General features: G+C 36.3%; 1 pseudogene; it reads left to right on the top strand.

The window, feature by feature from the left end:
- Positions 1-20,877: 20,877 nt before the first annotated feature.
- LOC118997770 (Y-box-binding protein 1-like) lies at positions 20,878-25,786 on the top strand (annotated as a pseudogene).
- Positions 25,787-72,089: the final 46,303 nt, after the last annotated feature.

The raw sequence follows: 72,089 nt of genomic DNA on the forward strand, positions 1-72,089 counted from the left end.
TGCTTATTTGATCATACTTTGCTGTAGCCTCTTCCTGAGAAGTTATACATCTAATCTTCTTAAGATGCAAACACATGGTTGGAAAGTCACTGGCCAAACATAAAAATACATCAGCTGCTGGGTCTGGAGTTTCCACATATGCAATATTTGTTTCAGGTCTAAACTGTCACATACATGTGCTGAATTATGAGATAAGTTGCATAATCCAAAAGGCAGAAAGTAATTCATGCCCTTAGTAGATGTAGTGCCCTCATTTCGAACGTTGAACAAAGCATAAATTATATATTCTGTTGAGCATCCTGGACTTGCTTTAAGTTAAGAAAGGAAATAAATCAATTAACTCATATTAAACTCCATTGATATAAATTTGTGATTATATGTAATCAGAAATGTATATATGTATGTATACATACATATATATGTAATCTTATTTTTTAGATTACAACAACCAAATCAATGCAGACATACTTTGTTTTATAACACTTTGCTTTATTGGACCATCTACCAGCTAAAAGATTAATTATGACTCGTTTTTTGTGTGACATTTGCTTTATTATGATGATCTGGTAGGGAACCAAATGTAAGGCAAAAACCACAAGTGAAAGGCTGTATTTGGAAAATAAGAGCAATGGAGAAATACATCTATGGATTAAAATCTGGCCCTGCTTTATATCAGTTCTCTGACCAGGGTAAAGTTTCTTTAGTCTCTCTGCATCTCTATTTTCCTTTTTTAAAAATCTAAGATAATGAAGTAAATTATAATGAAATTATCACGTCGTAGTCATGCCATTTATTGGACTCTCAGAACTTATTGATCTTACAACTGGTGGTTTATACTCTTTGACCAACATCTCCCCATTCTCCTCACTTCCCAGTCCCTGGAAACTGCAATTTTATTGTCAGAATGAGTCTACTTTTTAAATATTTCATATACAATATGCTTTTTCATCAGTCAAATAGGATCCAAAATAACTTCTATTCCATAGTCTGATTGTGAAGAATAAGCAAGACGTAGATTGATTTATGTTTAGCATGTAAGGTCAGTACTTCTCACATGGTAGAAATACAATAAATATTTATTGACATATTTGGGTGCTCTTTTTCATTGATTTTGCATGGTACAGGTAATGATTTTAAATTTATCACTTCATGTATCCTTTATCTTAGTTAACTTTTTCATAGTTAGGATCAGTTCTTTTTTATGTTATTTTATATTTTGGAAAACCAAATAAATATTTTTATATATTTTTTCTTCCACATCACACACCTCACTATCTTATGATTTTCTTTTTCTTTCCTCTGTATTGAGGAAAAGCTTTTAAACTTACTCAACCACAACAAATTTATATGTCTACAAGACTAGTCAAGAAAAAAGAAAGAAGATCCAAATTTAAAAAATGAGAACTAAAAATGGGGACATTACTGCTGACCTTATAGAAATAAACAAGTTATAAGGAATATTATGAATAATTCTATGTCAACATATAGATAATCTAGATGAAATAACATAATCCAAGGAAGATACAAATACTGAAACTGGCTCAAGAAGAAAATTTAAAAATCTGAATAGATGTAAAACAAACAAAGAGATAAAACTGTAATAAAAATGGATAGATCAGTAGATAATATATAAAATCCCAACAACAAAAAAAGTCCAAGACCAAATGGTTTCACTAGTTAATTTCACAATATGGTTAAAAATAACTAACATATATCTTCACAAATTCTTCTCCCAAAATAAAGAGGATGGAATGTTTCTTATTTAATCCTATGAAACTGGATATTGGCTATGAAGCCAATATTACTTTGGTAATTTTGACAAAATTATCAAAAAAATTACAGGCTAATATGCCTTATGAATATACATGCAGAAATACTGCCAAACTAAATCTACCAATATATGAGAAAATTATATTCCATGACCATATTTTATTCTAGGAATGCAAGTTTTATTCTGCATATAAAAATCAATCCATCTATGATGTTAATAGGGAAAAAAGGGCGAAACCCAGATGATCAGTTCATCACAACAGATGCAGAAAAAATTAAATAAAATTCAGCAACCTTTCCTGATTTAAAAAAATCAACAAACTAGGAATGGATGTGTAAGTTTTCAAAAGTCATCTACAAAAACATAATAACTACATTATACTTAATAGTGAGAGACTGAAATAGTTCTAACAGCCCTAGCTGGTATATCTCAGTAGATTAAGCACGGGCCTGCAAACCGAAGGACTGCGGTTCAATTCCCAGTCAGGGCACATGCCTGGGTTGCAGCCATTTCCCAGGGCGGAACACACAAGAGGCAACCTTACATTGATATTGCTCTCCCTCTCTCCTTCCCTTCCTTTCTAAAGATAAATAAATAAAATCTTAATAAATAAATAAATAAATAAATAAGTTCTAAGGTTAGGAACAAGACAAAGATGTTCACTTTCATCATTCCTATTCAACACTGTAGTGTATGGTCTAGCTAGGGTAATTAGGTAAGAAAAAGAAAGAAAAGTTCCCCAGATTATAAAAAAAAAGAAAAGCTATTTGCAAATGGAATGATTTTATAATATAAGAAATCCGGAGTGAACCGCCCCCCAAAATAGAAATAGAATTTATGAGTTCAACAAGTTTATAAGATATAAGATCATTAAAAAAGTGTTCTTTTTCAATACACTAGCAGTAAACATTATATAAATGAAATTAAGAAAATTTTATTTACAATAACAATAAAAGTAAAATCCTTACAAATAAATATATCGCAAAAGTGACATACACTGAAAAGAACAGCTGCATGTTTGAAATAAATTAATAAGACCTATACACACAAAAAGACAATCATAGATTAGAAGACAGTATTGTTAAGATAATAATTCTCCCAATCAATATGCAGACTCAACACAATTCCAATCGAAATTTCAGTTGCCTTTTTTTGCAGAGTTGGATAAGCTGATCCTGAAATTCTTACAGAAATTAAAGAGACTCAGGAGAAGAAAGAAAGAAGAAGAAAGTTAGAGGACTCTTACTTTCTGATTGAAATTTTTACTAAAAACTACAATAACCAATACTTTGTGATAACAGCATAAGGATAGAAATATTAATCAATGGAAGAAATGGAGAGTCCACATATAAACTTATACATTTTAGGACACTTTATCTTTACAAGAATGCCAAGATGATATACTGGGTATAGAACAAAACAAATCATGCTGGGGCAATGGAGTGTCCACATGCAAAAGAATAAGGAACTGTGTATTGTCATTTCTTAGCTTTGGCTAAGAGCACTTTCTCACTCTAGCAATGTATTTTGTATACCAGTGGCAAATTTCGACCTGGCGTTTCTTCCCTAATAAATTATTATTAAACTTCACTTCATAAAAAGGAAACTTTTGGTAATAGAAATGAAAACCTTGTCATTCTCTCTCCAATGCACAATGGTCTCATGGGAGGCAGGGGACCTGTAGTTTACATTGCAAAATGTATCCTATTTCATATCACACAGTTTTAGGGTGGCATTAAGAATATGGCTATTGGGCACAGAGTCATTAAATATATATATATATTTACTAGACAGAATTATATATATCATTATATATAATATATATATATAATGATATATATATCATTATATATATAATGATATTGTTATATATATCATTGTATATTTATCATTATATATCATTATACATATATATATATATTTACTAGACAGAATTGGATACTTTTGTAAAATTATTACTTTTTTACCAAGCAGTCATTCTTCCTTTCTTCATAATTAACATAACCCTGATTTCCAAGGGCAAATATTTATTGAAGTTATTGGAGTAACATTGGTTAACAAAATTACAGAGGTTTCAGGAGTACAATTCTATAATACATCATCATATATCGTATAGTGTTTTCACTACCTCAAGTCATCTCCTGTCATTATTTATTCTCCCTTTATTCTCTTCAACATTCCCCCCACCCCCTTTCCCTCTGTTAATCATCATACTGTTGTCTGTGTCTATGAGTTTTTTTTCTCAATTCCTTCACCTTTTTCACCCAGTCCCCACAAACCTCTCCTCTCTGACAGCTGTCAGTCTGTTCTCTCTGAGTCTGATTCTATTTTGTTAGTGTATTTTGTTTATTAGATTCCAGATGTAAGTGAAATCATATGGCATTTGTCTTTCTTTGACTAGCTTCTTTCACTTAGCATAAACATATGTATTTTTAACTTGCCTTACAGCTAGGCATAGTCATGAGATTCAGTTTTGGTCAATATGATGTAAGTGGAAGTCATCTGAAACTTTCTCAATGAATGTGATTCATTTATCCTTATTCCTGACTGGAATGTCAAAGTGAAGACCAGAGTTTCAAGATTGATCTTGTGACCACATAATGGCCATAACAAAAAGGCTAAGGAAATCCTAGAGCTTGTCTCCAATATTCATGAGCCCCTGAACCCATATCAACAAACAAATAATTTTCTGTTTTGTGGGGAAAATAAAATCCCAAATTCATTAGGCTACTATATTAAGGTCTCCTTTACCTGTAGCTAAATGCAATTTCTAACCAATATACCTAATAATGAAATCTAACTGGTAAGTGTCATTATTCCTGCCCTATCATTACAAGTTGTTCTTTTTCCTGGTATTATCTGGACAATTTACCCATGTAACACATTTTAAAAATTCTGATGTTAGATTTGTTATCTCATTATTACAATGTAGCAACTTTATTTTTATGCAGTAATGAAAAGACGTCATACTATTTCGTAAGAGGAATATGCATTAATAAAGGGAATTTCATAACCATATTACTGAAATAAAATTGTCCCCATTAGTTTAGCACACAAGCAAATAAAAAGTGAAATAAGTACAGTGACTCATACTTCCCTGTTAGTGGAAGTAATGTATACACATAAAAGTGCTCAAAGAATCAGAACATGTAACACCAACATCATGGGACTTCACTGATTTAACAATAGTGGTAATTTGCAGGAAGATACACTATAGAATAAGAATTACATTTCTTCACTTAAGCATCAGACTCACTCATTACCCTCACGTCTGATTTTCCAAGAGACTAACATTTTTAAATGGGTGTTGCCCATGTGTTACTTTGAACTACCAACCAATATCTCTATGCATCTATCCATTCAATAAGTACTCATCAATCACCTAGCACATGCTAAGAATCTCCTGGCTTGCAGCTGGGTATCTGAGGTAACATATTTAACCCCTGTCCTCATCAGTATTACGATACAAGGTAATATGGTTAAAGGAATCAGAAATATATAAAAAAATTGTAATAAAGTGTCATGAAATGGAAAGTAAAATGTTTCTGTAAGTATAATGTTTCTGTTACAGAAAAAAAGCAGTGGGGGAAACTTTGTTGGCTATAATGATCAGGTAACTTATCTCAGAGAAGGGTCCTTCAGACTGGATCTGCCTGATGAGAAGGATGAGAAACAATGATGCAGTGAAATTGGCAAGGCCTGGGGAAGGGTTATTATGACATACATTGAGGTAACATTTACAACAAGAGAAAGAAAAAAAGCAGTGTTTCTCTGGAGATAAAGAAGAGTGGTAGGAAATGCTGTAGTTAGAGTCCTATCACAGAAGGTGTTTGTGGATGGCATTCTGTCTTTCCCCATCTTGCCTCATGGTCATAGTAAATAAGCAGGTGTCCCCCAAATTGGACCCTAACAAGGAAAGGGCTAGATACAAAAACCTTCTTCCTATTGACTGTCTTTTTGTTCTCTAGAAAACACTGCTAGCATCCATGCAATTCTTTGTTCCAATTCTGACATGTAGGTTTAGGTTTAGGTCAGGGTCAGTGCCAATGCAAGAGCCAAGACCATGAATGTCTGTAAGACAGTCAAAGTTTTTCACCAAACCATCCTCTGTGTGAAACACAGATTTTAGCAATTAGATTAATTTCAGGAAAAAACTACTACTGGGGCTGCTCAAAGCCAAGGGAAAATATCAAAAACTTGATCACAAAAATGTCTCCTTCTTTACTTAACAAAACTACTGGAATTTCAGTGCTATCTCTCCCATTCTTTATCTCAGGTCTATCACATCCTTATGTGATGCAATGGATATTTTACCAGGATTATGCACAGCCCTGGAGGCAAATTATATATTCAGAGTGCTTTCTGTATTTTTTTCATAATTTGTGGTAATTACTGAAATTGTTAAGATCTCTAATATTTCTGGTACTTCATTTTTAAAAACTAAGATTTTTTTAAGAATGAACAACTCATTTTAATGTATTAAGATCATACAACACTGATTTATCTAGAGTTTTTTATTAATTTTTAATCTGTGGATATCTGAGTGCATTAAAGAAACAGGATTAATTTCATTTGATTTAATTTTTCCATGTAATAGAGCATCCTTATTACAGTAATGTTGAATTATTTACTTCCTCTTTTTTGTTTAATGGATTTACAGCCTTGATTTTCAAAAATTGATTCTGGTTGCAGCCATTTAATGTCCAAATCACCACTTCAGAATATTGTATTCTCCAACTTGCATAGGAGTCTTAAAGCTGAATTATAATTCTCAGAGATATTCAAGTATATAAAAGAAAGGCTATCTTCTGTGTCATTTTTGTTTTTTTCTTTTTAAATACGTAAGGATAATTATACCCTATATTTCAGAATTTCCTGAATAAGTCAGAGTTGCAGCTGAAATCATGCTTGGAGACCATGATTCAGGGGCAATGGTTCATATGATCTCACCAGCTGTCAAGAGAACTTTACATAAATAGATCTTCCATCTGCAGGCATCTATTTGGATACATGTTATTTTCAGTATGGGCCCATTTGTAGCGTATCTCAGGGGGACAGTAGACATTTAAACTTTGATCTTATCATTCTGAAGGGGATGCTCTTGGCCAGGATACATTGAAAAAGGAGAATTATAAACTTCAAGGATAGATAAATATGGCTTGAACTAAACCTGTTGGCAAAGAGAAGTAAGTTCGGCGTCAGGAATAAAATGTGTTAAGACTTTGTGAAGGGTAAAAGCAAATAAGAAGACAATTTTCATCATCCAATAGCTTTCACTAAATTTAATTTCAAGTGAGCCAAGCTGGTAAAAAAAAAACAACAAAAAAACTCAGAAGTATGAGACTGAAATTCCAATAACTATAAATAATGAGATTTTGCATATGGTTTAACATCTGCCAAATTCCTCGGTCTGAGGGTTGCTCCCACTTCTTAAATGAAATATAAGAACAAACAATATCTCATAATCCTGAAATACCAGTGTATTCTAAGAAAAATAGTGATACAGAATAAAGAATGTTCATTTACCCCAGTGCTGGCTGTATTTGGAATTGATTTCCATTAGTCTGACTCTGATGGAATCCATGTGGATGTGGGTGCTTAATAGATTGTGTTTGGTGAAGGTGGGGGCAGGGGTGGATATTTCTGCAGTTGGTTTTGTGCTGAAGCTGAAAGAGTATAAAATCCTTTTAACTAACCCCCCAGCCCTTATTTGTGATAAACATAGGAGGCTACCTCTCTAGCACCAGCAACACTTAGAGTGCAGTTTCCTTCTGCAGGGAGATAAGAAGATCTTAACCGGTATCTCTGAGCTCCGCATTTCCTATTTCACGCTCAGTGCATATGACTTAGGTTAACTCTCTTCATATGTCATGGATTCTTTAACAAGCCCACACTGCCCTTCCCAAGGCTGAACAGTTCCCATTTCCCCTAAATGTGCAAAGTTAATTGCCTTAAATCGAATTGAGTGTTTAAGTTTAGTAATCAGAGGTGTGACTATTTAACTAGTTTTATCTAAATGATTACTTTCTGGTGTCTCCATGTAAATACAACAACACTTCACAGAGTCTATTTATATCTATTTATAGATATAAATAGATATATTTATTTACAGATATCTGTATATAAATACCCATTTATAGATATCTATCTATACATAGATATAAATATCCATTTATAGATATTTATAGATATCTGTAGATATATATTTATAGATATAGATAGAATATCTATATTAGCTATTCAATTCTGAATTTGAAGACCCAGTTGTCAGTTGTATCACTAAACAAGTATTGAAGGCCTGGGTATGAAATAGTGTGCTGTGATACAGGTGAAAGTCCAGGGCCCTAGCTTCAATTATGCAAGATGTTCTTTTGGCTGGGGATGCATTGCCATTCACAACAAAGGATCCCTGTCTTTTCTAAGCCTCTATCAAGCAAAGGGCATTGACTTTTGTTGATCAAAGCTGTAGGGGAAATATATTCCACCCTGTATCACAAGATGCTATAATTTCAACATCGTATATTATGCTCCTAAATTATCATTTCTGCATTTAATAGTTTATAGACAAGAACATTTGCTTTTGATAAAAAGTTGTAGTGCATTTAATGAGTATGATCAATGTAGATAAACTTATTTAAACAACCAAAACTGCAATAACAAATAGCACTTTGAGAACCTCTTCCTGGGACTATACTGGGAACATTTCCCTGTGTATGTCCCAGACATCTTCATGCATTTGTGCACACCCTACATACACATGTGCACACATATGTTGCCTTTGTCACTTAATAATGTGTCAGCATATACAACCATACAATCTATACAATATGCATCATTACTGTTAGTGTCTGCTTAGCATCCTAATGATTCTCTCACAGTTACAACACAAAGTATTCTGCCATGAGCATTTGACATATATCTGTGTGCTCACAGGTAAATATTGTATAACCTAAATTTCTAAAAGTTGAAATGATAGATCAGTAATATAAGAATATATGAATGGTGTTTACTTTTTATTTTATTTTTTATTGTTGTTCAATTACAGTGGTTCCAATCGTTTCCCCATTACTCTCTGGCCCTTACAGCAGCTCCCATCCCCATAGGTTATTTCTTTCATCTTCCAAATTCATATTATAATGATTGCCCATCTAAAATTTGCAATGTATTGAGTTGGTTTGAATAAATGGATAAAAATAAATAACACTTGAGTAAAAAATGCAGAAATACTTTTTATTTTAAATGACCATATTATCACAATTAAACTTAACTCCTCCCACTGATGATGATATTAAAATGAAATATCAGCCATAAATACATTATATCCATTAATTTGTATTTCCCAAGACATGAATGATAGTAAACTTCAATTTTTACCTTTGAATTCAGGCTTTATACTGTCTTGGGCATCAGTAATGTAATATTTCTTCAAGCCTGAGTTGTTCATATTATTCTTCCCTAAAATAAAAGGTGGGACGATCTTTAAACATGAGGTAAGCTAATGGGGAAAAAACCTGGAGGAATATAATGTTCAGGTCTGTCCATGTTTGATAGTTGTCCCCATAGAAAGTAGGCTCCTACCTTCCCACAGAGACTAGGATAGGAGACTGGAACCCTATCTTTCTTGATGATTACATTAACAAAGGATAGTTTCCAAGTCCCAGACAAAGTCACAGAGTTCCAGAAGGTTTGCACCTCTAATAATGGTAGAAAACATCCACAGGGAAATAGATGCTAACAAACTTCAATACAAATTTTTACAAAATTCTGTACTTGGAAGAATAGATTTCTAGAAGGAAAATACTTCCAAGCAATTTATATATATTTGTTATTTAACTTGTGTCAGTGCAGAAAATATGTTGTTTTATCATGGGGATTATATATTTATACAAAATTATTTTTCTATTATTTAACATGAATCCGATAAACAATTCTGTAAAGAAAGAAATTTGATTTTTGTGAAACTACATTTATTAGAAGAATCACTGGTGCCAGATTTATGGTATGGTTTATACAATTACAACTTTGAAAACTAGTTAATAATTTGTAATTCTGAAATTCTGAAATATTTTTTAAAATATTAAACAGTCTAGTCAATTTCCAGAAAAATATTAAATTTCTAAGAAAAAGAAAGGAATATTACAGCTTTCATTATAGAAAACAAAGTGTACAATGGAAATGTCTGTCTTGCCACCAATAAATGACCAAATGTATATTGGTTAGGACTGGATGGTGGCACTTCTTCAGAACCTTCGAACTCTCTTCAAATACAGCTTCCCAAAGAGGCATACAAGAGTTCCTCTCATTAACATGCTCCCACCTTCTCTGATATGACCCTGTAATATCATAAAAATGAGAGTATGGATTTGCCATGAGTATAGGAGGGAAGTACAGACCACCTGCCTTAATTCTTAGTGCCATATCACTCCTTTTCATTTGTTTTATCATGAATTTTATATGTTATGAAGCACTTCACCAAATTATTAATCTTTAAAATTGGTTTTGAAATGCCCAGTCTTTCACTGGAATCTGACAATATGAATTGTAACAGCTGCTTGAAGTGGTTGTGGAAAAATAAGCACTATGCCAATTGTCTATGAGAATATTTAAGGATGCTTGAGTATATTTCCACTTTCTCCTCAAGATAAAAAAAATGTATTTGGGAAAACTCAGAAGAACAGTCTAACCACTTTGTGTTTTATTAGCATAGTAAAATATATATGCATAATATGAAGAGGTTATAAATTGCACATGCAGATTCAATCACCTTGTCATTATATAGAAAGTCAAGCCCATAAAATTGATGCCAAAACTGCCTCTATTGAAATGAAGTTTGCATATAAATGTTTTTTTAATTTGTTTCTTCAATATTGGGCTTATTAAAATATTACATCAAGTCATCAAGAGCAAATACTAGTCATGTGAATAGTGAATGATTCCATTAAATAGTACGTTTTTGCACTGAAAAATATATCTACAAAGAGATTCACTGGCTTCAGGAACTCTTCGTCATATTAATCAAAAGTCTCTAATTTTCTACATTGATTTTGGGAATAGATATGTTTTTAGTATACTATGTAACTTAAAATGTAATTCTAATTAACTGAGAAACTATCTAACATACACATTAGTCCCAAGGTAACTTATATAAACTTATGACTTCATATTGGAATAACGCAAAATATCCTTTACAGCCTTGTTAATCTAATAATTTTCAAATTGAGTTCTCTCATCCTAACTATGTGGCATCCAGGTTCCTTTGCAAAAATGTAGGTTCTGTTCACTCAAAACCTTGTGTAGATGCGTGTGCAGGTATCATTGGAAAGCCAGCTGGTTTCATGAAGCTTTTAAACTAAGTGCTTTCACACTCAAGGACACATGCTTTGTATCAATTTGTCTTTAAGTCATCACAGGATTTTGTAGTTATATTTTCAATTTTGTTTTATCCACAATTCCCATGGTTAATCTTTAGATCAAAGTTTGTATAAACTGAATTGTAAAAATCTCATTACATCTGGTGATAGCATTTATTTGCAGAAATAATAATACTAATAATAATTGTACTATGGTCTACATTATACTGCCTCTGATTTCCACATCATTTTTTCCCTTTGGGATCAATATCATGGTTTTCTATCTCTGTTACTTCATGACCACTGTATCTAATTAAAAGGACCCTTTTAAAATTCAGGCTCATACCTAATATGGTACTTGAAAAATAACAAATTAGTCTTAAAATATGGGATCTTTTCTCCTTTATAATATAATAAATGTTTTAGACAAACTCTCAAATGCTCAAGGTTACAATTTTTAGTCAGATGTCAAACTTCAGATTTTGTTGCTTTTAAATTAAAAGTAGAGAAAAAGGAAGGGAATTGATATTCCTTAAAGATATTTTGAGTTCTATTCATTTGTTCATTCCACAAATAATTATGAAGTACCTATTATATGCTACTCACTGAATTAGGAACTGGGCATAGAGATAAATCATAAATAAATTAATTAACCATTTAACAATGAGAGAAATTGTATAATAGTGATATGTGAATTGTACTGTGAAATGACAGTGTGATAACCGTATGTTCTGGCCTTATCATCAGGATATTTTCTGGTGAAGGATATTAACTGATCTTCTCAATCTTCAGTTGATGACAAATCTGTCCCCAGCCTGAATTTTTATTTCATCAAGAAAGAGACAAACGTTATCAGTAGACAAATAGGACAATTTCACCTTGATTATTTTAAAAATGCCAAATTTGAGGATATGTATTAGGTTGGCAACAACAATAGTCATTTCAATTCTGAACCTCCAAATTAGATTGAGGAGCTCATTTAGTTCCAGTCAGAGAATAACTGCCAGATTATGTGATGGTCTCACCTGTAAAAACTTATGGTATGGACAAACCTTTGGAGAAAGTGGGAGCCGAGAGCTGAGCTACACATGCTAATTCCTCTCCTCATCCCAATAATCAGATAATACATTCCAGCCCTCGGCTGGAACAGAGATATGAAAGGAACAGGAATATGTCTGATGACCAGGCAATATTAGAGAACAGCCTTACTTGCAGAAACAATGGGAATAGGTTTGACAATCCTTTTGAAATCTAGAAAACAGGCCCAAAATGGAGTCACATATGCTAAGTCCCACATCACCAAACTGAGACTTAATAAAGAACAAGGGAGGTGGTGTGAAAATGGGAGGGAGGTGGGCCGGGATGGGAATAAAAGGCAAAAAACTGTACTTGAACAACAAAGTAAAAAAATAAAATAAAAATTGTAAGTAAAAAATATATAAATAAATAAAATAAAGTGTTGGCTCTCACAGAAATGGAATTTTAAACCAGTCAATCAGGACTCATGTGATCAGTGCTAATTAGGTCATCTACCTGTCTGACCCCTGTTATCCCCTAAAAGAAAGTGACCTTGCCATAAGCAATCTGATTTTGTCTAGGATCACTTCCTTATTCCTGTTTCCTTCTGCCTGTACAAGTCTTTGATTTCGTACAGAAACTCAGAGCTCCTTTCTCTCTGCTATATTGGATGCTTCATGATTCACGAATCATTGAATAAAGCCAATAGAACTTTAAAATTTACTCAGTTGAATTTTTTTAGCAACACCAATTGTGTGTGTTGAAAATCCTGAGTAGTGTAATATTTCTTATCTCGAAACTCTAGTTTATCCCCATCAGCTTCTATAATTTTATTTTTAATTATTTTATTGAATGTATTAGGGTGACAGTTATTAATATTATATAGGTTTCAAGTGTACAATTTTGCATATTGTACATCAATACATCATCTGCATATTGCATACTATGTTTACCACCCAAGGTCGAATCTCCCTTAAACATCACCAAATAAATAGAAGCACCTTCCCATCGTAATTTGTGTCCTAGATTTCAGTACAGAAGTGTTCTCTTTATTGTGCCACTACCAAGTTCCAACTATCAAATACTTAGAAAGCCTTTGCAACCTTCTACTGCCATCATTTATACTCAAAATGGGGGAAAAAACTTGTTTTCTGCACAAGTAAATTAAAACTTTAACCAGTCTTTCCTCAAAAAGGGAGATTTTGAAAACTTTTCCTGACAGCAAATTTTTTTATTCTTGAGCACTGTTTAACACACTCCTCCAACAAAAATAACCATCCATAATTTTGTTATCTGTGCTACTGTTTATAAAATAATGAAATGGGGCTTAAATAAACGGGGATTAATAAAAACAGATGTTTTACTAAAGCCTTACATAGTTCTTCAGAGCATAGATATTTTCAGGGGCAAAGGCTGTGGCAATTCTGAAATAAAGGCTTTTGTTTTGTTCTTTATTAAAAGGCAAATATTTGGTTAAAAGAAGAAGGAAAGGGGAAAAAACTTCAGTACACACTCACACAGCGATTGGTGAGAAGGCACTTTTGTAGATTAGAACATCTTTTAAATGACTTAGGGAAACATTTAAACTCTGATGTCTCCCCAGCAATCATTACCCCCAAACTGAGGTATAGCCCACTGTTTCTACCCTTTTCCACCACAGCTGTTCCAAGACTTTCACCAGGCCCCCTCCTCCTGACGGCCTCTGCATTTAGCAGATGACCCAATCCCTGCCACATCAAAATTAAGCACAGCTAATAGCATGAGCTTCGCAAATTCCTCCCAAACACTCATCTCTTTACCTGGTCTTACTCCCTTCTGGTTCTTGAAATCCTTTCCAAAAGTTATCTGGGCTCTCTTCCCACCTCCACACATTTACCTCTTTCCTTTCAAGGTTAGATGCACCCATTTTCCCTTCTTTCTCTTACAATGTCACTTTTTGTTCTCCAGTAATTCCTATTATTATCAAGTCAAGGTCTTTTGGATCCTCAAAATCCAAACAGAATTTTGTAAAAAATACTACCAACCATGTCTCGTTTTGAAATCTCCCTGTTTCTAAGATGCTACAATCTTTTGGGTCTCTTAAATGTTCTTTTTCTCTTTCTTTCACTAAACTAGCTTATTTTATTTTGATGTTTCCTTCTTTGTTATTTTTACATTTTCAACAATTTGTATTTGACTCATAAATGTTATCTCGTTATCATCTCAAATATGGTCATCACTTGATTACCAAATGATAGAAGACTTGTAAATCAATCCCCAATGAATTTTTTCAAGTCCTGCCTCTTCTATGATCAAGGCAAGCATTTCTGAGTGCCTACTAAACAGCTCTATTTTTTCTATAGATAACAACAACTGAGCAAATTCTAGGGGAAGGGGCAAACATTTATTTGACCACCTTTCATATTTTCAAGTACACAAACATCCAGATGTAAAACACATTCCATGGAGAAGGGAACTATTTTAATTATTGGCGGTTCTTTCATGTAAATTTGGTACCTTCAGCTCCTGTTTCTCTTTGGGACCTGAATGTCAACATGGGGCATGGGCTCAGAGCTCATGCTCAGTGCTGTTAAGTTCTACAAGGCTAAACAATGTACTATGCAAGTTTGGCTTAAAGTGTTCTGGGAACACATATCTGAAATAAATAAGCACACCAAGTAAAATGTGGAAGACAGAAAATATTAAAAAGAACCAATAAAATTTGAAGACCAAATAGATATTTTCCAGTATAAGAATGAAATCTCAGATATTTTAAATGTAAGAAATGCCAAAAATAGCAAGAACTGTCAGCAGAAAAAGAAAACAATGTCCCTAGAAGATGATGTACATGAGGTGACATGTACACTAATGACAGATTATCTGGAGGTTTAGGAAGGAAACTCAGAGATCTGAAAATGAGTTGTGGACAAGGTCCTTTAGGACAACAGGGCAGATTTGGAAGTCAGATCTTAATTTGTGGGGATTGTGAAGACACAGGAGGCATTAAATTCATTATGTAACAAAATTAATTCGGAATTTTAAAGTAATATTATGCCAAAATGAAAGATTAATTGAAAGAATAACTGTTACATGTGCAGAGTCTAAAGCAGCATTTGGTTCAATGCAGGACTGGGTACTAATCACGAGTGTTGAATGAATCATTTGCATGAGTGGGTAGAGGAGGCCAAGCTGGAACTCAGAATGGTTTAGGTGGTGGTAATAATAACAAGAGAAGAAAAGAGGCACTGCAGAGTTTGTTGGGAGGTATTTTCAATACGAAAGGCAGGACTAACATGGTTTTACCTTGGTTTTATGTCCAAACCTGTTTTGACATGTCAATTCATCCACTCTTTACAATAATGCAATGTGAAAACAAAGATTCAGAGTGATTCAACCTGTTAAAGTCTCAATGCAGGGAAGTGACAGAAAATAATTTAGCTGATATTTTGACCTTAAAACAAACACATACATAAACTGATAATAACAAGATATAAAACACTCTAAGATATGAAGAGAGCACCAAGAAAGGCATATTTTAATGTCTGGGGGACATATGAAAAAATGTTTCTGAAATTACTTATTATCGAAATACTCTTAAATTATTGAAATAATTCATTTTTATTATCTTTATCTCTATCTCTTTGAATTAGATATTTTATGATGGTTATGTCATCAATAGTTATCCAGATACAGTTAACTTATTATCTATGGCATACTGACTTTCATTTTCAATCATTTAATCTATATTATAATAATCAACTCAAAACAGTTGCATTCCAGAAGAGAGCTAATGTATCTTTTGTTTTATGGAGTGCCTAGTACAAGTATTCAATAAAATTAAGAAAAGCACTCAATAAATTCTGAGAATTTTGAATCAAACCAAAGATATTTGCCCATGAAATCAAGAGGACAAGGATCCAACACTTAAGCACTGAGAATAATAAAGAAAAAAAAAACATTTAACAAAATATTACTTTAAAAAAAGTTGGTTCACTGAAATAATAATATGTAAATATGTTGCTTACTAATGGAGCTAATTATATGCCCCAATAACAGGCATATCACTCTCCATAAATAAAACATGTGGAATGTTTTTATTCTCTCCTCAAAAGGATCTTTTTTATATAATTGCTTGAGATATCATTAAAATCACTTCTGTATAACAAAAAGCAGAAAAGGTTCAGACCATCTGTACTTCAGAAATTTGTCTGTGGTATGTCACAAGTTATTGAAATAAAAATTGCTTGTAAATATTAACCAAAAAGGGTCTTTTGTGAAATTAATAGCCCTTTCTATTCTATACATGTCGACAGAGCCTGTTATTTTATTGTCAGTCCATGTGGTATATTTAGCAATTAGTTTGGTACTCCAACTCCATAGGAACAAAAGACAAGAAGAGTCACCAATTTCCAGGATAGCCGGGAGATCACGCAGAGCCCCAGTCTAATGACTTACAATTATTTCTTTGACCTCTTCTTGAAATGACTCTAAGGTCATTTGAAGTGAAGCTTAAGCATTGCCATCGTCCATCCTGATTTCACATTTTTAATTAGGCCAAATGTATTCTAATCAAAATAAAATAAAAGTATATTAAAATGCCCTTAAGCAAGACAATTTCAGGATAACAGTGCACTAACAACGCGGTAGAAATAATGAATTTTAAAAAATGCCTCACTCAGATGACTTAATTAATATATAAAAGAAATGATAAAGAATGAAATCAAAGAAAGTGCTAGTGGTGCTGTGATGTGGCCACTATGACACAAATATCTCTTTTAAATACAGTTAACAGAATTCAAAAAACAGAAAGAACAATGAAAGAAAGGAAGAAAGGGAGGGAGTGGAAAAAAATCTTAATATAATAGCTGATTATATCTTATTGTTTGTTATTTAGTTAAAAGTCTAAGTTCAGCTTTTTCAGATTTTTATAAACTAAAAAAATGACAAATAGAAAGTAAATTTCTATTTAAAGTACAATTGGATAAACTGTCATAATATTTTATAGAGATAATTTTGTCAATATGATATTGTTAAATGGTTATGTTAAAAGGGAAAATGTATAATTCACATATATATAAAATAAACATATCAAAAATTTAACTCATTAATAAGTGAAGGAATCAGCAATCTGTTAAAGCAAGTGAAAAATCCAAAGACATACAGACACACATAATCAGAAAAACTGAAATTAATCTACAAATAGATGCACGACTGCTTTACATACAAAGGGCAATAAATTATAGGTTTGAATGTTTGGAATCATCTCTTAAGGCAGGGAGAATGGATTCTGCATTGTTACTAGAAAAAACATGCATCTTTTATTTATTTTTTAATCCTAACTGAGGACATGCTTAGAGAAGGGAAAGGAGGAAGAGAGAGAGGGAGAAAAACATTGATGTGAGAGATAAACAACAATACATTGCTTATTTCATGACCCCCAGCAGGGGAACAACCCTTCAACCCAAGCATTTGCCCTGACCAGGAATTGAACCTGTGACATTTCAGTCTATACTCCAACCAAATGAGCCACACTGGCCAAGACACTAATTTCTTTATGAACAGGAATTGTTTGTATAAATATCAGCCCTACGCAAATTAACTTCTATCTCTAAGAATTGCAAAATACACAAGGTAAAAACAATGATGGAAAGAGAACCCTATAGAATAAAATATTTCCAAGGGCTTATTGAACAACACTGAATATTCTATTGAAAGACTAGCCTGTAATCTTTTTACTTATTTAAAGATTTTCCAACACTATGGCCCTTTCATGCTCAGAAATAATATTTATATTTCCATTAGGTTAATGCTGTAATAAATTATTTAGCATGAAAATTTTAATGCAACATGGATTCATCTATCAAATATAATTTGGTAAAAATGAATAGAATCAAGTGAATTATCAATTTCAGTCTAGTGAGATAAATAATATCATAAAGGCATAAATGAAGGCCATTATAAAATGAAAACATAGCAAGCAAGACAAGCATACAAATCAGGTGGGATGTTAAAAATAATTCTTAGAAGAAACAATATTTGAGTTAGCTGTGGAGACCACCTGTGATAACCAGTCTAATTAGATTTGTGCTTCTCACAATTTTAGAGGCCAGGAGTCTGAGGTCAGGATGCCAACAGGGTTGCTTTATGCCAAGGTTTCTCTCTTTAGCTTGTAGAAAGATTCCCATCTTCTCCCTCTGTCTTTGTTTTGTGCGTATCTCTATCATAATATGTCCTTATGAGGCCACCATTCACCTGGGATGAGGGCCAATGCTAATGATGTCATTTTACCTTAATTACCTATGCAAAGGCCCTCTCTCCAAATAGTCACATCTTGAGGTACTGAACTTTAGGACTTCAAATATAGATTTTTGTGGGGGACACAATTCAGTTCATAACAGTATTCAATCTCAAAACTTATACATGAAGCCACTTATCAAAGAGGAGAGAATAAGAATGGAATTCTATGCTATAGAAAGGAAGAAGGAACTCCTACACTTTGCCACATCATGGATGGAACTGGAAAGCATTATGCTGAGTGAAATAAGCCAGGCAGTGAAAGACAAATACCATATGATATCACCGTTAACAGGAATCTAAACAACAAAACAAACAAGCAAGCAAAATATGACCAATGACACTCAAATACGGAACAGGCTGACAGGGTCCAGCAGGGAAAGGGGAGAGAATCATAGGGGAAAAGGGGATGGACTCACATGAATAAGTATAAAGGACACATGGACAATAATTAAGGTGGGGGATGGTAAGGGGTGCAGGGCTGGGAATATAAGACAGAAAACTGCACTTGAATAAGAATTAAATTAAAAAATAGATAACAAAAAATAATAAAATAAAATTTTAAAAAAAGAATGTCATCAGAGAAAGAAATGGCCCATAGGATGGTTAAATGTGAACAAGGTGCACCATGCAGAGAAAAAAAAACATTAGTGAAATAATGTTTTGATATATTTGTCAACTTACTTTATTTCTTCTGCATGTGCAAATGTATGTATGTAATTATTTTCCAATACTAATCTTCTAACCATTAAATCTGCATTTAATTACTTAGGACAATAAAAGTTGTTGCTTTGTTTCTAAACACTGAGTTTTTAAATGAATCAGTGTTTTAAGACTATATTGTATGCTATGTGACATTTGTCTCAAAAGCTTGACTTTCCAACCAACTAGAAAGCACTTGTAGTCTGTTGGAATGGAGGAGAGAGTGGAAAGAAAAGTGTATTCTGAAAAGAGAGAGAAAGAATTAAGAACTCAGATGTGTATGAGAATGGTCTGTTTTTAGATTGTTGTTGTTTTTTTTGAGATTTCATAAACATAGAGAACAAACTGATGATTACTAGAGGTGAAAGACAAAATAGTTGAAGGGGAATAAGATATACAAATTTATACTACAAAGTAAATAAGTCAGGTGATGCAATGTACAGCACAGGGAATAGAGAAGATAATATCATAATAACTTTGTACCACAAAGGAGAGTTACTAGATGTACCATGGTGATCATTTAGTTATGCATATTAATATTAAATAACTACACCAGAAACTAAAAAGTCAGACGTGTGTAGGAGTGATAAATGACAGAAAAGTGTAAATGAACAAACATGTTTTTTTGCTTCTCAGGACAATATGGTGTACTTGAAAGGGCAGAATGAAATTAGTTGAGGGAAGGCTTAATCTCATCATGATAAGCTTGAGGCGTGTCCCAAGTCCCCTGTTTGTGTATGGTGTTACTGTGTTGGAAATTCAAACAGAAAATTTAATCTGAGCATGAAAAAATATTTCATGAAAATTCAGTATTTTTTTAAAACAGTGATAAGAGAAATTTTACATTTTTCTTCACTTCTGCCATGCTAAAAGACAGCTGCTTTCCTATATTTCCTTCTTTAGTCAACAGCATATCATTTGCAGTGTATTGTTACTGTTGAGGAATATCCAGCTATACCCAGCCATTTAGATGGAAATGATAGGACTATTTCAATTACATTCTAAAAGACAACTTTGAATATCTTTTTATATTACTATGCCAACACTCGACAAGTGGTAGTTTCCTAACCATACACTATTACCCCACTGGTATCTCATGCTTTGATTGGTGCTTTTACCAATTTTGTAACTAGTTATCTATAAAATACTGGTTTGCTGTGGTGGCAAATAACTACTATTACAAACTGATACCACTGCTTTGATTTTTGCTGGCAATTTTAGTCCTAAATGCTTTTGTGTTATCAAAACCATTGATTTAGGAGATTCAAGTAATTCCACATGCCTAAGAGAGATATAGAAATAGTGAAAAGAAATCTGAATTTTAGAAGATAAGGCAAGAAAAAAAAGGGACTTTTTGACTGGAGACTGCGAACTTAGCTGTGTGTTCCAGCCCAGTGTCCAAACACCTAGGTGGCTCTAGTCATATTTTCATGGATAATAATGAAGGAATTTTAGGGGTCAGATTAGTGGATATTAACCTCAACATAAATAGGCACAATAACTGGACTTCCTTTGGCCAACATGATATTTAAATTCACTAAAAATTGTAAAAGTTACCAGGCAGATGAGAAGGGAACAGACAGAGGGTAAGAATCAACAAATGGCAGAGCAGAAATTCATAACTGGCTGAGATAGCGATACCTGAAGGAGATAGCTTTAAGTCTAGAAGAAAGAAAGCTACTTCAAATGCACAACATAGACTTTGATGATTTGTTTGTTTATTTGTTTGTTTGCTATTATTGTGTTCTGCTCAGGGAATGAACAATGGTTCAAGAGCAGGGAGAAATCAGGTATAGAAAGAAGGAAAAATGTGTTTTATAATACATATAAGTAAGTGAATTAAGATATATAGGCCCTGGCTGGTGTAGCTCAGTGGATTGAGCACGGGCCTGCGAACCAGACAATCGTGGTTCGATTCCCAGTCAGGGCACATGCCCGGGTTGCAGGCCAGTTCCCAGCAGGGGCCAGTTCCCAGCAAGGGATGCAGGAGAAGCAACCATACATTGATGTTTCTCTTCCTCTCTCCTTCCCTTCCCCTGTAAAGATAAATAAATAAAATATTTTTAAAAAAGATATATAATAAGGTATCCAATCCCTTATATGAATTGTAAAATATAGTAATATGATGAATAAATAATAATTAATTAATAATACAAGAATAAACTGTTTAACATATTCATAACTGTAAACCTACTTTTGCCCACCTTTGTATATAACAAGCAAAATAAGAGAAAGAGTATGATATATCCATGGACTGACTTAAGTAGAACAAAAGTTTAGGTTAGTAAGTGTATAAAAACAGGCACTTTTTTCCATATGGATAGCTCAGAAAAAAGGCCAAATTTGCAAGGTGAAATCATGATACCAAATATGTATGTCTTACATGATGAAAATTTTTTAAAATTCTTCATATTTCTATGAAGAAGTAATGACACATTTTTCCTAAAATCAGTTTCTAGTTCAATAATTCAGTGACTCAAGAGCTAAGGAACAAAAGTGTGTCAATAAAGAGATTTTTAAAAATATGGTAACTTTTTCTCATGCAACTTTAAAAACTACAAAGAAGAAATTATCTTCAAATAAAGATAATTTAATGGTTTATAAAGATAAACCATTAAATGATTTAATGATTTAAACATTAAATACTAAATCATTAAATAATGATTATCATTATAATCTTAATGATTATAAAGATAATCAATGGTCATGATTTAATTATATGAAAGTATGATTCAAACTTCAAGCTTCAAATAAAGCTTCTCTGTACTTTTCTTCTCAGCTACCTATGATAAAATATTTTTTATATAATTTATTTTACCACAAAATCTACTACTTAATCAGATATTTTGTATGAAAAAAAACTTTCTGAAATAGAGAACAGGCTGACAGTAACCAGAAGGGAGGGAATTTCAGGGGAGATAGGGGAGGGATTTAGAGGAACATATATAAAGGATACGTGGACAACAACTGAGAAGGGTAGAAATGGAAGGGGGAGGAGTACGGGGGGTGGGATGGGATGGGAGTAATAGAATACTGTACTTAAAAAATAATTAAATAAATTTAAAAAAAGAAAGGAAAGAAAAACAACTTTCTTTGTCATCACTACAAAATAAGTGCCAAAGATTAGTGATTTGTGTGTATGCTAACCTTTAAACACACACATTTGTATTTATATCTCTTTACATATATACTCATAGAAACTTAGACTATACAAAAAGCTTAAATTAAAATGCTAAATATGAATTAAATTATTTTCATTGTGCTTCATTAAAACTCCTTTTAGTACTCCTAATTTATATCTTAGATGTACAAAATTGAATGAGAAAAGGCAGATCCAGTTATTACTTTAATTAATTTTGAAATCACTTTCAGAATTTATGTATATTATTACTGTTTTTTAAAGTGAATGTGAAATTTAATTAAGTCTCAACATGTACTAACTAAATGATCTGGAATTGGTTAAACTTTTTGTCCAAAGGCTTGCACACACTAAAAATATTTAAGATAGCCAGCCATTCATAAGCTTGATAAGAAAGTATCACTTTTTTTAAGAGATTTTATTTATTTATCTTTAGAGGGGAAGGGAAGGAGAAAGGGAGAGAGATATCAATGTATGGTTGCCTCTTGTGCGTCCCCTGCTGGGAACTGGCCTGCAACCAGGCATGTTCCCTGACTGGGAATTGAACCACAATCCTTTGGTTCGAAGGCCTGCACTCAATCCACTGAGCTACAGCAGCCAGTGTGAGAAAGTATCACTTTTATAAATACAAATCAAATAGGTATATAAAATGGTATGGAGTGTGCTAAGTATTGTAAAACAATGATAAGGTTGTAAAATCTTAAAAAATCTCTAACCAGAAAGTAATACTATATACTATGAGTGGCTGACCTCTAAGAAGGTCACAAAATCTGAGATCAGTTAAGTAAATTACAAAGTAAGATATGCAAGAAGTATGTTGGAAGTAAGATATGCAGGATTTAAATTGTGAAGATCTTAATTTTCAATATCAAAAAATAGAATTATTTTAGGGTTTAAAACAGCAATGCACATAAACAGTTGGATGAAAAATCACTACTCAGTCAGCAATGCAAAAGTTAAACTGGATAGAATAGAAACTGAAGGAAAGAAAATAAGTTAGAAAGTTATTGATAATAGGCAGATAAGAAGTGGGATGGGATGGGAGTAATAGACAGAAAACTGTACTTGAAAAATAATTAAATAAAAAAATGAAAAAAAAAGAAGTACGGAGACTCAAAGATAGTGGAAACTAAAAACCAAAGATATATGAAAGAGATATTTAGAAACAAAATTAACAGGACTTAGTGATTACCATATTTCACCAATTTTAAGAGGTACAATTTCGCATTTTAAAATTTCTAATAGTAGCAATTCTAATAAGTGTGAGGTGATATCTCATTGTAATTTTGACTTGCATTTCCCTAAAAGCTAGCAAGGTGGAACATCTTTTCACATATCTGTAGGCCATTTGTAAGTCTTCCTGAGAGAAGGGTTTGTTCAGTTTTTTTAATTAGACCATTTGTTTGTTTAGTGTTCAGTTGTATGAGTTCTTTACATATTTTGGATATTAACTCCTTGTCAGAGCTGTTCTTTGCAAATGTCATTTTCCATTTGGTTGGTTGCCCTTTAGAATGGCTATTGTCAACAAGACAGGTAATGACAAGTGTTTCAAAGGCTGTAGAGAAAAGGGCATCCTCATCCACTGCTGGTGGGACCGTAACCTAGTACACCCACTATGGAAAATGGGATGGCTGTTTCTCAGAAAATGAATGATAGAGTTACCATATGACCCAGCAATCCCTCTCTTGGTTATTTACCAGAAAATCTCTAACATTTATTCACAAAGACATATGCACTTTATGTTCCTTGCAGCATTATTCATGGTGGTCACCACAGAGAGACAGCCAAAGTATCTTTCAATAGATGATGAGATAAAGAAGATGTGGTACATATATATAACGGAATATTACTCAGCCATAAGAAGAGATGACATATTGCCATTATCACAATAAGTATGGGCCTTGAGAATATTTTGTTATATAAAATATGTAAAAAGCTAGGAACTATATGATCTCACTCGTATGGGGGATGTAAAACTGAAACCCATAGGCACAGATGACACTATGTTGCCCACCAGAAGGAAGAGGGTGGGAGAGTAGTAAAGGTTAATGGGGGCCAAATATATGGTGGCGGAAGAAGATTTGACTTTGAGTGGTGATGACACAATGCAATATAGAGATCACGTATCATAGAAATGTACACTTGAAACCTATATGATCCTCTTAGCCAATGTCAACCCAATAAATTTCAAGTCAAGAAAAAAACAATAATGAAATAAAATATATGCAATCTTAGTGGATATACAGTGTCTTATAATCACTGAAGCATAGGTGTGTCATGATTTAATTATATGAAAGTATGATTTTCAAAAAGGTAATTTCATGACTAACGTACAGGTTTAAAATGAACTTATGTCAGTTTCATCATTGCTGGAGCAAAGAGTGGACCTCAAGAGACCCCTGAGTAGCCACACCACCTCAGGCCTAGTTACCATTACCTGGGAGGAGCCACAGCTGCTGCCACTGGTCCCAGTCACCATCACCACAACCGTGAGCAGAGAAACCCAAATCAAGCAGCTCCTCCCGCCCCCACCAAACCCCACACCACAGTTGCCCAGGGAATGGAGGCCCCAGAGGCCTCACATCAGTGGCACCAGCCAGCAGGAACAAGAAGAACATCGCAAGGAAGCTTTTTTTAGAACAGTAAAATAGTTCAATGTAAGAAATTGATATGGTTTTATCAATAGGAATACCACCAAGGAAGGTGTATTTGTCCACCAGACTGCAATAAAGAATAATAACCTCAGGAAGTTCCTTCAAAGTGTAGGAAGAGATAGAGAGGCTGTAGAGCCTGATGTGGAAAAAGAGAAGTGTGCAGAGGCAGCAAATGTTACAGGCCCTGATGGAGTTCGAGTGCAAGGCTGTAAATACACAGCAGACTTTAACCCTTACAGATGCTGTCCACATTGCAGGGGTCCTCCATAAAATTACCAGAAGAATTACCAGAATAGTAGGAGTGGGGAGAAGAATGATGGATCAGAGAATGCTCAGAAAGGCTAGACCTAATGGCTCTGGCCCTACTGCAGGCAATGGTTCCACCCTAATACGTGAGGAGATCCCATGGGTGTCAACCTCAGTATTCCAATGCTCTGGTACAAGGAGAAGTGATGCAGGGTACTGGCAATCAGGCAACCAGAGGGTAGGAAACCAAGGTAGACCAGTGAGACAAAATATGGAGGTACAGACCACAAATCCACAGGGGCCCTCCTTGCTAAAGACACCCTAGAGAGGATTAAATGAAGAGGATAAGGAAAATCAAGGAGCTGAGACCCAAGGTCAGCAGTCACCTCAGCATCAGTACCTCTGCAACCTCAATCACTGATGCAGACATCTGGAAAACTCTAAACTACAAAATTGCAAACAGACATGAGTAACCAATCCACCAGCTGAGAAATCATTGGCTCCTGGGGCTGAGCAGGGCGGGGCTGAGGAAATATGGCTTACCATCTCTACTATCAGCCAATTTAGTCATCCAACAAGAAGAAATGAATATGAAACTCCAGCAATAAGAAATGAACAAAAGACTGGAGCTTAAGACTTTAAGTGCTTGCTTTTTCTTTTTCTTTTTTTTACCAGATGACTAGAACTATCTGCAATCTATGCAGCATCAAGTTTTTATTATTTTTATCTAAAGACATTTCTTTTTGGTAAGAACAGATATGTTTTGTTTTGTTTCTGTTTTTTCTCAATATACCTGTAAAGATAAACCTCAACTTGACCAGATGTGAAACAATTTTTCAAAAGTTTACTACTTGGTATTTTCAAAAAAGCCAACAAACTGCAAACGCCTGTTAGTAAAGGTCTTAAATAATTATCTTTGTGGGGAAAAATGAACTCATGTCTCACATTTATTAAATTTATCAATTAAGAAACATTTAAGATGGTAAAGCCTGTTTAAAGGAGAATTTGAAGAAGAAATATAAATATATAAGTAATCTGGAAGGCTGAAATTTATTACCTAATAAATGCAAAAGTGATTAATATCTTTTAAAGCAATAACAAATCATGAGTGGGCCTATATTTTCAACAGAAATTTTATTTCTTTCAAACAAAATGCATTTTTATTTCTAGAAATAAGAATTATTTGCTTTGTATTTTTAACTACTTAATTTCTACCAGTAGAGCTGTATAATAGCCTAAAAAAACAGAAAGACAAATCTGTGCATTTCTCCATAAAGTCTAATAATCTATAGAATGGAATTTTACTAGATGAGCCCAGCACTGCACCAGGAAGGATATCCAGTTATATCTTTGATATATCCAAGTCTGGGAAATTTTGTCTGACAGCATCATTGCCTAATCATGTTCAACTGTGAAAATCACTGACACCAAAACCAGCTCATGAATATGTGTTGGAGGCTTGGAATGAAATCTCAGAGACCAAAGTTGAGTTCTCATCTATTGTTATCCCTAAGAATCAAAAGGTCGCTTGGTATGTTGGTAGATCAGCTTGGTTTAGCAGCATATCTAAACTTCAGTTGGTAACTGAAAACCCGGTTCAAGAACTCAATAGCACTTTCATCAACTGATTGTAAAGGACATTAAAAATTACCTCATCTAACAGATAACACTTTCTTTACAAGGTCACTTGGAACCTTCACCAATATAGACTATGTTCTGGGCCATAAAACATACCTTACCAAGTTTAAAAGTACAGAAATTGTATCATATCTTTTGTCAGAACATGATGTAGTAAAACTAGAAATCAATAATGGGCAGCTGGAAGTCACCAAATACTTTGCGAGAGAACACATTTCTAAATACCACATGGAATAAAGAAGAAATTTCAAAACAAACTAATAAATATTTTGAACAAATTTATAAAATTTAAATACAACTTTCAAAATTTGTGAGATGCAGCCATGAAATGCTTAAAGAGAAATCCATGGCTTTGCATTAGAAAAGATCTAAAAATTAATAACCTGATGAAACTAGAATAAAAGAGTAAATTAAATGCAAAGTAATCAGAAAAAAATGAGACTAAAGTAGAAATAAATAGTATTAAAAATCAAAAAATCAAAAGAAAAATTAATGAAACCAAAAGTGAGTTCTTCAAAAAGATTAATAAAATCAATAACCTTCTAGCCAGACTAAGAAAAAAAGACAGAGAACACAAATTACTAATAAGAAATGAAAAATTGTATCACTAGAGATTCCATGGACATTAAAAGTTTAATAAAGGAATACTATATTCAATTCTATGCCCACACAATCTATAAACAGATGAAATGAAAATCCTTAAAAGCCACGATCTTTCAAAACTCTCTCAAAGAAAAACACACATTCTAAATACGCTTATATCTATAAAAGTAATTGGGTCAACTATTAATAATGTTTTAAAAAAGAAAGCAAAAAGTTCATTTGTGTTTATTATTAAATTCTACCAAACATTTAAGAAAAAGATATATACTAATTCTTATAATCACTTTCATAGAAAAATAAAGAGGTAATGTTTTCTAGCTGATTTCTAACTCTAGAAACTGATTTTCTGACTGATTTCTAACTCTAGAAACTCTACTCTCCCTTCTCCTCTCTAAAAAATAAGTAAATAAATAAAATCTTTTTCTGAAAAAAAGAGAGAGTAGTTTCTCAATGGAAATTCAAGTAATGATGATGTCACAACTATTTTTATGACTATAGACAAAAAAATTTATGGAAAAAAAGTTAATTTTATTAGTAAGTAAAATACATGTCAGAGCTGTAAAAACCATCAACAAGTAAAAATATGCCCATGGATTTCAAGTGAAGATACAGATTTGGGAGACCTAAGTGGGGAATGTGAATATGACTGTATAGAAAAAGAAGGTAATGAGAATGAATAGAACTGAGGGTAAAATTTTATTTAACTGAGACATAGAAAATTAAGAATTATCTAGTATTTAATTGATAAATAGCTAAGATTGACATATATTATTCAAGACCCCCCCAAAAAGCCTTCATGAGCAAGTGGTAGATCAACAAGCAATGAAATATTCTAATTGGCTGACATTCAAATAGTCTAACTGGTGAGAATTGGGTGACATTTTTCAAGTCATATAAATATATTGATTACATTCACTATGACCAATTAATATCCCAGTTAAAAAATTAAAAACAAAAATTTACTATAAATTGATTTCTGTTTTCTTTTAACTGTATGTCCAGAGTGTACATGTGTTTGCATATGTGTATAATTTGTATGCATGTGTTTAATGCCCATTTTTTTAAATCACTGCAATTATTTCCCTAACAGTATACATTTTTTATAACAGCCCTTACTATGATGCTTTCCGATTTCCTGTTTACTTGTTTGTTTTCTTCCATTAAAATTCTTGGTTATCAATGGTTTTAACAGTGCCTTACTTATTGATTTACTACCATAAATATAACATGGTATCTGACATATAGTGGGTGCTCAATAGATGTTTTTAAAAATAAATCAATGAATTATTTCCTAGGACCATATTTAGGGGGATAAGAGCCATGGCATAAAGAGTTGACTAAGTGAAAAAAGGGGTGATCTCTTTTTGTCAAGGACATCACAGGTGTAAATTTTTAATTCTTCTCGACCATGATCTAGCTACATAGTTTTAATAATGAAGAAATTATTTGGTAGTGAGAGTGATGTCATTCTTTTTCAACTACATACCTTATTCTTTTTTTTCTCAGTTGATTTGAGATTTATTTTTTAACTCTTTATTTTTACTTGTATTTGTTCACATTTTTATTGTTGTTCAAGAACAGTTGTCTCCACTTACCCCCTAGTACTCCCCCTCACCCCAGCCATCTCCACTTCCCACCCTTGATCTTACCATCCTTTGGTTTTGTCCATGTGTCCATTATACATGTTCCTGAAAACCCTTCTTCCTTACCCCCCCATTATTCCCTTCCTCCTCCCCTCTGGTTGCTGTCAGTTTGTTCTTAATTTCAGTTTCTCCAGTTACATTTTGCTTGCTTGTTTGTTTTGTTGCTTAGGTTCCACTTATAGATGAGATCATATGGTATTTGTCTTTCACTGCCTGGCTTATTTCACTAAGTGACATACCTTTATTCTTATTCCACATTCTCAACCTTTTTTTTAAAGATTTTATTTCTTTATTTATTTTTAGAGGGGATGAGAAAGAGAGAGGGAGAGAAACATCAATGTATGGTTGCCTCTCATCTGTCCCTTGCTGGGATCTGGCCTGCAACCCAGGCATGTGCCCTGACTGGGAATTGAACCTCGGTTGTTTGGTTTGCAGGCTCGTGCTCAATCAACTGAGCTACACCAGCCAGGGCCACAGTCCAACCTTTGGTCATGTTGTTCAGACATAAATCCTAGGCTAAAGAGAGAAATACTTTAAAGCAGTACTAGTACAGGGTCCTGAACTAAAGAACTAATCTCTCTCTCTACCTCTCTCTCATCTATCTCTTTTTCTATGTTTATCTCTATCTGTTTCAGAAAATATTTCTAGCTGATACCATACAGATTCCCAAACCTGATAGCAGTTAGCCTATCTCCAGCCATGTTTTGGGTTCAGTCTTCCTTACTGCTTACAGATTGAATTATCCTAATCTTGTGGCTTCCAAATTCAGGTAATAGCTTGGACAATGAATCTTCTTCTGGCCATGTTTATAAGTGACCTTTTGGGGGGTTTCTAGAGACAAAGATATAGGTAACTACTCACCTCCTATGTTGACACCAACATCTGTGTACTCCATTGGTTCAAAGATGGCAGCATTAAGTCAAAGTTAGAAAGAAAATGACATTTCCTTGAGCAGTAATATATGGAAAAAATACTGAATTATAAACCACAAGACATAACTAGAGTAAGCCTTAAGAGAACACCATAGGAGATCATAAGATCAAGTAGAGCTCAGTCTAGAACTAGAGATGGTCAGTGAGTAAATCAAATCAAAACCGTAAGAAGAGTTTAAAAAATTATACATGATTTTTTGAAATAATACTTAGGGTTTTGAGCTATTTTTACTTTTTAAAGCTTGACAACATTCAGCCACAAAAACAATAACAACAAACAACATTTATTTTGCTTAATGGTGTTACATTCATTAATTCTGAAAAAATAACTTGGGGACCTTAGATAATTAATAAATAAAATATACAAGGTCATTCTCAAATGATAATAACATTGAAGAACTTGAATTTACCGGTTTTAAATACAGAGTTTAACTAAAAAAATCTTTCCATAGATTTGGCATTTATTTCTAGTCATGAGCACTGGTGCTAGTTCTGATATTAAGAACTATAATATTCTTATAATTCTAATTTGATATTAAGAAGAGTATTCATCAGAATTTTAATTTTACAGAAAAAGATTTCTTTCAAGTTTTTACCTTTTTGGACAAAATCAAAAGTATTGACCTCTAATTTACAGACTAATTGTCTGTAAATTAGTAGAAGTGTGTCCTACACTTTTCCTTTGCTCTCCAATTGGCATGTCTTTCTTTGATTTACTCCCTGATTCTTGTAGGAAGAGTCCCATATTCTTAGCTTTATTTATCTATGAATATCTAACATATAAAAGAGCAAAACAAAGGTCAAGAAAAAGACCACAGATCAAAAATCCAATAAAAGATCAAAATTTATAAAACCCCAAAACTGATGGAACTAAACTGAACTGAAGATCAGCAGTCAGATGAAAGGCTAAGACAGGTGAAAACAAAGAGGTCACAAGGTGAGCTGTGCCCCAACATTGTACTCAACTCCCATCCAAGCAAAGGAAGATATTTGTGCCCATTCTCTGAGGTCAAGGCAACAAAATCTCTAAGAAAAATGCCCTCATTTAATGAAGCAAGATTTCTGAACAGTCCTCTAGTGTCTTGAGCCTGTTGTTAATTCAGCATAGTAAGAATGCTCAGGTAACAAATTCATAAATATTGCCTCAACTTTTTGAGCTGAGACTAACTTAGCTCTAAGAACTTCAAAAACTGCCATTGACCTATGCTTCTTCTTCAGTCCCCAGAATCTGTCTCCAATGCATCTTTAATGGAAAAGTCTTGGATACGTTACACTTTTCTTCCTCCAAATACATAAAACAAACTCTTTTCCTGGCATGGTAGCCTCGCTGTTGCATCTTCATCTCTACCCTGGGAATAGTAACACTTGTCATGTAGGATTAATCGGTGTAATGTTTATAAAATACTTTGAATTTGTCCCACAGAAGACTCTTTAAATATGACATATTAACACAAAATTCATTGCATGTAAAGGTACAGTCACTATGCAACTGAAAAACTGATGATCTTTTTTCACTGATCCATGGATTATGGCTATATTTAATTACTATAAAGTGCATGGAATGTTTTATTGAAATAAGAGCTGAAAAGACATTTTTTTGGCTCGGGTGCTGGTGGAATAGTTTTTTATTCCAAGTCGAGTACAAAACATTATAAGGAACATTGAAAATGAGCTAATCTTCAGGGTTATTCAGCACATATTAGGCATGCAACCTGAGGAATACAGTTGTAGAAAGTTAAAACCTCCTCTTTTAAAAATGTCTTCTACTTATTTATAGAAACACAGCCCAATGGTTCACCCTGATTTTTCTTAGTCAAGAACTCCTGCTGTTTTTCCACTTGTACATATATTCTTTGAATTTTTCATTTGCCAAACAAATATTTATTACTTAATGCTATTATTTCATGTTTATTAATTTGTGTTCATTGGTTCCTAATAAGTCAGAGCTAATCAACCTGTTTTTATATGGAAATATTATAACAATAACAATTACTGCAGTGACACTAACAAAACAAATCATATCCTTACCTTTATCCCATTATGAGTAAGCATGCTTTTTTCCAGTTTTTATAGAAAAAAAATGTAAATAACTTTATTAGCTAAAATATTCCTAGGAAATCCTACAGAGATAAGCCTAGATTTGAAATCAATGCTACAAGAACCAAATTTGAAGTCAGGATGACAGCTCTCATAAAGAACATTTTTCTTGAGATACTGTTTAGAACTTAAGACACACTGTTTTAAGTGCATTAAATGCCAAGATAATGCTGTTATTCCCATTTTTACAGATGAGGAAACTAGACACACAGGATTCTTCTGACATAGGTCAGAAACTTAGATCTACACAAAGAAAGGGAAAGCGTTAGGGAAAGAATAAGTAAAGCATTTTCTACATAATAATTAGAATAGAAAATTGTATTTAGAAAAATGAGTAATGACTCCCACAGATAGCAATCTAATTAATGCTCATTAGATATTCAAGTTCTTTGAGTTTCCATTTTCTCTTTTTATATCTCCCAGTGAGGATAATGATGGATTCTTTCTGAGGAAATTCAAACCTTCCTTATTATTCAATCCTCAATTCTTTCTCCAATCTACAACCAGTAATTCTCAATATTAAATCACCCCCTCCCCTCCTCCACTACAAGAACTATTTTGTCAGCAAACTCACCTTGATTGGGTCTCAAAATCAGTCAAAAGGAATATTTATTATTCTGTTCGGGTGAGGACTATCCTTTCAGGCCCTTGAAGTCCTGGGACACTGTACTCTGTGTTCACTCATCTACTTAGAAACCACCACTACATGACAGCCACAACAGAAAGCACTCTGGGGGTGGAGGGCGGTGGGAAGAAGATGAATACACACACTCCTGATCTCAAGCATTCATGAACCACAATAAAAATAATGAAAGGACTGTAAATGTAATACTTTTTACTGCAATATTTCCTTAGGTCAAGCTTGAGTCTAATGGCCCACCCACAACAACGAATGGCTCAAAATAATCACCCATAAAAACTAGCTGCATTATTAATATCCAATGAGCCAAAAGTTAAAGAATCTACTTAAGATATTTTAACAGAAACTCAACTTTTCACCTTCAGGTATCAGGACATTTGACGAGAGGATCAGACTTGGAGAGCCTGAGGGTGTACCTGCTTCCCTCCCTCCCTCCCTCCCTCCCTTCCTTCCTTCCTGCTTTCTTTTCTCTTCTCCCTCTGTTCCTCTCTCTCTTTTATCCTTCCCCCATTCCCTTTATTCTTTTAACTTTCTGCATTTGTTGGAGAAGACTAGACTCACCACTGAAAGTGTCTGAATAGCTATTGCTTTTAATAAAGAAAATAATACATCTATAGATCACAAATGGCATGTCTCCAATGTTTAAGCATATTTATTCCCTCATTTTTATAATATAAGTACAGGCAAGAAAAAATAAAGAAGCATCACATTAAAAATAAAATTAAAGATAGAAATCTAGAAACAATTAACTTTTAATTTTTTGAACACCTGATCAAAATCATCAAGTAAAGAAATCCATTGCCCTTTATAGAAACACCAAAACTCTTGCTAATTATTATAAAATATATCCAAGTCCTGGTATTTACTATATAATATTTTATGTATTAAAGTTGTTTTAGAAATAAAATGCTACAAGTTTTTTATTAAGTTGGTACTATATAGATCACAATGTTATTGAACTTCCAACAGCAGTATGAAAAATAATAACCCTATTTTATAATAATTACTTGCCAAATGCACTACCCTATAAGGCAAGTAACATGGCTATCTTTCAGAAATGTGAAGAAGCAGTTTGTTATCTTCTCCTATATTCTCTGGGTTTTATAGGCCAGTTCATTTTGTCTCCACTGTGAAATACCTTAAAAGGTAACCTGGTATTCTGACTCTAGAGGTAATTTATTATGTCCGTTAATCTTGTAAAATTGCCCTCTGAATGTAATAATTTGTTATTCTTTTATTAGACCTTCTTCTGCATACCATGTTTATCATAAAGATGTCATCATTTTGATGCCTAGCAACCATTACAATGTTCCAGAGGTGGTTGCATCTATTTTCCGGGGGGAGGGAGCAATGCTTCCCTGCCAGAATACCCTGGGAGAGCTGTCAAGGTATTCTGATGTATGAAGATGAAGGCCCCCCTGCTGCAGACTCCAATCAGCTCAAGTCACAGCCTGAAAGCAGTGACTTGGGCATCACTATACCGTGTTAGAAAATGTGTCAATTATCACATGGACTGCCTAAGGGTATTGCCTGGGTCTAGGTCATGAAACCATCAAGACTGAAGGGGGGAAAAATTGATGAAGAAGTCAGCTGAATTAATTGATAACAAGGTAGCCTGTATATAAAATGTTCATTGTAACTCAAGAACCCCCAGTTTTTTGTCTGGGGAGCTCTCCTATGGATGCTCCCATGAGTAGAACTAAAGCTGTCTTTTTTCTCTGACATAAAGTATGCATAACTGGCATTTTAGGAATTTCCTAAGAGCCAGTAAATAGATGTCAAACTAGCCAAAGATTCATAAAAATAAAATCATGCCAATAATGTTATAGTTGTTTTGTTATTATTGTTATTCTTAATACATAGTTTTAATGTGAATTAAAACTGTTTTTGTGTGAATACAGTGGGGACCACTTAAATATGTAACCTAGGGTCTAAATCATGAAAGCTTTGTGCACCATTTATGTGGGTTCCTGTGCAGTTTACTCAGGGAAAGGGGAGAAACACATATTTTCACCTATTTACGGAGGTTTCTGAGCTGCCTCAATGACCTCTTTTCAAACTTCCTTGCTTCCCCCTTAAATTACTAAATCATATTTAAGGCATTTATATCAGATGAGTTCCCTTAAGAAATCACTATTTGCTGGGCACGGGAATAATCATTAAAGAAACTGGTCATCCCCAGAAGATGCCAAAACTACTAATCAAGAAGATTCATAGAAGAATTAAAATTTATTAAACAACAACAAATAAGTCATTGTTGTTTGATAATACTGAGTAGAAACTTTGCCCAAAATATTCAGGCAGCAGACCGCATACAGACCCCGAGGTATCCAGAATCACCACCCCAGAATTTTCACAGGAAAACATGTCATTCTCCATGAACATTATCAGAGCACAAGCACACAGGCCAGAAAGGAATCCAACATGTTGTTAGTGTTAGACAAAAGGTGTCCCATTTTTTATAAAATGTTCAGTTTTATAGAAAACATGAAATATAATAGGTGATATATTTTCATAATGGTGGTAATGGTTACAGGGATGAAAATTATGAGTGATAGTTCCCCGCACATGTTGATCTTCTGGCTCTTGGTAGTTTTGTCAGGGTAAAAAGAACTTTTGCATTAGGAGAAGCTGTATTAGAAACATCTAACTTCATTAAAATATTTAATTAATATCTTTCCTGTCTTCAGCTTGAAGTATGTTCCCCCTATTAATCAGAACTCCAGTGAAGCAAGCAGAAGTCTTATTAAAGCTTGACTCTTACATATTCTGTTTTCATATCATTACTACTATTTTTCCATATGTGCAAAGTTAGACAGCAATGCAAACTCCCAGAGAGGAATTTTAAGTTATTAATTTATACTCTGTGTGCCAGTAGAAAGATGATAAGTTCTGGAACTGGAAACCCTGGCAGGTGCTATCTAGTTGCTTGTTATAGGAGCCTTAGGTTACATATCTAATATATATCTAATATCTATCTCTCTCTATATATATATAGATATATATATATGTAATATGCTAACTGCTCACCCTGCTTCACTGAAATACTATGAAAATCAAATGAAATAATTGCTACTGAAGTGTTTTCAGAAACTATAGTTTCTAAAATTATTAATTATAATAATCCACATTAAGCTTAAATTATTTTAGTTCATCACTATTACCTGTCACTATTATTTTCAAAATGGTCAATTATTAATTGCCTATGACTTTGAAACATACCAAAATATATCTTTTCATAGCTAAATAAAATGAGAGAAGGGTTCTCCCATATATACATAATATAGGGCATATACCATATGTATTATATATAATATCTATATGTAGAATCAGGATATCAACTTATAATATTTTCTTGATTACGATTATAGGAATTTGTTCTAAAATGAGATTGATTGTAAAGCTATCCTCCAAATATATGAAAAGTCCAAATCTTGGTCTGAAACTATAGGATGTGAATTTGGAGACAATTTGGGTTCCTTATTTTCAGAAAGATTCCAGGTAAAGGTAGGCTGAGGTGGGGAGGATGGGAATTTGGGAATCTGAAATGCTGTTTCAGGAATAATATTACACCAGATTCTATTAAAAATAATAGCAAGAATTCTCTGTAAGCACTAAAATTTGACTAGACTTGCTCTAATAATATGGGGTGTGGAAAATATACTTTAAAACTGACCTGAATTGTCTGCTGTGGTTTTCAATGTAGTTTCCTTTATCTTATTGCAACAAATTTATCTTCTGGGGTTATCACAGAAAAGAAATAGGCAACTCTTCAAACAAGACAAATGGAAACTTTGTAATGAAAACTCCTGTATCTCAGGTCTACAACAATACCCACTCATTTGTCCATGTGACATAATAACTCACGAAGAAGGGCTGCCTGTAGAGGAGCCATGCTCTCCTGGATAATAAGTAAAAAATGTACTGATGTCCAGACTGTGGCAACATTCAGACAAAGGAGAAATGCTTCTGAGATAGCCTTAAAATAATTACAGAATGTACATACAGATGGTCCCAACTTTTAATTTTTGAATTTACAATGGTACAAAAATGATACCCATTCAATAGAAACTACACTTTGAATTTCAAATGTTGATCTTTTTGCAAGCTAAGACATGCAGGACAACATTCTCATGATGCTGGGCAGTGGTAGCAAGCAGACACACGTGGTCACAAGTGTAAACAACAACACTCTACACTGTACTCTTTGCTAGCATTTTTGGGGGGTATGGAATATTTTGCATCCCATCATGTTTACAGAATGCCCAGCTGTGTCTCCTGCTTCTGGTGAGAAGAGGTAAACAATTATTCTTGAGATGAAAATCAACACAATTGCCCAACTGTAGGCTGATGTATGTGTTGTGAGCAGGTTTAAGGTAGGCTAAGCAAGACGTGAAGTTAAGTGTGCTAAATGCATTTTGGACTTAACGATGTTTACAAGTTATGATAGGATTATTGATATGTAACCTCACCTTAAGTCAAAGAGCATCTATATGTAATTCAGTTAGTAGGAAATACAACATGGTTTATTCGTTGGAATTAGCTTCAGTTCAAGTGAAAGAAACCCAAAATAAAGCTCTTTTTTTTCACTCTTTCACATCAAGTCTGGTGATATGAATCTCAGGGCTCTTATATGTTTCAAGATCAAAAGCACTCTGGGTCCCTCATGTCATTTACCAGTAGCTTTCACCTCATTGTCCAAGATGGTTGCTCAGGCTCCAACATTCCAAGTTCACATTTGGACCAGAGGAAGGGTGAAGGATAAGGAAATGTGCTTTGTTTAGGATCAAAGTCTGGGCTACTGACACATCCCAAATAAGTGATTAGGGAACAAAGACTTTTGTTTCCTTTACATACATCATTCCAAGTTAGGCAAGTTTATGCTCTCCACTTCAGGGGTCAGTAAGGGACAGATTCTTTCCACGTTTTTCATCATAATTCCTGGTTTTAGTTCATACAGTGGAAACTGGAACTAGGCATGCCCAATTTTCAGCACACAGAAAGGGGGAAAAGTAGGACATGTATGCAATGTTTTAAATCCTGGACTCAGAAATGAAACCCATTAATCACTTCTACTCATCCTAATGGCAAGATGTCATTACATGATAACATTTGGGAGTGACTGAGGCTTGAGAAATGCAGAGTCTGCCTGGGCATCTATCTCCCAGATACAAATTTATTATTATGGATAAAGAATAAAACAAACTTTATTTTATATTTAAAAGTCTGCTCCAAAAATAGCCTGTACATTTCTTTCAAAGAAGTGTGGCGCACACACACACACACACACACACACACACACACTACTTCCATTTACTGGAATGTGGTTGTACGGCCCCAGCTACTTACCCCTGAGACTGGGAAATATAGCCTTACAGTGGGCATTGGATGGTCCAGTTACAGAAAACACAAACACACATTCTAGTAACAATAATAAATAAATAAATTGAGTCTCTTCCACAACACATAGTCATAGTAAGTAGATAAAAAAGCAAAGGATATTATAATTTGAATTTAAAACATAGCATATAGGAAGAATTATTTTCTTAATGGTGTCAACAATTGAAATGATTGTAGAATAATACAGCAAGAGTATGCTTGAGAACAAATAAAAATATACAAACCTGAGTAGTTTAGATAAACTTTTTAAAGATTTTATTTATTTATCTTTAGAGGGGAAGGAAAGGAGAGAGAGGGAGAGAAATATCGGTGTACGGTTGCCTCCCATGTGTCCCCTGCTTGGAAGTGGCCTGCAACCCAGGCATGTGCCCTGACTGGGAGTCGAACTACAATCCTTTGGTTTGCGGGCCTGCATAATTTTAACCAACTTAAATAGCTGTTGTTAACAGTTAAAATATTATTTTGTTACTATAATCTTAGGATGTCAGTTTCCATGCTTGTCCAAGTTTGTAGAATCCTCTTTCTACAAAATTTATCATCCTTACTGTTCTTTAATACATCTCTAAAGAAATTAATAACTAGCAGTTTTGGGACAATTGTTAAAACTAGTTTATTAATTCATTAATTCAATCACCTAATATTTGTTGATACTTAAGTAGTGCTAAATATAGTTTAGGCATTCAAGATTCAATAATAGAAAAAATAAAAGGTCACAGTCCTATGACACTTATGTTTTAGTAGGGAAAGAGGGATATAAACAAAAACTTATGAGTACCTAATTTGAAAATTAGGGTGACTGAACAAAACAAAAAGAGAATGTAGAATGATGGGGTGAGTTACGTGCTACTGTAGCTAATGAGGTAAAGAAAAACAACTTTGGTAAAAGATGACATTAGCATATATATCCACAGGACCTGATATAGAAAAGATTGAGTTAAGAGAAGGAAATGAGAGTAGAAGCATCAGAGATGTTAGATGGGACCACATCAAGAAAATATTTTAGGCCCTACTAAGGATGCCACATTTTATTTTATAGGAAATGGGAAGCCTGAAGATGACACTGAGTGTAGGAGTTAACGCACTTTTTGCCCAAAGAGACTACTCTGGCTGCGGGATGACCAGTTAGGAGGGTATTGCAAGATTCCAGATGAAAGATGATAATGTTGGCCTCAAGGTGCAATCAGATACTGGGTGCATTTGCTGATGGTTTGCATGTGGTTGCCCAGCAATAAAGAAAATCTAGGTTGATCCAAGTATTTTAAAGCAATAGGAAGAATGGATGGATGCACCATGTATTAGTATGAAAAATGAGACCAGATTGGTTCTGGAGGAGAAAACAGGAGTTAGAGTTGAGACATGGTAAGTCTGAGATAATACATTTCTGTGTAAACTTGTTCATTACCACACCTTAAAATCATTCTGCAATTAGAAGTTCTTTAAAACTTAGTTTATAAGAAAAAAGAAAACCGTTATTTTTCAAAATAAAAATAGTTTCTATTTCAATTTGAAGTGAAGTGCATGGGTTAAGTCATGTTCTATTGAACCAGTTTTCTCAACTTGGGGTATTGTGCTTTAAAGGTGATAGCCATGAACCGTTTTTTATTGTCCTGACAAAACATTTATGTCTTTATGTCTGATCACTGTATCTCAGAGGGCTCTGAGTCCAAAATTGAGTGGACCATAATCAACTAGAAATGTTATTTTCTAATAACATTTAATTTACCAAGACAGGTCATTTAGAAAGCATACTGCAATTTCTAAGTTCAAGGACAGGTAAGCACACACCACACACCATACGCTGCACACACATTTAATGTATGTCTAAAAAAGTAAACTGGGACAGGGAAGGATATTATCAGATAGACTAAGATCAGACTAACAACATTTACCATCCAATAGAACATTGCTAGGGATAAATCATAAGGGAAAATATTTGTTAAATATAATTTTATACACCAAAACCCGATTTATCTGCAATAAGTAGTCCAGCAATATGCCAGTTGCTCAACCTCATGACATAAGGTGATGGAAGATTCATAGCAAACTAAAACCAGCTGGACATATGTGTAGGGTACACACGCACTGACTCTAGATCCTTGAATAAATGTACAAACACAAATAGTAGTGTGTACACTCTGTCTGCTTCCTCTCAACTACCCTCATTAAGGGGAATAAAAGCTCAGGCACATGTTAAATGTAATTGCTAGTAAATATGGTAACTATTTTCTTCTACTAAAGTTACAAAAATTCTTTGAATTTTATATATGGGACTAAATTTGTAATGGAAAATGATGTTTGATGGTGTTTAAATGCAGAGTGTGTCACTTTATAAACCTTAGGACTCTTTTAAGTTATTTTTTTAACTTCTTGACATGTGTCACAATTTGGAATCCTGTTCTCATGGGATAAATGCCAGATTACATGGTATAGTATTTTTATCCTCTGCACTTTCCTTGTAGAAGCACACGACATCAAAGGACAGGCAGATCGCTCACAGCAGCAGAAAATGGAATAGGACTGTAATATACTGGCTTTGATCTTGCCTTCTAGTAATTATCTTGGCTACATGCATGCATGGAGAGTACGATCTAAATTAACAAGGCCAAGAAATCCTAGAAAATGTAAGAGGTACCCCTGAATACAAACTTCAGGTCTCTCCAACATGATTGATTGCAATGGAGTATACAAAGTTGTGAGTTGTTAATTTAAAGCATTAATCCTGAAAGGTTATTCTCTCAAACTTTTCACTGCTGTATTCAATAAAGCAATACTGGCAATTAAGACATTATCACCTTTTAAGTCCAACCAACATCTCATACAGAGTATTTGTCTAACATTCATCTGATTTCATGTAACAAAACTTGAGCTAAAAACCACTAAATTTATTTTAAACTCATAACTTTAATTTGACTTTACTTAATTGTCATAAAATTAATCCACTATCATTAAAAACTAGTTTAACATCACCTTGCAAAAGATATTTCTTGTGGTATGGGATGTAAATCAAGTCAACATCTACATAAGATGTAAACACAGAGTCTAAGAAAAGACCGAGTCATTTTTTTCAATTTCCTACTTGTTTGTTTGCACATTTTCATTGTTATATCAAGAGAATTTTATTTTTCTCCCACATAAGTAAAAATTACCATGTCTATTAAAGGTTAATAAAGTGGCTATGCTCCTGAAATATCAAGGGCTAATATGTTCTACATGTCAGAAAGTTTTCAGCAGCAAAATATTTCTGCAATATTTGAGGATTCAATTCACTTTGTAACTGATTAACCACCATAGATGAGAGGTACGGGGTCCAGTTGACACCAAATAGTAGGTATTTTGCTATATGAAATTGTCTCATAGACATTGTGTATTATTCTAATTCGAGAAGGTTTCTCCTAAGGTAGTATCAAGACTGCAATTAGAAACTTGTTAACTAATCTTTCCATGAAATAATTAGAAACAGTATATTCCAATTTTACCTATTAAGTGCAAGTTAAATTCACATGAATAGAACCATCACTTAGAATAATAGGGAAGCAAGCCATTGCTGTCTTCCACATCATACAAAAAGATCTTTCAAACCTTACAAAGCAGGGTTAGAGGCCATTTGTGTAACAAACTGACAAAGAACAAATTCCTTTGAAGAAACATTCTCCCTTGAGATCAAAAACAATTCTCAATTCTCTCTATTGATCCAAACTCATTTAGTAATAGATAAGGGTTGAGAGATAGAGGATTTCCTTCCAATAAAACAGCAACCACAGCATTCATGATTTTTAAGTATTCTGAATTCTACTTTGTAGTAGTAGCAATAATAAAAGCATATATACTTCCTAACTGCAGTGTTCAGTTCTGTATAGTGATTTTTCAAAAGAGGTGAATGTGCACAGTAGTCTTTAAGAGAAGTTTATATGTATTTAGCCAGTAAACTTGAAAACAACACTGGCAGAGTTTGATAGGGGATGATATGTATTATTGTCTCCTGTGACAGGCTTGCCATAGATCCCTGATTTGCCCTAGGACATGGTACTTCTTTGCCTCCACGTGGCTATCTGAAAAGCCAAACAGGAGCTCAAGTCCAGTGAAAAGTGGTGCTTTGTGTACACTCACCTCCTAAAGTACTGACAAGCAAGAAAACAGTCTTTCTTATAAGGAAATGTTAGCTTCCTGTGGAGGTTTCAGTTTTCACTCTGGGTAAAATGAGAAATGCTGTAAGTCCACAGACTAACAATTAGCTAACCAAAAGTCACCATCCAGTCTTCAGCAAGAGAAAAACATCTTCCAGGACTGATGTGAAGGGCTGAAGGAATTTAATTCAGGCTGGTGGGAGGAGCATAGGAACAGGTGTGGCACCTTGATCGGAAATGTTCTTTAAAAAAAATAAAGGACACATTGACAATAACTAAGGTGGGGGGCAGAAATGGGAGGGAGGTGGGGCTGGGAATACAAGACAGAAAACTGTACTTGAACAAGAATTAAATAAAAAAAAGAAAGTTAAAAAAAAAAGAACAAACTGACAGTAACCAGAGAGGAGGAGGGAGAGGGATAATAGGAGATAATGGACGAGGGGCACCAAGAAACATGTTTGAAAGACACATGGACAAAGCCAAAGGGGGTAGGAGGTGGGGATGTGTTGGACGGGAGGCATGGTGGGATGAAAATGGAGACAACTGTATTTGAACAACAATAAAAAAATAAAGTAAGTAAAAAAAAGAGGTGCATGTATCATTAAACAGCCTCTCTGCTCTGACAGGGGTGAACCTCAGTATTCACAGTTGGCCTCTTGCTGTAGAATTCATATGGTCTCAGTAGCTTGCAGCCCTGCCAACCCAAATTCTGAAAACTAATTTTTTTCCCCTCTCTCCCACATTGCCAAGTTCCTTGCAGTCTTAAGTATTGGAGGAAAGGTCACCAGAGTTAAAGCAGAGGCTGGGAGGACTTCCCATGTAAGCAAAGCCCATTCCCAGTGGCTGTTACATATTCGTTTTTCCAGCTGAATGAAATCCAGCAGGGGCAGGCTTGTCTTGAGGCGTACATCTACCCCTTGCCTTCAGCAGGGCCAGGATGTTAAAGTAGGGGTGATTTAGCGAGCAGTGAATCAGCCAGCCTGGAGTTCAACATGCTGCGCAGACCTGGGAAGTCATTCAGCTGACAGTGTTCTCACCACTGCCTAACAGTATTTGAGCAAAAGATTTCTTTCCTTGTACGTTGAATGACTGTGGTGCCCTCTTCAAACAGAAGGAAATACAGGATAACCAAAGTGGTTTAGTAACAACAAAGCTGCTTTCTCTGGTTTTCACTTGGACATAAAACATATTTAAAATGGCTAAAGTTATTTTACACCAGAAATGTGCAGATTCCAATATCAGCACCAGATATAAAAGTAATTATTTCAGTAACAGAACATTGTGGTGCAAAAAAACCCTCAAGAAACAACTGCTTCTTCATGATCCCCAAGCCTATCAATTACACTTATTATTTCTCTAAATTGTAACATCGAAAAAACCTGTAGTGTTTCGATTGTTTATAGCACTTGCATATTTGTTCAGAATGCCTAAAACAAAGATATTTTCCTGCAAATGACAGACTATAATTTCCATATTTCTACTAATCTTTCATTTCCTAAAGAAACAACAGCAATTCTGATTTGAGGTCTATGTGACCCAGTGACTCAGCCAGTAATTTAAACACTCATGCCCCCTGTAAGCAGCATTTTGGAGACATGTGGATTTGTGCTGGGGAGAGAACAGCCAATGCAGAAGGACATGGGTGAGTTTTCATTGTCACTGATAGTGTGTTATGTGGGCTATATTTGACTCACTTGTTTTATGTTGATAATTAGGGGACAAAAAGAACTTAGTGGGAGCTTTGAGTACGATCCAGTATTTATTCCTCCAACTTTGCCCATTCATTTCACTTAAAATACAGACACCAGACACACTCTATTTTGAGATAGTTAAGGATAAGTGTGTGTTATTGTTTTTCTGTGGTTACCAACCACAGGGCATCATTTCATAGATATAATTATTACCCTAATTTGGGACTTTAGTGCTGAATTAAATGCTGTAAGATCCCCTTTGCCACACCACTAACAAAAACGTCACTATAATGACTTTTTTGTTAATTTCAACAATAATATAGTCAATTAAAAATTAAATATAACTTTAAATAATAATTTAAAAATTTTTGAATTCTGACCTGAGGTTTTGAAAATGTTAATAAATATCAATATTGTTACCTCTCTAACCTTCAGGATTATGTTACTACAAGATACATAATACTAATATTAAAATTTCAAAATTGTGACTTTATAAAAAAATAGAACTAGAAGGTTTGAGATTGGGAGTGTATACTGCTGGGGCTACACCTTAAGAATTCTAAAACACCAATTCAAAAGAACCTATGACCCCCAATATTCGTAGCAGCACAATTTACAATAGCCAGTGCTGTAAACAGCCTAAGTGCCCATCAGCGAATGGGTAGCTCAAAAAACTGGTACATTTACACAGTGGAATACTACACAGCAGAAGAAAAGAAGGAGCTCCTACCCTTCTAGATATCATGGTTGGAACTGGAGAGCATTATTCCAAGTGAAATAAGCCAGGCGGTGAAAGAAAAATACCATATATGATCTCACCTACAAGTGGAAACTAATCAACAAGATAAACAGATAGAACCAGAGACTTGGAAATAAAGAGTGACCAGAGGGGAGAAGGAGGAGAATAACAGGGGGGAAAGGGGAAGGAGAAAGCAAAGGAACGTCAGTAGAGGACTCATGGGCATGGACAATGTGGGGGATTGACTGTGGGAGCAGGGGAGACCAGGTAGGGGTGAGTAATGGGGAAAAGGCAGGACAACTGTAACTGAATAACAATAAATTTAAATTAAATTAAATTAAAATAAGTTGTCTAGGAAAAAAGAGTGTATATGCATAAAAAACTACACACAAGTATTTTGCCTTCACTAAAATAAAACAATAAAGAGCAAATTAAGAGAATAGCTATGACAGAAAACTGTAGTTGAACAAGAATTAAATAAAAAATAAAAAAATAAACTTTACAAGATAAAGAAAAAGAAAAAAGAGAATAGCTATGAGGAGTTATGCATTTTGATACATTTATAATTAGTTTTTATTTGCTAGACACTGGAAATTTTCAAGTTTATTTCCATGCAGAATTGAAATGAAAATTCTTATACATTTGCTTCTTTTAATGTGTTTTCTGGCAGGTAACGTCAAATGCTTTATTTACCTGATAACATAGGATACAGACAGATTTTTATTATGCCTCTTTAATCCTGGTGTAGTTTGAAAAGCACCAACTAATTTAAATATACCATGTAAAATACAGACTTTAGAAAGCAGATGATGAGATACTGTAATGTGGGGGATTGGTAGATCTGTGGTTCCCGTGACCAACTATGCCACAGACAAACCCAAACCTGAGTTGGGGCTAAGAGTAAGTGCAAAGTTGCATGCAGATAAGTTAATCATATGGTAGTTAAAGATGAACTCTGCCTTGTTATACTATCTTCTAACATTCTTTGCATAAATCAAGAAATAGGTAGTTTATAATTCCTGAACTCTTGAGCACTACAAGCCAAGCTTGGTAGAGATGTTGCTGATGAGTGGGGTGTATCATGTGGGAAAGGATGTAGGTTAGGGTTTGGGAAATGGAGATCATGAAAGGTACCACATGTATGTGAGAGCAAAAGAGAGTTACAATAATTATGTAGCTTTGGATAAAGATGAAAGAATTGGAGTTCAAATGTTTCAATCTGATGGCATTTCTAGATGACAGGTCTGTGATTTACTTGTGGGGCTGGAAAAATTTAGTGTGTACTCTGCACCTAACGGTGCGTGGATGATGGGGTAGAGGTATCAGGGGATATCAAAAGTTAAGAGCCATGAACACGGGTGGTTGGATGGACATCCATGAGAGGGTTTTCACAGAGCATGGAGCCTGGGAAATGGAACAGCAACACAAGCCCTTAACTAGAAAGCGGTTACTAAAAAAATGGAGGATAGTAGTGATGAGAAAGGCAGTGGAATGTGTTGGGAAGGTGGTTACCTGGAGCAGCACATGTGGTCAGAAGCTGGCAATTAGAAAGTGCAACAATGCCTTTCCAACCTTTACAAATAACTGTAATAAATAACTAGTTAAGGATAAATATGGAGTGTTCAGCATTTTATAAAGTTTAAGAATATCCCTGGGATTGTTCAACAGGCCAGGAAGCAGAAGCAGGGGAAACAAAGCAAAGAAGCAACAGGGCAGATTACTTGAGGGCCTGGAAGATTAGGTAGTGACAAAGCATCACAGGAACTTAAGATGTGACAAAATCAAGTTGAATGCAATTATAATTTTCTGAGCATAGGTCTTTTATAATCTTAGTTAGGTTTATTCCTTCATATTTTATTTGTTTAAATAATTGTGAATGGTATTTTCTTAATTTTCCTTTCTATTACACTGCTATTGGCATATAAAACTAACCAAGGTATAAAAGACCTGTACTAAAAAAATTGTAAGACACTGAAGAAAGAAATTGAAGAAGATACAAATAAGCAGAAGCATATACTGTGTTCATTAATAGGAAGAATTAACATCATTAAAATGTCTATACTACCCAAAGCAATCTGTAGATTCAATGAAATTCCTATCAAGATTTTAATGATGTATTTCAAACAACTAGAACAAATATTCCATAAATGTATATGGAACCACTAAAGGTCCCACATAATAACAGTGATCCTGAGAAACAAAAACGAAGTTGGAAGAATCACACTTCCTAATATCAAACTATAATATAAGGCCATAGTAATCAAAACAGCATGGCACTGGCATAAAAATGGACACATAGATCAATGGAACAGAATAGAGAGCCCAGAAATAAATCCACATCTTTATAGTCAATTAATATTCAACAGAGGAAGCAAACACATATAATGGACTAAAGATTGTTGATTCAATGAATGGTGTTGGACAAACTGGACAGACACATGCAGAAAAATAAAACTAGACCACCTTCTTGCACCACAGGCAAGAATAAATTCAATATGGATCAAAGACTTATATGTTAGGCCTGAAACCATAAAAATTCTAGAAGAAAACATAAGCAGCAAAATCTTAGACACTGCTGGTAGCAATACTTTATCAGATATATCTCCCTAGGCAAGGGAAACAATACAAAAATAAACAAATGGACTACATCAGACTAAAAATTTTTTGTATAGCAAAGAAATCACCATTAGGCAGTACATCGGATAAGAGATAAATATCCAAAATTTGTGAAATAATTACAAAGCTCAACACCAAAAAAACACCCTCAATTAAAAAATGGACCCAGCAATTCCACTCTTAGGAGTATATCCTAAGAATCCCGAAACACCAAGCCAAAAGAACCTATGCACCCCAATGTTCATAGCAGCACAATTCACGATAGCCAAGAGTTGGAAGCAATCTAGATGCCCATCAGTCAATGACTGGATCAAAAAACTATGGTACATTTACACAATGGAATTCTATGCTGCAGAAAGGAAGAAGGAACTACTACCCTTTGCAACATCATGGATGGAACTGGAAAGCATTATGCTGAGCGAAATAAGCCAGGCGGTGAAAGACAAATATCATATGATCTCACCGTTAACAGAAATCTAAACACACCAAACAAGCAAGCAAAATACGACCAATGACACTCAAATATGGAACAGGCTGACAGGGTACAGAGGGGAGAGGGGAGAGAGTCATAGGGGAAAAGGGAATGGACTCACATGAACAAGTATAAAGGACACATGGACAATAACTAAGGGTGGGGGTAGAAAGGGAAGGGAGGTGGGGAGCATGGGGCAGGGGCGGGCAGGGTTGGGAATATAAGACAGAAACCTGTACTTGAACAAGAATTAAATAAAAATTATATTTAAAAAATGGACAGAGTATCTGAATAGACACTTCTCCAAAGAAGACACACAGATGGCCCATAGACATATAAAAAGATGCTCAATGTCACTGATCATTAGAGAAATGCAAATTAAAAAATGAGGTATCATCTCACACATGTCAGAATTGCTATCATAAATAAATCAACAAACAACAAATGCTGTCAAGGAATTGGAGAAGGGAGAACCCTTTGCACTGTTGGTGGGAATGCAGATTGGTGCAGCCACTATAGAAAGCAATATGGATAGACCTCAAAAAATTAAAAATGGACCTGCCTTTTAGCCCAGCAATACCACTCCTGGGAATATATCCAAGAGAACCAGAAACTAACTTAATTACTTTATTGTTGTCCAATTATAGTTGTCTGACTTTTCTCCCCACCACTGCCTCCCACCCCAGCCAAACCCACCTCCCTCCCTTGCTTCCACCCTCCCCCATAGGTTTGTCCAGTGTCCTTTACAGTAGCTCCTGAAAACCTGTCTCCCCTCTATCCCCTCCCTAATTTAAAAGAACATAAGCACCTCTATGTTCATTGCAACATTATTTACTTGCCAAGACTTGGAAGTAGCCCAAGTCTCCATCAATAGGTGAGTGGATAAAACAACTTTGTGACATATACACAGTGCAATACTAATTGTTCTAAAAACAAAAAAGAACATTTTACCCTTTGCAACACTAAGGATGAACCTAGAGAACATTATACTAAGTGAAATAAGCCAATCAGAGAAAGACAAATGCCATATGATTTTACTCATATGTGGAATCTAATTAACTAAACTAACAAGGAGAATGGGGACAGACTCATAGATGGAGAGCAGACGATAGCTAGTGGAGGTTATGGGACAGGGGTTACAGGGTGGAGGGATTGAGCAAAAAAGAAAAAGGATTCATGGACATTGACAACAGTGTGGTGATTGCAGAAGTGAGAAGAATAGAGGGGACTAAATGGTCATGGAAAAATATAATAAAACATTTAAAAAATAAAGTAAATGTAATTAGAAAATAACATTTGGAAATGATGCTGAAACAAAGGGATTATGGGAGTTTTGCCAAAGAGAATGTTCCACTTGGTACCTAACTGCTCTGGTAGCATGTGAACACACCAAAAACCTTGACAGACTCCAACAGAGCAGAGTCTAATGTCGTGACCATGCAACTGAAAAAACAGAAGTTAGTCTTCCTGGAGTGGAGTTGTGTAAGATCTTCATATATTTTGGAGATCAAACCCTTGTCCAAGGTATCATTGGCAAATATATTTTCCCATACAGTTGTCTTTTCATTTTATTGATGTTTTCTTTCACTGTGCAGAAGCTTTTTAATTTTTTAAATTTTAAAAAATATTTTATTTATGTATTTTTAGAGAGGGGAAGGGAGGGAGAAAGAGTAGAGAAACACCAATGTGTAGTTGCCTCCATGCGCCCCCTACTGGGGGCCTGACTCACACCCCAGGCATGTGCTCTGACCAGGAATCCAACCAGCGACATTTGGTTTCAGGCCAGCACTCAATCCACTGAGCCACACCAGCCAGGGTGCTTCTTATTTTGATGAGATCCCATTTGTTTACTCTTTCCTCTATATCCCTTGCTCTAGGGTTCATATCAATGAAAATATTGATGCATATAATATCTGAGTTTTTCTGTGTTCTCCTCCAGGACTTTTATGGTATCATGACTTATAATTAAGTATTTTATCAATCTTGAGCTTATTTTTGTGTATGTTGTAAGCTGGTGGTCAAGTTTCATTTTCTTTGCATGTAGCTATCCAGATGTCCCAACACCATTTGTGGAAGAGGCTATTTTTGCTCTATTTTATGCTTATTCCCCCTTTGTCTAATATTCATTGACCATAGAGACTTGGGTTTATTTCTAGGCTCACTATTCTGTTCCATTGTTGTATGTATCTGCTCTTATGCCAGTACCAGATTGTTTTGATTACTGTAGCCTTGTAATATAATTTGTTACCAAGTAGAGTCATCCCTCCTACTTTGCTCTTCTTTCTCAAAATTGCTGTGGTTATACGGGGTTCTTTGTGGTTCCATATACATTTTGAAATGTTTGTTCTATATCTGTGAAATATGTTATTGATTATTTTAATAGAGATTGCATTGAATCTATTCAAAAAACCTTTGCACACCAATGTTCATAGAAGCACAATTTATAATAGCCAAGTGCTAGAAACAACTTAGGTGCCCAATTGTAAATGAGTGGAGAAAAAACTGTGGTACATTTACACAATGGAATACTATGCAGCAGAAAGAAAGAAGGATCTCCTACCCTTCATGAAAGCATGGGTAGAACTGGAGAATATTATGCTAAGTAATCCAGGAGGTAAAAGACAAATATCATATGATCTCACCTATAAGTGAACCTAATCACTAAAACAAACAAGCAAGCAAAATATAATTAGAGATATGGAAATAAAGAACAAACTGACAGTAACCAGAGGACAAGATGGAGGGAGCTAGTGGGGGAAAGAAGGGGAAGGGTCATCAAGGAACGTATTAAGGACCCATGGATAAAGCCAAAGGGGAGAAGAATCAAGGATGGGAGATAGGGGTGTGGGGCTAGGGGAAGTGATGGTGAGAAAATGGAGACAAACATATTCAAACAACAATAAAAATGATTTAAAAAGTAAAACAGTAGTTCAATTTAACTGGACCCATTATGAAACCACACTGAATTCCACTATCATTTTGTTTCACTAGTATAGTGAAACAAAATTTTCACTAGTATAGTGAAACAAAATTTTTCCTGACTTCCTCTTTTTTTTCTTCTTTTTTTGGGGCAATGGAGAAGCCAGAGAAATATTTAAGAATATTGGAACTTGGGAAAGATAAGGAAATAATTCACTTCAGTTTCAGACTCAGGTTCATTTTAGTTTCCCACCCATTATTTCTTTTTCTCTAAATGAGGAGGGCAAAAATTAGGCATGATAAAGTTTATTATTAGGAAAGTTAACTTTTATATTCCTCTTTATTATTTTAATTCAGTATAAACAAAAGGAACTAAAGGAACTAAAAAATCAGCATGTAACATGCTCTTAAATACCCCATAGAATGTGAAAAATGGCCTATTTGAGTGAACTCTAATATTTTTTCTAAGAAATATTTAACTATGAAGATCTAAAAATGTTTAAGGAAAGTTAATATATAATTTTTTCTGCTTATTATTTGTATTGCCTGGTACCTTCCCATGTCTCACAGGGGTCTTGAAGCTGGCCAGGCTGGGAAAGTACTGCAGCCATAGCCACTCCTTACAACACTGTACTAACCAGAATCCAGTACTAGGCACATAGCGCCACCAGCTGGAAGAGTGCTGTACAGCAGAGACAAATCCGATTTACCTTTTTTTAAATTTTATTAAATTAATTGGGTGACATTGATCAGTAAAATTCAATTTGATCAACTCCCTTGAGAAAGATCATTTTTGCTAAATTTTGATTTATTCTGAAATTGGTTTTAGAGTAACTGTACATGTACACAGGTAGATTTGTGAGTACAGGAGAGTTGAAGGTAGTTTTGCCGTATATGTATCTTTCAAGTCAAATGTATACGACATTGTCACAAAGCAGGAATATTTCTCCTCCTCACTAACATTGGCTACAATTCAATATTAAACTAAGACCTTGAGTTTGATTATATAGAAGAGAACTGGTTATTAGTGGTTATTATATTTTTACTTGTCACCTCGTGTAAATTGATTTTTATACAATGAGAATATCGATGACATGTAATTTGCCCTACAATGTAGAGTCCATTGTAAAGCTAAAAAGCTTTAGTCTATTGATGGAACAATTGAAATGATAGTACTTTAAGAATTAAATGTTTGAAGCTGTAATCAAACATATCACTTTGACAATTTTAATGTCAGTAGGTGCTGAACTATATATTTGGGTTACCTTGTTTTCTGATGGCATTTAAAAACTACCTCACCTGAGGATATGTTTATTGATTTTAGAGAGAGAAGATGGGGGAGAGAGAGAAAGAGACATCAAGTGAGAAACATCAATCTGCTTCCTTCCATACATACTCCAACCAGTGATCAAACCATCAACATTTTGGTGTATGAGACAATGCTCCAGCCATCTGAGCAATTGTCCAGGGCTTCATGACTCTTTTATAAATATAGTTTAGTAAACATTTTTAAAACCATCAGACTAGATGAGGACTCCTTTATATAATATCTTCTTCTGAGATTCCTAAGAGACTATACATGTAATTCTCCATGGTTTCTATAATTCCCAGTCTAGGAAATACAACAAGCTGTTATGGTGGAACCTTTCAGTATTTAACAACATGTGCATTTATAGTTTTCTTGTCTTTCTTTTGTCAGTATTTTTAAGTGGATCTGTATCTTGTTGCTTATTTCACTATGGACATTAGGTTTTTAAAAAATTTTTCCTACGTTTATTTTTCAATGACATTTGACATATAATATTATATCAGTTTCAGGTGTACAACATAGTGATTAGATATTAATATGCCTTACAAAGTATTCCAGTAAGTGTGGTGCCCATCAGAACATTATGATTAATAAAACAGACAAATAAAAACAATTTCTTCTTTTAAGCTTTGAACTTCATAACTGCAGTATCTCATTAAATTCTTCATAAGAATTTTTGTAGATTTTAGATTGCCTTCCCTGAAGATGTATATATAGATTTATATCTATCTATCTATATATAGATATAGATAGATATGAAATTTAAGTAAAATGGAATAGAATGGTATACGCAGATAATAAACTCCAGCATAAGTCTTAATAGGTGTACTTTCATTAATCAGTGGGTTCTAGTAATTCTAAGTAAGATAGACTTGCAAGGTGAGTAGATAGGCTAGTAACTTCAGAACTGAAAAAAACAAATATGGGGAAACTGTCATAGAAAATATTTTTAAATATTTACTTCTCAATGGAAGTGGTATGTGAATAGAAGCGACATATATGTTGAATTTTTTTATAGATTACAACTACTCTAATCAATTGAAAGAATTTCTCTCAGTGTCTGGCCATGTGTCATTGGGCAAGTTACAAATTTTCTCATCTGTTAAATGAAGATATCGATAGCTAACAGAGTTATGTTAAGGATTGCCATGTAGTTTTTAAGATAGTTCATAAATTTAGAACAATGATTGGTATGTGGTGATTGAATAAACTTAACTGTTACTATTGGAATCAATGATTTTTAAGATCCACAATCTTGCTAGTCTCCTTAAATTGTGTAAGTTTTTTGATGAAATCATTTCAACAGGTTCAGGCCCTCTCAGTCAATAAAACATGCTTCATCTAAAACCTCAACTCACTATTTTAATTTCTCACTTAAAGTTCTTCTTGAATATAAATACCTGTTTTCTGTTCCCTCTCTGTGTGTTCCCAATTTTATCCGAACAATTGATGCTGTGGACTTAACTGTGCTTGGATTCATAGCTAGTGCTACACTTAAGCTACTTGGACTTTCTATATTTATGTTTAACCCAATCAAAATTTTTGTTAGCAAGGTTGTTGACAGCAATAAAACTATCTAGATTGAGGTCTGTATTTTGACTACAACCCCAAAATAAACTGTTTTGAACTATAAAGTTCAGCTCATTGGTTTAATAAACTAACTTTTCACTACCCCCCCCCCAAAAAAAAACCTGAGTTCCCAAATGAGTTGATTCCATAGAGGAAAACTGTAATCTGAACCTTGTTTATTCCAATCAGTATCATTCTTACTGTCACCTACCCCAACTCTGTCTTTTATTCCTGCCTCCTCCAAGCAGATATAAACATAGTCCACACACACCCTGTGGTGTAATTGACAGTTTCCACTCACAATACCAGTCATGGCCTGTTTCAGATGAATTGGTTTATTTGAGAGAAGAACTTTGCTATTCATTTACCTATATGCTGCCAACCATCTCTGATGAATTCCAGCAACTTCTGTGACCAACGCAAGAAAGAAATAACATATTTATATTCCCTTATAAAGTAATCTGACTACAGTAATTTAAGGATCATAAGTGGAACTCAGTAGAAACAACTTTCATTGTCCTTTATAGGCAGGCATTTAATAATCTCTAAGTTTCATTGGAAATCTTCCCATGTATTCTGCCCAATGTCTTTCTCTGTTATTTGTTGGCTAATTAATTTACTTGTTGTATTTTATTTTGGTGCTCCCTTTGAAAATGAAAATGTTTAACAACATGATGCATGTAGTGCGCTCAGGTTAAAGTTAAATACTGCCTTTTTAATTTTCACTTCCAAAAGAAGATATGTGACAAATGACATAGTAATTTTCCTACTTGTTCATGTTCATAAAACATTGATAATACGATTCCTACCTTTCCTTTGTTCCCAATTAAATGAAATACTGCAACACAATTAATGTGCTCTTGCAATTTAGGTTTTCTTTAGAGGTTTCTCTTGTCTCTAACAGTATTTTCCATCCATTCTGAGAAACCCCAACTGCTGTTCAGAATATTCCATTATGCCTGCCAGCTATAAATACAATTGTGAACCAATATCATTTTAATTGTTTCACTAATAACTTGTTTTAAATGATTCAACAGTCATCAGGAAAGATAAGTGCTCTTGTACCCCGCAGGCTTATGGGCACGATGGTATGAGGCTGTGTGGAGTGCTGTATCAGAATAATGAAACTGTATGCACAAGATAATGACAAAGCACTCACATTGCTGTAAAGATAAATGGAAACGGTAGATCTTCTTTCCTGCACCCTATAACATCCATTTCTGGCTCCCATTTCAATCATTAGACCTTGCCAACAGATTAATGCTCAAATACTCATATGCAACATGTCCTATGAAACAGCCATATGCTTTCATTTTTTCCAGGCGGCTGTGAATGATGGAGTTAACGAGCTTCACAAATGTTCTTGTTAATTAACAAAAATTGTTACTTTCTCTTTTGAGGGGAGCTTTATAAATTAGACTTAATTACACCAGATAATTGCAACAGCCAGGATCTGAACAAGTCCTTCTCATTCGGATCTTTTGGTGGCAAATCAACAACTGCAACCCTTGCCTGTTTGTGTAGATGAATTTAATAAGCAAACAGCCCTTTTATGTTAATGGTTTACTGGCATCAGTGGGCTTGGCAGGAGAAATGTGCTGGAGGAGGGTTTGCTAATGGCAGCACATAATCACATTAATTAAAATATAACTGCCATTTAAAGATTTGTAGTGTGGAATTAGAGCATGTTGGGAACTGAGAAAATCAAGGGAGAGTGCATATTAGCACCATTATCGGGTTCTCCCTGCACAGCAGTCTGCAACCTCGTGTCATAAATGTAATTTATGAGTGCTATTTGCTTTGAAATATATGTTTTTAGTTCACTCATTAGAATGTAAAAATTTTCAGTGTCTGCTTCGGGGGGTTACACATAAATTCACTAAAAGCTGAGACCCAGGATCTGCTTTTAACAAATCCCTCAACAATGCTGTATTTTTAAATTATGACTTTCATAATTTCCTAGAGTAAGACCAACTGTCTACTTTTCTGAAAACAAATTTAAGTTTCAATGTTACTATAGATTATATACTTTTTATGTTTTTATAATTCAGTATAATTTTTATTGGGACTTTAGTAAATACGGTCCTTAGTTTTGTCACTTTGTTCTGAAGAAGGTTGTGGGAACTGCTAAATGCTTTAAAGCTGGGCACATGCAGAGAAGTTAGCTGAGAAAATTTCTGGCAAAGCTTTTTCTTATTCTACCCCTGAGATCCACTAATGAGTTTTTAAACTATCCTTCATCTAAATCATTCTTATATACACTGCACCTACAAAAAGGCTATGAATGTACAAACCCTGGATAAATTGCCAAAGGATCATGGCAATACCTAGGAAAACAATGTTTAATTGACTCTTAATAACTTCAAAAGGATTCTAGTTTCAGGGACCAGCTAACTGTGACCAAATTTCATTTTATCAAAGCCTTAAACCTTTAACAATGTAAAAAAATTGACAACAAACTTTTATTTCCATGTGTTCACCCAACCCATAAAGACCCTAAATTCTAGAACTACAACTTTAGCCTTCTAAAAGGGGACTTGACTGAAATATACTGTGTATGACTTTCAGGCAATGTGTTATCATTTTTTTAAACTCTATGGATGGATGGTATTCAAAGACCAGTAACTTGAGTATGTTGTAGCTAAAGAGCTGAAGTGCCAGCCCCAGAAAACCAATAGCCACACTATTGAGGGATTTTTTTTCATGTGGAATCCAGGGCCTTAGCTGATCCTGTTTCTCAAGCTAAATTGTTGTTTCCGTTGTTTCACTGAAAAAGCAGGGCTTTTTTGAGCCAAGGATGGCTGCTCCCAAATCTTCAGACCTGCAAGGTTTCAGTAGGCTCCTTAGTTAGCTATCAAAGCACAATGTACTAAGAAGGGTAGAAATGGGAGGGAGGAGGGGAGCACAGGGTGGGGGATGGGAGTAGAAAACTGTACTTGAAAAATAATTAAATAAATTTAAAAAATAAAAAAGCACAGTGCAGGACCATGCTGACAACTTTAAATGTACAATAAAATATTAAAACACATGAATGCTATGAGAGAGCCCCAATGTGTTCTTTCCACTTGGGGTGCTATATTGTATGTTTCTACCCTCATTTTCTTGCTTTGTTTTTTCTATCTAGTGCCCTGTCATTTTAGGGTGGGTAGTTGGGTCAGGGAAGCAGTTCTGCTTACAAAACAAATGTTTTATTATGGTTTACTTTTTCTTTGTGTGTAGGTATTGTCTTGATTCATACTGTGGGCTCTAGAAGAACTGTATTTCCAGAAGTGTCATTTCTGTTATGCAGGGTAGTTGGAATGGTAAATGTTGAGTTTACTGTTGGAGTAATGTTCAAAGATGACCCAATGCAACCACTCGACTAATTAGAAAATTGAGATTCACTTCAGATCCTAACGCATTGGGTCTGAGATCACATAACAAATAAATGCAAAATGTGGTAAACCTACCTCTTTTAATTTCCAGGCACATTCATCAAAGCAATCTCCATGTTTTAATAGGAAAACAAAGACTAGCTCTGTGTCAGATTTTTGTTTCTTCATCAGTTGATTTTGCAGTCATTTTGTTTTAATTCAGTTTGGCAAACATTTCCTGTTAAGCCCTTATTTAGGCACTGAGGGTTCAAATATGAAAAGACGTGAACTGAAGGAGTCCAGCTTGCTGGGAGAGGAAAAAAATCTCTATCTTAGCACTTCACATGGGAAGTGCTAAGATAGAGATGTGTGCTGTGTGTGTTGGAAATACAGTGAGGTCCATAAGCATTCAAGGAGACAGAAATCACACATTTAAAGTAAAGGATGTATACAAAAGAATAATGTATACAGAGATATATATGTTTTTGTATAGCTGGGATTCCAGTAGGAAGCAACCATTTGACAGTAGAGGAAATTAGGGGTTAAATCTCAGGCCACAAATATGTGGTATTGGATCTGATGATGGAGAGTATAGGGGAAAATAGAGTCAAGCAGTCTCCCTTACCAGCTGATAAGCAGTATTCCTACAATCTTGAGAATGGGCCCACCAGGGCAGAATCACACTTTATCATACAATATCTTGTCACCCTTCCAGCTTTCTGGGCATTTAGTATATTAAGGAGTTGGACTTACTACAGTACCACACATGGCTTGCTGTGTTTGTGGATCACCCCACCCTTGAATAAAGGCATGTCAGGCATTCCCACAGCTTAGTAGATTTTCTTCCATCTGCCCAAATGCCAAGTGAACCAGCCTGGTTTTGAAAGGCTGCAACACAATTGGCACTATAGGCAGGATTCATTGTAGTAGGCTATGAATATGGAGAAGCCAGCAGCAGGACCCCCAGAGGGGGACTGGAAGGGTGGCTGGTCACCATCCGACACAACAGAGAGGGCCCTACAGGTTGTAGGGCAGACCCTACAGATACCGAGCTCTAGGGCAGCTGTGGGGACCCTGGGCTGGGGTTTCTTTTAGCTTTGCGAGCTGAGATGGTGGCTGCGCTTTGCAATGCAGCAGAATTATCTGAACTCTAAGGAAAAGAGGAAGGCTTGGAGGTTAGGATCTGCACCCTGAAGTAAGACCTCCAAATGGCAGTCACAGCTCTGTCCCTCCCCGGTCATAGCAGACAAAAGAGAGAAGGATGACATGGAGGAGCCTAGTTCCCTGAGGGCCTGCCCAATAGTGCTACAGAAGATGAAGTCACAGCAGCCCCTGGCACCTGGAGGATATCTGGTTGGCCCTGCACAGTTGGTTGAACACAAAACCTATCCTTCCTATGCACAGACTAAACTGATTGATCCTTTGAATTAGCTTTGCCAGTAACCCAGGAAGCCCTTAGCATCATGGCTCTTACACCTTTGGGATCTAGGGATGGACAACGTGGTGTGCACTGATAATAAGTGCACCAATGGCTGCAGAATAGCGGGCGGCATAAAGTGGGGCAGGGATCACATTCTCTGTTGGAGTGGGTCATGGCTGCTCTTTGTACAGTCTGGGCAGATGCTGGAGAAGTGCCAGACACTGTGAGTAAATAGCAGTCTTTTGCAGACTTACTGCAAATCCTGTGGGAGCTGGGCATGCACCCAGCTATGTTCAATCCCAATACCTAGGGCCCCGATGATGAATGCTTTACAGCAGGAATGTGGAGTCTAGTGCTGCAACACTTCTCCTCCTCTTTGTTCGGATTCCTCATAGCAATCTTGGTCTCATTTGTTGGTCGCCACATTATGGCATCACCAATATGGTAGTGAGTTTTGGGAAGGCCGACTCTCAAAGGCAGCAGAAAGGAGTACAGGTGGTATCCCACACTTCCTCTGTTCCTCAGTCAAACAGACCCCCATGTGGGTGACCAAGACACAGACTTGGTCAGACCTTTTAGGAGCTGGAGCAGTAGATCAAACTAAGACTCATAGGAAGCCACACATCTACTTATTAGAACTTTGGAAATAATTGCAGGCTGACCAACTTTTCCTGTAGCTCCAGAAGAAGGCAGTGAAGAGGAAGCCTGTGAATGCAACATGATAGGCCTGTCCAGTCTGACTGGAAGACCACCTGGTGGTCTGGCTTCCCTGACCACCTTGGGAAGACAACCTCCCAAGAAGAGGGAGGAAATATCCTATGGAAATCTGAATAGGGGGCAGGCAGAGGAATCCATCAATGGGGTATGGATGGGGATCAGAAGCCACATGTAGAATTGGCTATTCATTGGTCACCTATGAATGTCTGACAGGTCCTGGCTCTAGTAAACACAAGAGCAAAGTGTGCCCTCCTGTATGGAAACCCTGAGAAGTTTCTGGGGCCTGAGGCCTCTATTGATGGTCATGGGGGACATAGTATAAAGGTGAAGGCTATGCAGTTCTCTCTGAGTATTGGATGTTTGCCCCCAGTGAATATACTGTTTATGTGTCCCCTACTCCTGAGGGTATTGATGTGCTCCAAGGACTGTGGTTACACACCACTGCAGGATATTTTTGCTTGAGGGTATCAGTGGTAAAAGCCATTCTGCAGGGACATGCTGAGCATCCCCCCTTTCCATTGCCACCCCCATGACAGGCAATGGCAGTGAAGCAATAACAGTTGCCAAGGGGACATGAAGGAATTATGTCAACAATAGGAGAGTTAGAAAACGTGGAGATAATTAGGGCTGCTCACAGTCCCTTTAACTACCCCGTGTGGCCAGTGAGAAAGCCTGATGGCACGTGGAGAATGATGGTAGATTACCAGGAGCTCAATGAGGTCGTTCCTCCACTACATGCAGCGGCTCCTTCTGTGGTGGACTTGACACACTGGTTAGCTGATGAGCTTGGATCTTACCACTTTGTAGCTGATTTAGCAAAAGCCTTTTTTGTCCATTGATGTTGCTCTGAAGAGTCAAAATAAGTTTGCCTTCACAGGAGAGGGCCAACAGTGGACCTCGACAGTGCTCCCTCAAGGGTACTTGCACAGCCCAATCATCGGTCACAGGCTCATGGTGGAAGACCTGGTTGAAGGACCATGTCCTGTAGAAGTGCACCTCTTCCATTACATAGACGACATTCTGCTAACCAGTGATTCTCTCACAGAGTTAGAGAAAGCAGTGCTGCAAGTGTTGTCACACCTGGAGTCGTGTGGCTGGGCAGTCAACAAAGCCAAACAGCAAGGGCCTGGATTATCTGTCAAATTCTTGGAGGTTGTCTCGTTGGGTTAAAAAAATAATCCCTGCTGCGGTGAGAGATAAAATTCAGGGGAATCTTACCCCTACCACTGTGAAACAGTTCCAGAGATTTTTGGGCCTGCTGGAGGTTTGCGCCACACCTTGCTCAAGTTATTCGTCCCTTGTATGCCTTGCTGAAAAAGGAAGTGAGCTGGGACAGACCCTGACCTGGGAACAAGTGTTCCAAAGAGCATAGGATATCAATAAATGCACTTAGGCCTTGTACATTCTGGATCCTGCTAGACCTTGTGAGCTAGATATGCATGTGACACAAGAAGGCTTTGGGTGGGTTTTGTGGCAGTGATTGGAATGGCTATGTCAACTCTTGGGCTTCTGGTCCCAAATCTGGAAAGGACCAGAGGTGTGGTACTCTCTGATTGAAAAGCAACTGGCTGCTATATATGCTGCCCTGTTGGCCACAGAGGCTACTGCCCTGTGACATAAAAGACCACTTACCCCATGGCAGGGAAATTACAGGACTAGATGACCAAGCCTCCCAGTGGGAGAGCTCAGATGTCCACATTGGCTAAGTGGGGGGCTTATCTGCAACAAAGGAGTACTCTGTTGACTAGTCCCTTTTGTCCCAAGTTTCAGAAAGTGTTGGGCCCTGCTACCTATGTGGGTAAAAAAATCTACTGCTCCTGCCCCTATAGAAGAAAAGGAAGCCCGCCCCTTCCAAGAAGGGCAGGCACCTATTCCTTCAGGTGCATGGTATACTGTTGGGTCCAGCAAGGATCAGTCTGCCATGTGGTCTGCTGGTAATTCAATCAGAAACACACATGATCTGGTTTGATAGAGGTGCCAGGGGGCAGAACTGAACTGTGTGGCCCATGGCGGTCAATGAAGTCCCACCCCTGACTATTTGCAGACAGTTTGGCAGTGTACCAGGGACTAACTTTGTGGATCTCTACCTGGCATGCAAATAAATGGGTGATCATGCATAGGCTATTATTGGAACAGATCTTGTGGCAAGACCTATGGGAACTAGGCCACCAGAAACAAAAAAAAGCTGTATACCATGTGACCAAGCATGCACCTCTTGCCTCCCCCAGGAATGATGAGGGTGATACTCTAGCCAAGGTACAATGGCTGGAAATGGTGCCTACTGGTCCACCAGGAACAGAAATAACCCAGTGGCTACACTGTTACCTCTTATATGCTGGACAGAAGACCATGTGTTCTACTATAAAACCTTGGGGATTTTCTGTCACCTTAGCAAAGGCACAGGAAGCTTGTGAGACCTGTGTTGTCTGTTCATGAGAACATCCCCAGAGGCCTGTGGAAACTACTGGAAAGGTGGTGCAGGGACAGGTACCACTGACCCGGTGGCAGGTTGACATAATCTGACCCCTGCCTAGTTCAGAGGGATAGAAGTATGCAACCACATATATGGACATGGCTACTGGACTTTCAGCTGCTTATCCCACATGGCACCTGGATCAGAGAGTGATAATCATTGCACTGAAATGTTTATGCTCTGTTTATGGGTGAACCTTGATCATTGAACATGATCAGAGGATGCATTTTATAGGAACGTTGCTGTAACAATGGGCCCAAGACCTGCAGATTGACTGGAAGTTCCATGTGGCCTATTACCCCCAAGCTGCCAGAATGATTGAATAGTACAATGGTCTCTTAAAGCAGGACAGGTGATCTGCAGATGCTATCCCTATGCTGGGGGTAGGATGAAATGCTTGTGGACTGTTCTCCAGACTCTAAATGAGAGGAGCTGGAGGAGGGGCTCAGATCCAGTGGAATCACTGCTCCACTGAACTGCAGCTCCAATTCAAATGCAGGCATAGGTTAAGAATGCTTTGCTGAAACCAGGCATGGGAAAACAAAGAAATATTCTCTTGCCTGAATCTGAGGGCAAACAGTCACTTGGATAAGGCCTTGGGAAATAAAAGGCCCCCATGTGTAAAGGGATGGAGAGAAACTTGCAAACAGTGCCCTGAGTGACTAGGAAGTGGCTCCCAATTTTTTAAAAGATCTTATTTTTTTATTTTTAGACAGAGGGAAAGGGAAGGAGAAAGAGGAGAGAAACATCAATGTGTGGTTGCCTCTCACACACCCCCAAATGAGGACCTGGCCAACAAACCAGGCATGTACCCTCACTGAACCAGCAACCCTTTGGTTTGCAAGCTGGCACTCAACCCACCAAGCCACACCAGCCAGGACTTGCCCCCAGTCTTAAAGATGACATACCTAGGGCCAGCAAGCCATGAAATGCTTCTCTGTGGCACCTTTGTGATATCCTTATGGCCCATTATGAGTTTTCCACTATTGTTGCAAGTAGTTGCTGAACCCCTAGTTGAGGCACAGAAGGTGTGGTATTCATGCCCATGCAGGCTCCCTCTGCCGGCCACTGTTTTATCAGCTGACCAGAAACTTGCTTTGTATGTTTCCTGAGGCTCTCGATTTGCCATTGTTAGTGTCAATAAACACTTTGTCTTTTTGCACCTAGGGTGCAAAGTAACACCTTAGTGGATTGGGTACATACCAATGCCTCAGTGGCTAACCAATCAATATGCTGGGTCCCCACTGAATTCCCCCTGAACATAGCTGCCAGCCTTCCATGGCACATCTCTCCAGCTTCTTACTCAAACTGGATTTGGTTACCGTACCAGTAGAATAGTGCACATCCCTTGTGGAATGCAACCTAGACAGACATCTACATGGGGGCAAAGCATCACTATGACTGGCCCAGGCTGTTGGTTGGCTACTCCATATGAGATGACTTGGGGCGGCTCACGGCTCAGCCCATGGAGTTGGCTGGACCAGGTATTGGTCCTCAAAGGGCAAGCTTCGGTGGGCTGGACTCCAACAGGTCTGTGTCAGACTTAGACTCTAAAGCATTCCTGGGAGGTATGAATTGATGCTTGGGCTGCAGTTCCTACTGGAGCTCTCTGGGTGTGTGGTTCATATGAGTGGCTGTACCTGCCCAGAAACTGGACTGGCCATTGTACTTGGGGATGGTCCTATTGGTCTGCAAAACTCTTGCAATCCAGCCAGCCAATTGGGAAGTGTTTAAGGAGAATACCAGGTAAAGCATACTTCCTGGTGGTATTATCCATTAGCTATTTTTTTCTCCTCAAGTTGCTTCTGCAATCACTGAGGCTGAGATAACTGCTTTGGCTTTGTACACTGCTCATGAGTTGACTGCAACACATGATTCCTTGAGCCTCCTAAATGAGGAAGTGTATAGATTTAGAAAATTAGTCTTATAAAATCATATGCCCTTAGATATGCTTATTACATCACAAGGTGGGGTGTATACCCTAGTAGAGGATGAATGCTGTGTGTACATTCCTGATATACACCATAATGTTAGCCAAGCTTTATGGACATTAGCGTCTGAGACCCATGCTATTGAACACCTGACACATGATACCCTGAAGGAATGGTGGGCATCCCTAACTACTGAATGGTGATGGGTCCTTGCTGTCTTTGGTGACAGTGCCTGTGTTTTGGTTGCATGCTGCTATAGTTTATACTGCTGTTGCAGCATTTGGATGCAGGCCTCTGCCCTCCTCACCAAGGGACCCTCAAGAAAGACATCCTCGTGTAGATTGTATGGTGACAAACCCTGAAGGGGTGTGTTGTAGGGGAAATGGAATCACTCAGGCTCCCCCACTGGGCCCAATAAGCAGTATTCCCATAATCTTGAGAATGGACACACATGGGCAGAATCACACTTTTTAATGCAACACCTTGGCACCTTGGCCAGCTTTATGTTTGTTTAGTGTGTAGAAGAGTTTTACTTCCTGTAGTGCTACATGTGGTTTGTGGCATGCATGGGTCGCCCCATCCTTGACTAAAGGCATTCTCACAGCTCCATGGATTTTCTTCCATCTTCCCTAATCCCAAAGTGAACTTGCCCAGCCTTGAAAGTCTGCAAGATAGAGGGCCATTGAAAGTTTTCCAAAGGAGAGTGACATGGTCAGACTTGTATATTAGATTGATCATTATGTGGTAATGAAGAAGATGGAATAATAAGACCAAATCTGAGACAGAGAAAGAAGTCAGAAACTGTTGTGATAGAACAACACTAAGTATAAAGGGGAAGGACACTTGAAAAGGTTTATATGTGAGGGATGAGAAGAGGATAGTCTGCTGTGTCTCCTAGGCTTCTGACGCAGAAGCAGGCTTCACAGTGATTCTAAACAATCATTTACCTGCTTTCACTTTTCTGTACTTTCAAAGCACAAGAACCTCAATTTTAATTCAGTACTTTGGAGGCAGTATAAAAGAGAAGTTAAAACAAATGACTTCAGAGTACAACAAATGTGAATTGAGGTCCCAACTTCATCATTTTACTTATTGTGATATGACTTCATTTGCTGACTGTGTTGCTTGGGGCAAGATATTAGCCTCTCTCAGACTCAGTTTCTGAATGTGGAAACTGGTAGGGTTTTTATGTAAAAATAATAATGCAATCAATGAGCTGATTTTACAAGGTACTTAGCATGATGTCTGAAATGTGATGAGTGACCAAAAACTGGTGCCTGTCATCATTGTTGCTCAGTAAGAAGTGAAGGGTAACTTCAAATAAAATAGAAGATTTCAGTGTAACCAGCCCTACTCTTGAGATCATGAATACTTCCCTGGCTCTCTTGGCAAATGTCATTATGTTAGCATACAACAGGTACTTAAGAAAATGTGTCCATATTTGTATGAACGAATGCTGCTGCCTATCCTTCTTCAGAGAAAGAGCACTCCAACTTTCTGCTACAGTCATGTATTTAAACTGAAAGAAAATTCCACCTGCAACATTGCATGCACCACAAAACATTAAATGACAAGGCTGAATTTCCAGTAATGAGATTGGGGAATGCCATCACTCCGCAGGCATTGAAGCTGGGGTCATTGCACTTCAGCACCATAGAGGGCGACTTGGGATGCTTAATTTAGTACTATTATTATTTTTATATGAAAAACATTAGAAATACATGCTCACCTGATTTCCCAGAGTGCCCTAGAACACTAGGAATGGGTAAGTGGTCTCTTTGGGTCCTCAATGACCTGTAGGTCTTCACATACCAACTACCATTAGTATAGATATCTGGCAACCCAATACAGCTGTCAGACTGGTAAAGGTGAGGATACTTGCCTAATTCTAAGTATGAAGATGAACCTGAGTCACTGTAAAAGTTTGCTTCCCATTTATAAAAACAAATTTGTAACTAAAAATAAAGAGCTTCTAGAGATTAAATTGCTGCCTTACTTTTACCCTTCCCACTATTTCTGACATGCAACTAGGCACTGATAAAATGAATCACTGAATTAATCCCTCTGTGCATAATGGAACAATATGATAGGAAGCAATATAGCCTATAAGACATCACATCAAGTGTGACATAAAATCAAAACAATACCAGCACAACAACACATAACAAAGCATCAACTAAAAAAGGAAAATTATTTAGGAACTTTGCAGAATGTTTAAGGAAGATCAAAGTATAAGTGACTTATGGTTGCAAGCTGCCTTGTTTTTTAGCAGATAAACTGAACATCAAGGTCTTTGCTTATTGTCTTAAATGACCATCTGAAAATATGAGAATAGCATTTGGCAGTGCTTTTTACTGCTATAGCAAAATAGAGAATCTATATCACTGACCCAGAAAAGTTCAAGTTATGGCACCCTTTCTAAATTTGGCAGTGCTTCTAGAATTCTGATTCAACTAGAAATGAAATTACCTAAATGAACACTTGACCCAAGGCCAAGAGTCGAGAGGTGAAAATAAAGTCTAGGAAAGTCGCTGTGTCTAACATTCCTCTGTGTGCTGCTCACACACAGCACATACATATGCCTTGTAGTATTCCTGATGCTGTGATTATGTATTATTTTATTAATTCTCATTATTTGAAATATTTAATAATATATGTGTGTCTATATAGCAAGCATTTATCTTTCTATTACAATAATTTGTCATTTTGTTGATCATTAGAACACTAAGTGACTGGCACAAAACAGAAACTCTATCATACCACTGCATATTCAAGGGAAGCTATTCACCTACACAGTTGAATGCTTTAGGATGTGGTTGTTCAGAATAAAAGGTGAAGATGCCTGGGGAGAAAAGTAACATATTCTATAAGCAGTGAAACAACTCAAACACTTTTGTTTCATGGACTTATCCCATATTTCCAGTCTTCCATTTCTATTCTAGGTCCCCAGAAATGATTGATGTGGTACTTACTTCACAAACCATAAATGTTCAGAAAAACAAGAACAGTACTTCCTCACTGACCAGAAAATAATGTCAAGACTCCTCTTAGAAACAGAGAAGACAAGATCAGATTTAAACTGTTGACAAATATAGTAAAACTTTAAAATGGTCTCTTTCAACTAAAGACCCAAAAGAAGAAAATAAAACAATTGCCAAGAATGCTTACATGAAGGGCATACCCATAAATTCAATCTGTGCCGTCCTCTGTTGCCCATCACTGTCCCACAGTGGGCACTGAGGTGGAGGAGGCCTCTAGTGAGATTCCTCAGAGCTATTGATCCCTTGAGAGAGAAGCAGAGGTTGGAAGAAAGAACACAATGCACACTGAAGGCTATTGTCCAAGCACTCAAAAAGACTGGATTTGTATTCTCTGGAATTTGGAAAGTATATATGGGTTTTTAACTTCTACAGTTGAATTTTTATGACAATTGACTAGAACTAGCAGAGCAAAGTGAAAGAGGGCAGTTGAGAGAAAGCTACTTTCTACAAATGACATATTTTCCTGTGGAGCAGATATGGTCATAGAAGCAGCCACTCTGGAACTGTCCTCAAAGAGGAGCTTCCCAGGAAGAATACTTGAGAGTGTGGACTATACCAAAGTAAGAGACAAGTTGTGAAAAGCTCAGGAGAAGGAAGAAATTTTAAGTGGCTGCCAGCTGGAGAAGGGGTATGTCCCCAAACTAAGAACTATAGATGAAGGTCTCTAAATAAGAAGGTCTGCAAATGCCACCTGGGAAACAAAGGGTTATTTTTGGAATTGTATAACACCCAGAAGGCTCCCTTGCTAGATCTCAGTGGAATCGTCATGTGAGACCTTACCCACCATGACCTTACCTCTCTCCCTCCTTCAGAATCTGTATCTCGAGGTTCTAGGACAACCTAGGCTAGAATATGACAAAAATTTTAATTGGAATAGAGTTTGTATAATAGCAGTATTAGTTCAGTTTAGATTTTTTAATACCTGGGAATAAAAAATATTTATTAATAATAACAAAAAAACAAACAAAAATGCTGTTGAACTTTCTTGAACTTTCATCTGTGAGGCAGAAATGAGTTAGTCCACTGAGAATATCTGAACAAGTCAGTGGGAGAATTCACACAGTTGGTGTCTGATTGTGTCTTTCAATATTCAACTCATTTCACTGACTAGTTGTATATTCATAGGAAAATAATGTTGCAAAAAGAGGGTCCTTGCCTAAAGGCAGTAAAATCTAGAAACAATAGGGAACCCAGGGACAATTAAGATGAATATGATATTCAGTTCTGTAGCAGGAGAGACTCTGTGGGTAGAGTCTTGTGTATGTGTGCATGTGTGTACATGTGCACATATCATGGGTCCAGCAGTCTACCTAGGCAATTCTGTGGAAGAAGAGACAGTGGCCTGGGAAGCCAAGGATACATAGGAAGAACCTACACCCAGAGCACTTGCCCCCCAGGCTTTCTCTGAGGTCCTGCATCACTACTCCACCTTCCATTCTTACGGCAAACAAACCAGAATAGAATCTATGACAGAACATTGTATCCTGACCTCCAAATAGTCTTCCAAAAGCTGATTCAGGAAATATTAATTTAAAATGATACATTACTGATAATTACAGAAAATTTTAGGGAAGGCAACACTTTTGAAAAGGTATACTGTTGGGAACAAGAAAAATAGTCTCAGCCCCAAGGAGCCTGCATCCCTAGCAAACATCCTGTTAAGTTGATTGCCATCTGTTTAGTTTCAAAATTTTCCTCTCAGTGAGTTAGACCCCATCCTGTTCCTGCGCGCGGGGTCTGTAAGCCAATAGCTAACCGCCACATCTGCTTCTGTGCAATGCTTGCTTGCTTGCCTCTATATAAGGACTTAGCTGTAAGCGCTAGGCATGACTCTCATTTGCAGCCCCTGTGGGCACCATGTCTCCGGACACTTTGAGAGTTCGCCCCTGCACAGGTTAAACTTGACCAATAAAGTAACATCTTTGAAACCCTGAAAGTCTCCGACATTTGTTCTCGCGGTTGGTGGATGCAACATATACCATTAGAAAAATGGTGTAATTTCAGAGAAAACAAAGTCAATAGGAAGGTTAAAACATGTTCTAAATGAGCGTATTTATTACTATGCAAAAAATAAGAATTTGTTCAAAAATTAAATAAATATTGTTTATATTTAACATGAAAGAAATAGCATATGAAATAAATAGCAGACTGGTTATAGCTAAAGAGAAAATTACTAAGCAGAAAGTTGGGTGGAGAATTTTTAGGAAAAAAATTGAGCCCACAGAGTTAAAATAACTAATAAATGAAGGAAATATAAGAGAAACACAGGACTGATTCAGAAGCCGGTATATAAATCTACTGGTGTCAATATTAGGCAAGAAAAACTTCCACAACCTTGGTGACTTAGAACATTGAAGTCTAATTTCAGTCTCACAAATCTGCTACAAGTCTAGGTGATTTTCCTGAGCAATGCTCAGTCATGTGCCCACTTAAATGGCCCTGTACCATCATGTGCCACTGGGAACCCCATGCTTGCTGCCTTCACTGTAAGTTCATTGCCCAAAGCAAGGTAAATGGCCAAGTTCTTTTTCAAGGGGTGAAGAAATGCAGTCCTTGCTTCTGTCTGGAGGGAGAGGAATCACCACAGTCTCCAGATTGGCAAGAGGTTATTCTTTTCACTTAATTACCTCTACTAAGGCTACATTGGCTCAATTTAATTACAGTTTAACCTTTAATATTATCTGGTGTCTTGTTTCAACAGCACTTATCCTACTATTATTTCTGCTTTCAGCAATATTATTTCTTTTCATTTGTATTCTTAGCTTTATTTTGCAGATTTTCATGCTCTTTGAATTAAATATTTAACTCTATTTTCAGTGTGTTTTAAAAGTGATTCAATTATTTAAAGCAGGAGAGGAAAATGGCGGCGGAGTAGGACGGAGTGACTCCAGTTCTCGTACCCCTGGAAGAAAATCCTGGCAGATTTACTGAAGAACAGTGCAATCAATTCCCCAACCAACAATTCCCCAGCATTTATAAAAATAAGAAACCAGAGATAGTGATGAACCAGACAGCTACAGGTCATTGGGGTCTCAAGGAAGCGAGCAAGGACGGAGGCGGCCAGGCCGGCGGTCGCCATTGGCCGGCAAGTAAAGACCTCGGAGCTGCTACCGCCACAGTGCTCACAGCATAGAAGCTTCCTTCCCTCTGTGCCCAGTGACAGGGGCATCTGCCACGGAGAACTCATTGGGAGCCCGACAACCCTGAGTAATCTCAAGAGCAGCAGCGGTGGTGGTGGCAGTGGCGGCAGGACGGCAGCCATTGGCCAGCATGTAAAGACCTTGGAGCCGCGGTGGTCATAGCAGTTGGGGCCCAGAGGCTTCTGCCTGAATCAAGCAACAGAGGAGTCTGCCACAGAGGACTCATCGGAACCCCGGCACCTGTGAGTAAAGACAAAAGCAGCAGCGGCAGGACCGGCTGCCCTTGGCCAGCCTGAAACGCCTCAGAGACACCGCTGCCGCTGCCTTAGGGGTGTAGAGGCTTCCGTCTGCGGCCAGTGCCATGGAGGACTCATAGGGAGCCCAGCACCCAGGGGAGCATTGGGCTGGCTGTGGGGTCCTTGGAAGAGCTGGCTCCCTCCCTCATCATCTAGGCGGGGCTGGATGGCAGAGACCTGTCTGCCTAGGTGTGCAGGGAGGGTGGCAAGGACAGGGGGCCATGTTCAGTTGCAATCTCTGTGGTCACCAGCCCACTAGCCTGCCAGCCCAGGAAATTTGAGAGAAGCATTGTCCTAACCAGTCAGGTTGGGGATTGGGCTGGGCTGAGAGGAACACTTTCTGGAGAAGTTTTTATTAGAAAGTGGACTGAGGTGTTCTCCTGTGAAGGCAGCTTGACTTGCTTCTCACACAGCCACAGGACTGGGAAGGACCAGTACCACATCCCGTGGGACCCAGGCAGCCTGTCAGGTGGGGGGGTGCCCGCACCCCATTCTGGTAGCCTGGCTGGTGGGCGGGTGTGCACCTGGGTCTACAACCCAGCCCACACAGGGGTCCTGCCGAAACCAGAAAAACTGGACTGGACAGTTTGAAACCAACAAGGAAGGAGGTTTTTTGTTTTTGTTTTTGTTTTTAATTTTTTTAAAACTTTTTTCAGTAATCGTATATATTTTTTAATTTTATTGTTGCTGTATCTTTCAGTACTCTACTCCTCTCCTTTCTTTTTTCCTGTTTTAGTCCTTCTTACTTTCACCCCCAACTTATTGCTTTTTCCTCATTTCTCTTGCCATTTTTTTTTTGTGTGTTTGTTTCTTTGTTTGTTGCTTTCTATACCACTGTAAATACTTCCAACACATCTCTCGGGTCTTAGCGCCCTTTACAGGTCCCTGAATTCTATTACTGTAGTGATTAACTCTACTTGCTCACATGCTTTATCTATTTACTATTCTTTACTCTCACCTTACCTCAAAATCTGACCACCCACAACCTCACTGCTTTCTAGATACAACTCAAAAGCCTTCCCTCCCCAACAAAAGACTTAATCTTTGGTCTATCCATTCTTAAAAGTGGTAAATTGGGTTGAAGATTACAGTTAACACTGTATAGAGCCTAAAGATCTTCTATGTCTTCTCTACTGGCTGTGTCTGTAAATATCATAAAGTACTCTCCTGCTGTCATAAACCATTTTGCCTCCCCCTCCAGCTGATCACATGCACACAAAGAAAGGAGTAGGTGGAAGCAGAGAATATCAAGATACCTACAGGAGACTGCACCACTGAATTTCACAGGTATTATACCAAGAAGTTCACACCATAAACCTAGGGAATCAGAACAGATCAATTTAAGAAGCTGAAGCTAACAAGAAGAGTCTCATAAGCAATGGGAAGACAAAGAAACAATGCCCAAATGAAAGAAAAGGTGGAAGTCTCAGAAATAATGTCAGATGAAAGAGAGGCAAGTCAGCTATCAGACACTGAATTCAAAGCACTAGTTATCAGGAAATTCAAACAGCTCACAATGAGCTACCAGAAACTAGAGGGCAGCTACCAGAAACTAGAGGGGAGCTACAATGAGCTCTCCCCAAAATAAATCAAGATGAAAAAGGAAATAGAAACTATCAGCAAAGGCCAAGAGGAAATGAAGAATAAAATTTCGGAACTGAAGAACACAGTAGAAGGAATAAAAAGCAGGATCAATGAGGCAAAAGATCAGGTCAGTGAGTTGGAGGACACAGTAGAAAGAATCTCCCAGAAAGAGCAAGAAAGGGAAAAGAGGCTCAAAAAGAATGAAGAGGGACTAAGAGATATGCAAGATAACAAGAAAAGTAATAATATCCGAATAATAGGAATACCAGAAGGAGAAGAAGAAGAACAAGGGATAGAAAACCTATTTGAAAGGGTAATGATGGAAAATTTTCCTAATTTGATGAGCGAAAAAGTTACACGAATCCAGGAATCACATAGAGTCCCATTCAAGACGAACCCAAAGAGGCTCACTTCAAGACACATCATCATTAAAATGGCAAACTTCCAAGACAAAGAGAGGATCTTAAAGGCAGCAAGGGAGAAAAAGGAAGTAACATACAAGGGAGTCCCAATAAGGTTAGCTACTGACTTCTCAATGGAAACACTCCAAGCAAGAAGAAAATGCTAAGAAATATTTCAAGTAGTGAGAA

This window comes from Sturnira hondurensis, unplaced genomic scaffold, assembly GCF_014824575.4.
Source record: "Sturnira hondurensis isolate 20B ecotype Veracruz unplaced genomic scaffold, ASM1482457v3 Scaffold0013499, whole genome shotgun sequence".
NCBI classification, from domain to species: domain Eukaryota; kingdom Metazoa; phylum Chordata; class Mammalia; order Chiroptera; family Phyllostomidae; genus Sturnira; species Sturnira hondurensis.